Genomic DNA, 72089 nt, shown 5'->3' with positions numbered 1-72089 from the left:
CTATCCTACCCGTTTGGGTGACGACCCTCCACCAATCAAGGAAGCGGTGGGTGAGAGTGGACATTCATTAAACTACCATTTTATAGGCAGCAACCTGATACCCCCTTATAGATCGGCTTCGTGAATGAGGCCTAGTAACGGTAAAACTACCATTTATCTTATACATATATAATAATTATTCTTATAATATTATAATAGTATAAGGGTTGAATTTTTAAACTTGTAAAATTCTAGGGTTTGGAATTTAATTATTTCAAAATTAAACTTTTAATCAAAATTTTAAATTCCGAAACTTGAGGGAAAGTTTTGAAACATTTCAAAGCTATCTAGATCAAAATTCAAATAATATAATTAAACAATTAATCGGTGGTTATCTAATTTTGACCTAATCCAATTTCATGCAAGATAATTTATCAAATAATTCAAATAAATAGGATTTATCAAATAAGACAGTAATTATCTAATTAAATGATAAATATCTTTTATTTTGACTAAGATAATCACATAGAGGCCCGTATCTCCAAGTTAACGTGATCCGGATCAGGAAATGATAGGTAGATAGAATTTGAGAGAGTTCTACCGCGTGCCCTAGATAGGTGAGACCTTGGGGCAAGGCCACTCAGTAGTACGGTTTGGGTGAGACCCATGGGCGAGGCTCGTGTGATCATAGCAAGGCAGGCGGGACCTGGCAGAGACTATGGGGTCGAGATATAGGATCGAAGATTCTAGGATTTATAGATACATGAGTGGCAAGATGGATAGAGCAGTTTTGATAGCCAAAGTTTCCTTCGGAAGTCGCTGGGAGCAAATAAGAGGGTGATCATTGGTTCAGTAACCAGGTGGAATCCGGCATTCCAGATAGTGGGCAGATAAGTTTGGACCTGGGAGGTCCCAGTTCCTTTGGAAGGTAGGCAAGAGGCAACGTGATGTTCGGACATAAGTAGTGATTATGAGGGTTCTAGTACGTGGGGTAGCTTGCGGATCAGAAGAGAGAATATACTTACATTTGGATTGGATAATCTCAGAGTAATTGATTTGACCCTGTTACACAGCTCTCATCTGAGTCTAACCATTTCAGGGATGTATCTCCTACTCGAAGGATTATCTAAGCCTCCTGTCAAGTATAAGTATTCTACAGCTAGTTATGGACAAGGATTGTGTTTCTGATGGTAGCATCGAGATAATCAGAGTGAGAAGTTTTATGGTTGAAAAGTTATTCGATGATGTTTTGGCATGGTAGTTTTTGGAGTATAGGCGGTCTATCAGGGAGACAGACCGTTATAGATTTCTGATCTCGTAAAGACAGAAGTAGTTCTCAGTATGACAGTAAGGATGATCTTTCATCAAGTTTGGAAGGTTTCGATGGTTGGGTTAAGTTTCCTTGGGAAGGCCATTGATTGCGCAGGATGATAGTAGTACTTCCAGGATGGCGAGTTTCGGTGGCGGTGGGAAACACCAGCGGTCCAAGACAGGTAGGAGAAGAGTTGCCTGTGTGTCACGTGAGATGTTTGTGGGGTAGGTGAATGTAACGGACTTCGAGGATGAAGTCCAGTTTAAGTGGGGGAGAATTGTAACACCCGAAAACCAAAATGCTAATTAAGGAAAGATATTATGCAAATTGAAGGTCTACTCGTCGAGTCCAAGGGGGACAACTCGACGAGTAGAAATAAGTTTTTAGGATGCGGGTTGAGAAACCAACTCGACGAGTTGGGGAGGACCAACTCGACGAGTTGGTCTGGGTTTGGGAAACCCTAGATTAGTGGTTTTGCACCCTATTTAAGCATCTTAATCCCCACCTTATGGCCTCATTTCTACCCTCTGAGTCCCAAACCCTAATCCACGAAACCCTAGAGCATTTTGTGAGTGTGTGAGCCATTCTTGAGTAATCTTTGTGTGTTCTTGAAGCTTGAAGCAGAAGAAGGAGCTAAAAGGTTCAAGGAGAAGATAGTAGATCCGAAGACTTCCTTCCATCCTCATCATTTTCTGGTAATCAAGTCTCTAACTTGGCTATTAGTTCATTAGATCTCCTTGGTTCCATTTCGTGAGGGTTTCAGTTCAAGAATCTTGATCTTTAGGACATGGACACCCCAAGTGGCTTACCTTTCAGATCTGGGATCTAGAAGGGGTTTCATGGCATAAAGGTGCAAACTTTATAACCATAGAAGCCCCACACAAGCTTTAAGGTGTTGTTATCCAGAGACTTCCTTCCATCTTCATCATTTTCTGGTAATCAAGTCTTTAACTTGGATATTAGTTCATTAGATCTCCTTAGCTCCATTTCATGAGGGTTTTGGTTCAAGAATCTTGATCTTTGGGACATGGACGTCCCAAGTGGCTTACTTTTCAGATTTGGGATCTAGAAGGGGTTTCATGGCATAAAGGTGCAAACTTTATGACCATGGAAGCCTCATGCAAGCTTTAAGGTGTTGTTATGGCCTTTTAAGCCCCAAAAGGCCATGCATGGAAGGAAAGCCTAAGACTTTACGTGTTCGAATGATGTTTAAGGCCTAGATCTATGTTAGTATGTTTTAGCTTGGAGTATTATGGCTTTTTAGACAAAGATCTATGTCCTAAAGAACTAGGGTTTTAGCTAAACCCATTAAGAAGGATTAGTAGCATGTAAAGTTGGAAACTTTACCCTTAAGAAGGCTCTTTCAGTATGTAGAAGGAGTATGGAGCTTTGATCTGGAGAGTAAAGGCTTAATATGTTAAGATGACCCAAATAGACTATGGAACTCGTCGAGGATCTGCCAGCTAGCAACGAGAGGTTTATTCGCGATATTTTGCAGTCAACTTGTGAGGTGAGTTTTCTCCAGTAGAAACGGGTCGAAGGCACCAATTCTGACCCGTTTATGTATGTTAGTGTATACCGACTTTATATCCGATTCCGGGGGTTATCCTGATGTAGTTTATATGTTTTTGGATTTTGGTTTAATGTCGGGCAAGGCCCGAGGAAGGTTATTACGTATGTTTCCGAACTACGGTTCGATGTCGGGTGGTACCCGAGGTTAGTTATACTTGTTGTCTTTGTGATACTTAAATGTACCTAGTAGGGAGGTGAGTGTAGGCTGGTGCCCGTATCTCATCACTAGTTGAGTGTAGACGGGGTTCCATATCTCATTATTAGCAGAGTAGGGGCGGGGCCCAAGATAGGCAGAACCTCAAGACTAGCAGTTATAGTGTTGTGTTTGACTGTTATGTACTGGCATGATTATATGTTATTGTTTGTATGCATATAGCGGGAAGGGGCCCAAAGACAGGCGGGGCCTAGTAGAAACAGGTCTGTATACCGAGCGGGGCTCGATGCCAGGCGCGGCCTGATGCCGGATTCGTCCGATGTCGGGCGGGGCCTGAGGTAGCGGGCTAGGCTCAATGTATGTTGATATGTGCTTATGTGTATGGTATGTGGTAGCTTGGGGAGACTCACTAAACTTCGTGCTTACAGTTTTCAGTTTTGGTTTCAAGTACTTCCACTAACCAGGGGAAGAGCCCGAGATGACTGCATGACACACACCATAACTTTTAGCATGTGATGTTTAAACTCTGATATTCTGACAGGTGATTTGATACAATATTTTTGATACGATGTTTTGAGATACATGACTTATGATTTTATTATTATGATGCTTGATGAATTATGGTTTTCTTATATGATTTAAAACGAATTTTTTTGTCTGTATTTTTGGGATGTTTCACAGTCATATGTTTTTAAATTGTGCGTTGTTTCATGATATTTTGGCAATTATTTTATCTCTTCTTTGTTTAACAAATCATTGGATTTTTTGGTAACAACTTCAACATCAATAGCATGAAGGACTTACTGTCAAAAGGAGGTGACCGTTGTTTTGGGTACTTATCATTTGTTTAATGTTTTTGTGCTTTAATTCACTGTATACTTCATTATAACAAAAAGTTATTAAAATCTGTTCTCAAATGTAGTATTTTCATTGATTGGCAGGTGGATTATGTTTCACGGGTGTGCGATTAAGATCCATATGCATGCAGGGCTCAAAAGTGTTCGACAAAGTCAATAATTTTCATGTATGAGGTTATCCACATGGTCTCATTCATTACTGTATGTTTTCATTCAAACGAGTGACGAGTCCATACGAATTAAAAGTTTTCTATCTAACCCATTATAACATCGTATTTATTTTTATTCTTATTATTAGGTCATTATACCTGCAAAATTTTGTCGCACCACCTTGTGCTTATAAGGTGGAAACTCCAATATTGCCTGATAGAGTTCTTAAAAGTCAGTAGCTTCTTAAAGAGGTAATTGAGATTTTATATTAGGCTATAAATATATTCACAAAATCACTAAAATTCCAGGTACTTCATCTCCACGATGATTTTAACGATTTCATTTTGGAAAGCATATCATATGTTCATGGTATATGACATGTCTTTTTTTGTTTGCTATGGTTGAGAATACAAAGGAATTGGAAGAGAAACTAAAATCTTTATGAACACTATTAACATATTTTATCGTTTATTTCCAAATATGTTCACGTCTTCCTGCTCATCCGAACATTCATTTCCAGGTAAAGCTTCAAAATACATTGTCATGGTTTGTAGGTTATGTTTGATTATAATATTTCTTGAAAGTGGGTCTACTAATATTAAATCAATAATTACCGGGAACTTCACCCTCAAAATAACTGTTCACATGAACTATGTCATTCAGTTGAGTAAGTTCATTATGACCAAACTTGATGAATCATTTTTTTTAACATTTTCAACACTAATTGATGCTCCGTTATGTTATTCCGTCGATTAAGACTGAATATGTATCTGATTCTCCAACCCACCTTCTTTGCCAACATGGGCCTTTTAATTTCCTCGCATCTTTCATATTTTACCAGATGAACTATCAATTAAAATGACTCAATGCTTTCAAAGTAATTACATGTTTTCCATCAACTGATAAATATTGTATCTGCATATAAATAATTGTTTTACTCTTTCGTCCATGTGCTATTTTGATCGTATAATCAAGTAAATTTAAATTTATACGATTAAAATAAAACCATAATTATATAAAATCGAATTTATATGCATGCCTATTGATTTTGGTGAAACTGTGAATTTTACTCATTTAACCAATATAAAGAACCTCTTTTATTTATTTACCAATAATAACAATTTACTATCAATTCCTTACCCATTATAGCAATTTACTTCGATTTTTCTTATCGATAATAATAATAGGCAATATATATATATATATATATATATATATATATATATATATATATATATATATATATATATATATATATATATATATATATATATTATTTTACTTAAACCCTAAACCCTAAAAATAATAAATATTTTGTTGTTAAATTTATTGATTTTATAATCTTTTGCTCTTCCAAATCACTACTTCCCTTCAAGACATGACATTTCTCACCATGCTAAACAATACCCTATTCCTCTGTTAGGTTGTTAGGAAAACATGATAATGTCAATTTATTTATCTTATTTTTCTTTAAAAAGTTTCATTCCAATTGTTACTAAAATGGGCAATATATTTTATTTTTTACCCATAATAGCAACATACATGCATTTCTTTAATGTACAATTTTATTTTTATCCCATAACAATGATGTACTTAGTTACTAATGAGGATATTTATCCCATAACAATGATGTACTTAGTTACTAATGAGGATATGTTTTCAGGGTTTTGTCGGTTTGTCCAAAGTTTAATTTTATGTCCATTTTTACCCTAACATTTTTTCAAAAAATGTTCGATTTTAATCTTTTACCGATGATAACAGGTTAACATTATATTAGCTTCGCAAAAAAAAAAAATCCTTAATTTATAGTTTTTTACGTTTTTACCCTTAAGTTTATATATTTTTTTACACTTTTACCTTTTGTATTTTTTTTCCATATTATATGTATTCACGCAGAAAAATTATATTTATATGCGAAAAAAATTTAATTAAATACTGTAATGTTATTTCTTCATATATATATATATATGTGTGTGTGTGTGTGTGAGTTTTTTCTTGGATAAACCATTTAAGATGTAAAAAAACACAAATTAGTATGTGTTTAGAACTACAAGTACATATTTTTATGCATTTAAAAATATACATATCAATAAAAAAATTTGTTGAATCATAAACATGTTTATATAAGTATATACATATATCTTTAGAAGTGTAAATATGTATTTTGATATATGTTTTTTTAAGTATAAATATATTTTTAGAAGTATAGATACATATTTATATATAAAAATGTAAAAATATATATTTATACTTCTAAAAACTATATCTATAAAACACGTATTCACAATTCTAAAAATATTATTTATCTTTTTAAATGGTATAACCTTGCTAACACGCACACACACAAACAAACAAACATATATATATATATATATATATATATATATATATATATATATATATATATATATATATATATATATATATATATATATATATATATATAACATTAAAAAAAATATAAATACAATATTTAATTAAACATTTTTTCGTATATAAATACGATTTTTCTGCATGAATACGTATATTATGAAAAAAAAATACTTAGGGTAAAAGTGTAAACAAAATTATAAACTTAAGGATAAAAACGCAAAAAAAGGTAAACTTAAGGGGTTTTTTTTGAGAATTTAATATAATGGTAACCTGGAAACCTGTTATCACCGGTAAAAGGGTAAAACTGAATATTTTTTTCAAAAATGTTAGGATAAAAACGGACATAAAATTCAACTTTGGGCAAAACCGACAAACCCTGAAAACTTGAAGGTTTTTATTTTTTATGACATAACCCTTTATTAAATGTGTTTCATTTGTTTGTATCTTGAAGTTTCTATTGCAAAGTCTCGTCAATAGCATAGGAACATGTGTATTTTTTTTGTTTTATATTTTCATAGAAAAATACTTTTTTTTTGTCAAATATGGCGTCCTACTTTTATTTTCTATTTTTCCAATATCAATGTATTTTCATTATTTTCTTTATATTTCTCAATGTACTTTTATTGTTGGTTTTTCTAACCGGTAAAACAGGGATTCTTCACTGGTTAATAAAGAAAATATAATTAACGAAAATCAACAATATTGAAGTTAACTAAACCGGTTATCTATTATTATGTGTAGCATGTGTGTTGTTTGGAAACACAACGACGCTGGATAAGAAGGACGCACATTATAAAGCGTTTACATCGCATACTGGCGTCATCCTCACTCGTCCCCTTTTTCCCCACGATCAATCGTTTGCTTCTCGGGATAATGACCTGAGAGGGTAACGTACTTTAGCATTTGGTCACATTTGGTCATTAAATTATTTTTTGTGTTTTATTAACCCTTAAACTTGTTGAAATGTGTACATTATATCATTATGACCGGTAATAGTGGGTTTTATCGGTTTCCGACGTTGTTTCCGGCCAAACATGAGTTTTTCGGTCATCTTCTCCGGCCAAACTCGATTTTCCGATCGTCTTCTCCAGCCAAAATCGATTTTCCGGTCATCTTCTATGTCTAAACTCGATTTCCAGGTTGTTGCTACTCGATCTAGAAGAATAAATAATGAAAGTAGAAAAAGAAACATGAAGGCAGCAGAGCTGCTGGCTTCGGTGGGTGCAGCGAGGGGGTTGCTCAAGCAGCTTCTCGACTGTTCTTCTTTTGTCTCGATTGTGTAATGCGAAGGGGAGGGAGGCGGCAACAGGTCCGAAGGAAGAAAAACGAGCAGCAACAGCAGGTGGGGGGATGCTCCAGCAGCTTCCTCGTCTGTTTTGGCACGGAAACGCGAGAGAGAAAGAGGCCAGGAAGCAACAATATTCAGGGGTGTTTGGTTGTTTCACTCGACAGGAAGGAGAAGATGACCAGAAACCTCATATTTGGCCGGACAAGATGACTGAAAAACTCGTGTTTGGTCAGAAGCAACGCCGGAAACCGGCAAAACCCGCTATTACCGGTCATAATGGTATAATATATACATTTCAACAAGTTCAAGGATTAATAAAGCACGAAAAATAATTTGATGACCAAATATAACCAAAAGCTAAAATACGTTGCCCTCTCAGGTCATTATCCTTTGCTTCTCTCCCTCTCTCATGTAAACCAACACCTACGATCAGTCACTATTTTGAATAATTGACCAATATACCTAAAACAGAACACAAACAGCGACACAACAAAAGACGCCTCTTTCCTGTGAAGCTTCTCTCCATCGTCTCTTTCCTGTGAAGCTACCGGCCGGAGCGACGCACCCCACAGCTACCGGAGGCCTTCGACCTTCGACCCCACAACTACAGGTTCGTTTCTTCCTGCATTCGTTCATCCTTTTTTTTTTTTCCTGCTGTCGCTCTTTCTAGAAATTTCACTGGATTCATCTTTCTTCCATTTCCCACCTGTTTTCTGTTGTTTCCCTGCAAAGCTTCGACCCCTGATTTTTGTAACCATTTTGGTTCTCTGGTATCTGTTAATTGATGCATCTGATTTGAACCTTAGCATGCTCTTTCTGTTGCCTTGGACTCCAGGCGATGGAATCTGTTGTTATTTTTCCAATTGAAATCTGGACACCTACTTTGATCAATGCCATGAAAGTGAATTGATGCAACTGATTTGGTTCTCTGGTTTCTATGAATGTGAATCTGATTTTCATTTCTGTGAATGTTAATCTCATTTTGGTTCCTGCTTTCGGTTAACTTTAGATACATTCAATTATCAATTTATCATACATTCATGGTCTTTATGGTTTTTTTCACGGTCCAAAGATCTTTTTGGAAAAAAAGCAAAATATGTTTGGCAATATTTTGGAGTTTTTATAAAGGAAAAGGAATTTTTGGAAAAGTCATAATTTTTTCAAAAAAGACTTTTGGACTGTGAAAAGCTAAGTCAAACACCCCTATTTATCACAGAGATGCAAAACGGTAAAGACGGAGTACAATTTTCAGTAAGGTAGGTGGAAATTTTACACATATCAAAAACAAAAAAAGACTTATTACTAGTTTATAGTTGTTAAACTTAACCAAACATTTTTTTAAAAACTCACATTTAGTAACTATAAGTTAAAAAGTTAAAAATAATTTTAATAGATATATAAAAAATAAAAAGGCAAAACTGTCGTTTCAAAGTTTATAAGAACCGAACTCAAAGAAAATTCGTAATTTTGGGACCTAATTTACGGAAAATTCGTAATTTTAGGATAAAATTCAGAAAACTCTTAATTTTGGACCAAACTTTTTTTGCAAACCATAATACAAAATTTACAGTTTTGTATTTATTATATATCGGATGTATTTTTATTCCATAAGTATAAATTATAAAACACGGGTTGATCCCCCTTTCAGGTGCAATAATCAAGGCGACGGAACTCCATACGTGAGTAGCTAAAACTAATCTTCGTACGTCGATCTGGGATATGTGAGTAGATTCTTACTGAAGCATACTCCGTTAATGGTACATACGACTCACTTCGAACCAAATGCCCACCAACTGTTCGATGAAATTACCCAACTAGATGTGGTGAATTTCTTATATTCTAATGAAGGCATTTAAACACGTACGGAGCCATTTTCATGTCCCAGGTCCTGGTCCTCTCAGAACCGAGAAGTTAACTGGTGTTGTGCATCTTAACGCAATCTCTTATCACTCCTTCACTGAATCACAGTTGGATCCTCAATCTTCCGAGTGGCGTGAAAAAGCCCTCCCAAAACTAATCAAGCTGACCCCATTGCTAAAGAATTTAGACCTAATCAATGGAAAATTGGTTAATCTCCACGACAAATGCACTGTGAATGACGAGTTTCTTCTCCAGAGCATGCATACATTCAAGTCTATCGCCACAGCCTTTCTTATGAAGCAAGCATTATCTACAGTAAGTACGCCATGTCTTTCTGTTGATAAGCCACTTTATATGGAAACTTTTACCTTGAATTCTCTCAAAAAAGTATGCGACATCTTAGATGTGTCTGCTCAACAGAGGAAGTTAGTTCGTCTTGCAATATGTCCACAGGTTACACAGCACCAAATATGGACAGGTGCCCTTGAGGAGATACTAAATCAATTAAAATTTGAAATGAGTGTTAATGATTATGGATGCATAATGGCTCAACAAATAGTGGTTAACTGTCTTAAGTTCTTGGATGATGTCATGTCTTATGACCCTGAGTCAACTTCATGGATGCGACTTACACTTAAAAAAGATGCAAACTTGCCACCTTCTGCTAAATGGGAAGATTTTCTTGAAATGATTAATGATTTGATGATCTGTTTAAAGAATGAAGAGGGCTTTTTCTTTTATGTAACAAAGCTTGAGACCATGAAAGAAGGGTTGTCACAGATAAAAGATGTTTTGGTGGATAAGAATATTGGATACAAAGAGGCGAGACATCAACAAAGTTTAGTTCAGAAGAAGTTGACTAAATCTTTGGGCCATTCATCTAAATGTTTGTTCACACTTTTATTGTATTATCTTTATGGAAGTATTAGGGATATTGAGCTTGATATTTGCTGTTGGTTTTCTGAGGGTGATGTTGGGAACAAGTGTTGTTTGTGTGTTGGGAAGATTTTGATATCAGATGAAGAGAAAATGTTGAGGCGTGAAGTGAAGAAGTTAGATAGGGCTCTTAGGGTTATTAAGTTTGTATATGAAATGGCAGAAATGAAGGAGAATTTGGAGTTGCAGGGTCATGTATGGTGCTTAGGGTGTGAGAACAGATCACTTGTTTATAGAGGGCACAAGTTCTTCATTCATGGTTTTAGTCTCTGATGAAGGATATGGGTGTTGTGCTGCTTTCATAAGATCAAGAGCTTTCAAAGGAATCAAAATAACTGCTTAAAAAAGGGTGCTCCCATGCAGCTTCAATCCTAACATCTTTTGCATTCTCAAAGCTCCAAGAACAACTAGTAATGGCTGCTCATTACGCATCATTTCAACTCGAAGATGGATTCTTAGTTAGACACCACACAAAACTCGAAGGAGAGCAAAAAGTCTACTGGGTCCCACGAGAAGGCCACATCAGCCACACAAATCTCGAAGGATATTGTTGCATTTGTTACTCTGTGTTGTCACCATTTTGTTCCAAAAACCTTATCTTAACAATATACGCACCATAATTTGGTTGTCTCTTACTAGTAAGGAGGTGAAAATCCATAACTGATGTCTCATGTTGAGGCTCCATACAAAGACAGGAAACATTGTGATTTCCCTCTAGCATGCTGGTTGTGAGATTGGTTTACATGATAGTAGATAATTTTTCTTTTGAATATAAATAAAAGATAAATAATAAATTAAATGGCACCCATTCACAAAACTTAAGAACGATTTATCAACATAACAAAAACTTCTACAAAAATAAAAGGAGCTGATCCGTACACAACAATTTTTCTCCGTACATAACAATTAGTGCTTTAAAATGTTGTATTGTATAACTATATAATGCATGAATTGTTGTGTACGAATCACTACTACAAAATAAATAAGCTTATGGACAAAAAAGTTTGTGGTAGTAGATTGACTATGACAAAACAGTGAACGGCCTCGAGGAACTTTTATGTTCACATAAATGATTGGCTGACATAGAATATAGAATATAGGAATCCAAATAAAAAAGAAAAAATGTTTGAATATGTGCAAACTGAGAATAAGAGTAACCAGGAAGCTAGTAAAGAATTTACAACCCAAAAACAAGTAATAAAGCGAAATAAATCAATTGTGGAATTTTACACACCTTTCAATTACATAATTAAACATCCAAGCAATTAAGGTCATTTTTTATGACAAGGACAAGAACATTCACATCTTTTCTATAAATAAAATATGGCAAACAAGTACTTTTCCAATCATATTTCATCCTTTTGGGTGAGACAAAATATTTCAATTTTCGTTCATTGACATCGTTGAATCCTAGTCAAACATTATACAACCTGTCTGTCTTGTCCTAAACCTTAAGAGCTCAAGAAGTTTTATGCATCTTGACTATCCAAGAAACGGGCCTCGACTACTGTGATATTATTTGCACTACCTCTCTATGAAGCTTCATGCATCAGCATCATTGCCACATCTTTAGGGCTTTGCATCAGTTTAATCATCGTAACAAGCTTCGTCATTAGTGACAACATCCCAAAGTCCATCACTAGCAAGTATAAGAAACTCAAGTGACCCATCAATCTTTTCTTATTCAATTTCCGGATAAACAACCACAAACTGTTTCAATAACCTATCACCAAAAGCAGGTGAAACCACAAGAACACCACCAACTCTCCAAGTCCCAACCCACGTAACAAAACCAACTCTCCAAGTCCCAACCCACGTAACAAAACCACCTACATCTTCAATCCTTATTCTTTCGTCACTTTGATCCTGTTTATGATCTCTAGAAACAACATACGCCTTACCACCTCTACAAATAACAACTCTGGAATTCCCCACGTTTGCAACAAGTAAACACGAATCTACGATAATGGCAGTGGAGGTTGTTGATCCTGCATCTTTCATCTGATTGTTTTCCGATTTTAGAAATTTTTTGTCCGGTGGCTGTATGCTTAGGCTATGGCAGATTTGGTGTCGGAGATGAACTTTGGATGCTTGAGAAAATTTGTGAAAAGATTGTGTTTCACAAATTCTGCAGCTCGAGCTCCGCCATGGCCATCAACGACTCCGAAGAGACCGATTTTCTTTCCATTCACACATTCGAATCTTATCTCGTAAAAATCATCTATTGAAGATCTCTTTCCACAGGAGCTAGCATAGCCATAGCTAAACTTTGAATCTTGGTTGAGACCACCTCCGGTGACCTGAGAAACACCACAACCAGGAAGATTTAGGTTGGCAGATTATATCATTGAATCAAGATACCCCATGATTGATTTGTGTTTGTTGAGTGGATCAAATTTCCGGAAAAGATTTTAAAGCAAGAAAACTCTAGGGGTGTTTGGAATTGCTTTTCAAAACAGTTTATTATTGGCTTATTTGCTTTTTGAAAACTAATAATTCAAAAAAAGTGTTTGGCAAAGTCAAAAGCGTTTTTTAGAATAGTTTTTTCATTAGCTTCAAAAAACACTTTTTAAAAAGCATGTAAAATTTGGCTTTTTGAAACTGGTTTTGGCTTTTAACCAAAATAACTTCAAAAAACACTTTTTAAACAAAACACTTTTTAACTTATTGACTTATCGGTTTTTTCACCATAAAGGTTAATCCAAACACTTTTTAAAAAACTCATTTTATCATCACTATCAGCCACTAAACACTTTTATCTAAAAGCACTCGCAAACACCCCCTGATTAACTGAATTTAAATAGTGGAAATAATTGAATCCCAACCAAAATCATTAAATGAATTTCAGTTTTAATTTTAGAAAGTGATAAAATTACATTTTCGTGTCGAAGTAAACAAGCTGATTTCTGGGTATATGTTAAAGCTAGTGGGAGCATAAATGTTATGCTAGTAAGATAATAATTATTATGGTAAATGTTGCGAGTTAGCAATGTTAATTATAGAAAACAAAAGTTTCAATTTCCAAAAGGGTTTGAAAAGTTGTTTTGCTATAATTAAGGGAGAGGAATTCATACTTCATTTCGAATCTAAAAGCTTAGATTAAGATTTTAATCGAATTTAGTCATAGACATATGTGAATGTTATGTTGAAATGATTCAACATAAGGAAATTCTATATGTGGAAATATTATAGTGAAAGACTGGTAAAGTATCATGTCTTTATGTTAAACATTATGAATCGTATTCCATATGCTTCAGATATATGATTAATTACATAAGCTATAATATTAATCTGTTCTAATTTTCCAAATGCCTAGGGCATTAAGAGGAATATTGGACTAGAACGAGATATGACTAAAATGGTTAAGCAATTGTCGAGGACAATCTGAGGTTTACCAAAGGTTGGTTGCTCATGGACAGTTGGAAGTATAGTGTAAATTTTGAAAGGACCATATTGACGTATTCTAAAAAGAGGCAACTCTTGTTCAGAAGTTATAGTAAAAAAGGGAATAGGGAAATGTTTCCATAAATGGAAGTTACTCTTTAAATCTGTGTAAGATTAGAAAACTTAATGCAAGAAGGATGTTCATGTTGGATTAGTGTCTAAGTCCATAACTATTTTGGTATGTACTTGACCCAATTATGAGCATGGTCCTTTTGGGTTGCCTTCACCATAGCAATATGTAGGATGAATTAAGGAGAGAAAGTTTTAATTAGGATTTATTAATATATTATAAGAATAATATATTAAAGGAGAAATCATATTATTTAATTAATATTAGTCAATAATTAATTAAGAATTAATTTTGTGGCTAAAATAGATTAAATAAACTTAGGGGACTGGATTTGTAATTATAAGATAATTGCAATTGGGCTATGAATTACCTAAATAATATAGGTTGGACGAATTCTATGGGAATCCCATAAGGAATTCGTCCAAGGGATATGTTAAAGGAGTCCATGGGCTGCTTAGGGCTTAAGCGGCCATATTAGGGTTTCCTAGTTGTAAACCCTAATAGCCTACATGTATATAAAGGCCCTCTATGCACCAAAAACGTGGCTAACACTTGGAATAGGGTTTCCAGCCATTTTTGGTGCCTCCTCTCTCTTCTCTTCTTCATCTTGTTGCTTAGTGGTGTTTGTGACTCCATTAGAGATGCAACACTTGAGGCACTAAGCTTTCTGAAGCTAAGGATTGATTGTTATTGCTATATAACAATCAAAGGTTAGATCTAAACCCTATTTTATGTTAATATGATTAATTGTAGACAAAATTGCAAGAATGGTTCATGTGGTTAGGTGGAAATTGCCACTTTGGGCCAAAAACGTTTGGACTTGCATTCATGGTCCAAAGGTTTTCATTTTCTTGCCACTTTGGTCCAATTTACTTAAAATTTTTCTGTTATGACGATTTTGCCCTTGGTTGTTTCCTTTTCCAGTTTTATTTATTTATTTAAATTCTTTAATCTTTAAAAGAAAAATAAAAAATACATCTCTCTCTCTCTCTTGTTCCTCCTAATCACCAGAAAAACCCAGCAACAACCGAATTTGTTGCCTTCTTCAGCCAACCTCTCGTCTTCCTTCCATTTTAATGGAAAACTAACCCAATAACCACCAAAGCGCCGCCATGGCCACCTGAAGCAAGCCTCTGATCAATCGCAAACAGGACCGTCAGAACTGTTCAGTGGAGAAGAAGAACTGGCGATAACCACCATTTTCCCTTCTGTATTCATCTCTTTTCGAGCCTCAAGCAGCTTCCGTCGTTCTTCCTTATTCCTCCATCAATATCAGATAACCATTTTTCTTTTCTGTTCAGAACACACCATTTTCATCTTCTTTGAATGTGGTCCCGAGTTCCTTTTTAGTGTGTGTATTTTAACCAAGATCTCAAAGTTTGATTATGGAGCAGGTTCTGTGGGTGGCACCTCTAATACCAATGATGGTTATGAATCAGCAGTAGGGGCAAGATCAGTTTTCAACTTAGCTTCTTCTAAGATCAGTTTGCAACCCAATTGAACTCCTAATCGGTCAGATTTAGCCTCGTTTCCCCCAATTTCCTTTAATTCAAGCTCAAGCAAAGTCGATTCATCAACAATACAAGGTATCTTATCAGATTCAAGCCTTAATCCTTGTGTTCAAGTTTCGATTTTGGATGGTGCGAGGGCTTGCTTTAACAGGAAGGTCCAGCAAGGGTTAGATCGAAAAAACCGAACCTTGAAACACCAACAAGTTTAGATCGACGACAAGGGTTTCACACTAGAAATTAGACCCCCCCCCTTCACTTCTCAAAATCCAATCGACAAACACAGTCACCCAAAGTCGCACCCTCCTTCTCCTTCTTCTAAACTCGATCACAGTTTTCCTTTTTCTCCTTTCTGAATCGATCGTAGCTCCTTCTTTTATCTCTCTATCTTTTTTTTTTACATTTGCAACTGTTAGGAATGCTGATAATTGAGGAATAAGGGAGGTCTTGGGACATTGAAGGTGACGTTGGGCAGTGGTGTTTGTGTGGGTGATGAACAGGAGAGAGAGAGAGAGAGAGAGAGAGAGAGAGAGAGAGATAGAGATAGAGAGAGATTTTCTTTTATTTTTTATATATTTTTTTAGTTAGAAAATAATTAAATGACAAAAAGAAAAGAAAAAAACAAATGGAAAAGGGAAAATTCATCATCTTTAGAATTTTTAAACTGTTTTGGACCAAAAACGCAGCAAAATGAAAACTTTTGGACTATTTGTGCTAGTCCAAACTTGTTTGGCCCAAAGTAGCATTTTTGGACATACCATAGGGACCATTCTTGTAATTTTGTCTTAATTGTATGCTAGATCTAGGGTTTATAGCTTTGGATATCCAATTGCATGTTCTTTAGACAAACTATATCCAAAAGCTATTAGGGTTTACATGTACACCATAGGAATGATGTATTGCTCAAAACCCTTCAGTTCAAAGGAATGCATTTTGAATGTGAGACTTCGTTTCCATTGGAATACTTTGTAATGTCTATTGCCAAGTCTCTGTGACTTTTGTGCATAGTCATTACAAGAGGATCATTGCATGTAAGTTTAGAATCTAACAAATTGCAGTAAATGGCAAGAATTTGGTATTCTTACATTTACGGTAAGGATTTGGAACTATGAAATGAGTTTCATTGAATATGTGTTCAATTGATCTATTTCACAAAGAAATGACCATAGGCAAACATAGTGTGCATGATTGGAGCATGGGATAACTATTGTTTTAATTCAAGTATTAAGTTGATTAATCGAAACATTATACAATAAATAATGTGTAATCAATATGGTGATTAAATAAAAGATGTTTTATTTATATTCATAAGTTCTGAGACCATATTGGATTCGATTATTCTTGTGTTTCACTTTGCATGTTTTGGCTTCCAGAATAATAAGATTATTCGAACTATACACAGTCGATGATACTTTGGAAGTAGGTATTGAGTCAAGACTACCATGAATCAGACTGTAGATTGTTTAGGTGTTTTAGACATAGCACAAGTTTGATGCAGTGTTCATGAGTACTCCTGGAATAAGATTCGAGTATTGGATTAAACCCACAATCATCTGAATCACTTCATGGATTTTATCACGAGTGATTGTGAGACGAAAATATATTATATTCTTAAAACAGAGACGTGTAAGTTGTAGCTTACAAATCGGTTGCACATGGATGATGCATAAACGCACCAATAACTTGGTGTTATAAAACATATTGTTGTGTGTGATTTGATGATTAAGTACAAGCAAACATTTGAGTCGAAGTGTATCCATTCGTTTTACCCTTAGAGGGATAAAAGCGATATATGTGGGCCCCTCGATGATTTAGTGATGACAAACCTAAGTGATTGGCCAAGCCTGGACTGATTTGATTTGTTCAATTAGTCGGTTGTCATAAATCGGAAATCAGGAAACAACAGATGGATAGAGAGAATGATTATAATCCATGTCTCAGTCCATATGATATCTTGTAGAATGGAGAAATATATGATCCATTGTCTAATGGACGCGCCATTGACTAGGTCAGAGTTCGACAACGGCTTTTAAGAGCTATGATTGCTAGTCGGGTTGTAGAGGTGTACTTGCAATAATAGTTATTAGACTTATCAGAGTGGGAGACTGTTGGATTAGGTGTCTAAGCCCATAACTATAATATATATGTACTTGACCCGAGAGTAGCATGGTCCATTTAGGTTGCCTTCACCAAAGTAATTTGATAGGATGAACTTTTATGTAGGGGTGAGCATAATAACCGAAAAACCGAACCAAAACCAAATTAATCAATATAACCGAACCATAATAACCAAACCATTTAAAAAACCATTGGTTCGGTTTCTATTTTTTGTCAACCAATAACTAATGGTTCGGTTATGGTTTTATAGGTTAACCGAACCATTATTAACCGAACCGCTAACTTTATGTTTTAATATATAAAAATTATAGATTATATATAAAATAATATAGTCAAACTTATTTAAGATCCATTAAAATTTTGAAAATATAATCTGTTAATCCTCACTTATCAGGAGATGAACGAGCAATCAAACCATCAAATGCTGATCACGCAGAGACACACAATCTTCCAATCATGCATTGAGTTAGATTATTGATTAATGTTGTAATTCCTAATCGGCTAATTCTACAATTTGTAAACATTATTCACAATTAGTTTAATCTTCACACTCATAATCGTAATCGAAGGCTTCTCGCATCGTTGATCCTAATCAAAGATTTTTTTGACTTTATAGTCTTATTTGAAGGATTTTTTGACTTTATAATCAAGACTTCTAGGTAAGTTATGTTTTTGGTTCTTCTTGACTCTGTGATATATTAAGAATGTATTTTTTTTTTTGAATTTTTTTGGCTTTTTTTAATTACTGTTTTTACTTATTCACATTGAATGATGATTGATTTTTTTTTTTATCAAAGAACACATAATAAGAATGTTTGACTCTTTTATTTTATAGTTTTTGATTTAATCGTAGTGAACGTGTATGAATGTTTGACTTTATTTTAATATTAACATCAATTATCAATATATGAAATTATTAATGCCAATTTTTTTAATGTTTTATAATTTTATTAAATGTTTTTTATTTTGAATGTGACTATGTGTTATCTCACTTTAAGTATTAAAGGTGCACATTTTACTCTATTACTATAAGTTAGGTTACAAACATTTGCGTCGAAGACTTTTTTGTATTCTAGTTTCATTTTTTATGCCAATATATTTGCGTCATTTATATTATTTTGAACATTATGGTTAACCAATATTAATCATTAATGAAAACCATTAACCGATAAAAACCATTAACCATAACCAGTATTAACCATACCCAACGGCTACCAAAATACATTAACCAATCATAATGGTTATGGTTCGGTTTTAACCAATAAACGAACCAAACCGCCCCATACACACCCCTACTTTTATGTAACACCTGTTCCAGGTATTATTTGATTTAGTTAATTTCAGGGCTTTGGAGTACAACTCGTCGAGTAGGGGCATTTAATCATGGACGCGGATCGAGACCAACTCGGCGAGTTAGAAGGCCCGACTCGGCGAGTTGGAGCTGCAGAGAAGAAACCCTAATTTCGGGGTTTGCCCCCTATATAAAGATCATTAACTGCCCTTGTAGCCTCCCCTAGCACCTTATCTCCCTACAGAAAGCAGTTTGCGGCCGTGAACACTCTTGAGTGAGAGTAAGAGCGTTTGTGAGTGATTTTGGTGGGTTCTGAAGGATTTTTAGAGCTTGAAGAAGAAGTAGAAAGGAGAGAAGCAGTAGATCTGACATCTACACTATATTGACCATCATCTTGAGGTATAAAGTCATTACCTTGAGCTTTAGTTACTTAGATACCTCTTCTTGGAAGTAAATGGCCATTTTTGGGGCAAAATGGAGTCATACTTAGATCTGGACTTATCACAAGGATATGGTTCCAGATCTAGACCTCTTTAGGTCCCCAATGACATAAACTTGTCTCCTTTAGGCAGTTCAATCCCATTCCATGTAGTAAAATCTTGTATGAAGACTAGTTTTAGTGTTATGGCCATGTGAGGCCTTGCATGCACGTAAAGTTTGCAACTTTATGTGACATCTACACTAATAAGGCTATATCTGAAGTTTGGGACTCTAGATCCCATTGGAAAAGGCCGAAAACGAGAAGGACTAAAGGAACTCGCCGAGTTCTTTAATCAAATCGACGAGTTAGCCAAGGAGTTTACGGCCAAAGACTTTATGGTCAAGGGGTTTTCGATTGGATGAGTTTCTGGTCAGGAGTTTGCGGTTGAGAGTTTGCGGCCGCAAACATTAGGGAACTCGACGAGTCACTCTAGTGACTTGGCGAGTCGACGAGTTAAGCAAGAACTCGACGAGTGGCTGGCTATACTCGACGAGTTGAGGTCAACATGGACTGTTGAACTTGGCGCTAGACCTTGAATTTGACCAGGGTTGACCTGAATGTATTTATGGGATATGGTGTTAAGTTAATCACTTGATGATTATAGGCAGTTGAGAAGAGGCAGCGTGGGACATATCTGAATTCAGCTTACCAGTTCAGCAATTCCAAAGGTGAGTCTCCTCACCATACCAATGGGTCTAAGGCACCAAGGTCGACCCATTTCATGTTGTGTAGTATCTTAGCTGAAATTGTGTTATGTGACATGTTAGTTGACACGAGCTAGGAAGTATGTTAGCGATATATGTGGTATGTTTGTATGGAAGACCATGGGAGAGCCCATGATACTTGGATGTAAGACCATGTGGAGAGCCCATGGTTTTCCTATCAAATACCATGGGAGAGCCCATGACACTTAGGTGTAAGACCATGTGGGGAGCCCATGACATCCTGGAGTAAGACTCTGGGGACGAGCCCATGGCATCCCTATCCGTTGTTTGCATGATTTATGTGATATGTTGTCACAACTGGAAATTTTGTGTCATGTAATCTATACACTCAAGTTAATGTGAATCAAAAACTTAAGAGCATGTGTGACACCTATTATTATGACATCAAAAACTTCAATCAAATACATCATGCAAGTACTACAAATAGTCATCAAACAATTGGAAACCCTAGAAGTTCTTGTATAGGTCCACTTTGGACTAGGACTTCCTTATTGGACCCAAATGGACCAATAAGCTTCCAATTTGACTATCATGGGCTTAGAACCCTTAAATGGGCTCTAATTGGACCCACATTTATTTATTTCAATATTTTGGGCCATATTGGGCCTAGAATGAAATAAATTAAAAGTTTTGGAACATGATTAACCTAAACTAGCCCAACAAAGTGTTAAAATCATATTATATTTCTTTTAGGTCAAACTCATCAAACCTAACTCTACATATTGGGCTTAGGGGCATTAAAGCCCAATACTCCCTTTTCTTTACAAAATTTCGGCCCAAGAAAAGCCCAAGAGGAGAAGTTGACTATTACCATGCCACCTCATTTTTATCTCTTGGTTTTCCATGCAACATGTCTCATATCTCCATGCATGTATCACTTCATGTCTATTTCTCTCTCTCTCTTCTTGTTTCGGCCGTGAGCAACACACACACACTCACACAAATCTATTCTACTCTCTCTAAATCTTGAAGAACATCTCCTTCCCCCTTCTTCAAAAATTTCGAGAATCAAGAGCTTCTCAAGGAGGCTTTTCCCACAAAATCATCATCTAAGGTAAGTTGATGACTAATCCATGATCTAGCTACTTCATTCCATCCAAAATCTCTTCTAAATCTATTCCAACTTGTGATCATGCACCTTAGAAGTCACCAAACTCGAGATCTACCAAGGAAAGGTGCTAGGGCCGAAAATCACTTCATTTTTCTTCTATCTTCTCTCCAAAACCGAAACCACACCCAAGGTGAGCTTCATACCCCCTATTTTTCTGTTTTTATGAGTTTTGTGGGGGGGGGGGGGAATACAAGTGAAAGTGTAGATCTATATATGTTTGTATGCCTTGTATGATTTCTATGCTTATATGTGTGTTTTTGTGTGTTTATAATGTTGGATCTAGCCATAAACCCCTAAAAATCAAGATATACTTTATGTTAAATGATACTAGCATCAAATATATTTCTACATATAAAGTGTTACAAGAAAAATAGCTAAATGGCTTAGTAACATTTTCTTTGGGCTAAAAACTAAATTTTTGGACCTAAAATGTTAAAAATATAAAGTTAAAGGGCCCAAATTGAAATATTTCGAAATCTGATGGGTGAGATGAGTCAAAAAAGTTTCCATAATGTATTTTCTGAAAATATACTTGTTGGAGGATTAAAAACATAAATTTCAAGCTTAATGGGCTAAAAATGACAATTTCGGCCCAATAAGGCCCATTATGCGAAATTTTCTGTTTTAGAGGGCCAAAACTGTGTTTTTCTGTAAAACAGTGGACTACTAGTGTTCCAAGTACTTTTCAAAGGTTTAAAATGCTTTTTAAATTTAAAAAGGACCAAAGTTGCAAAAAATTTCCAATTTGGGCCAATATTGTAAAAACTGCGAAAAAGAGGGGTTATAACCGAGAAAACTGCATTTTCAGGGACTTAAACTGTTTTCAATGAAAAATATGCTGAAAAATATTTATTTCAATAATTTTTGGTGTTAAAATGTCAAGAAAAATGATTTAAGGACCAAACCGGAAAGTTATTTAATTAGAGGGTTGAAAAAGTAAATTTTACAAACAATGAGGGGCTAAAAACATAAAACTTTCAAGGCTAATTCAATACACGCAATTTGATCAAATAATGGCACCGCGACTACCAACGAAATACAATACACAACAATACCAAAAGTCGTTGTTAAACGAATTGGTTCGGTATCGAACCAATAAAAATCCGAAACTACTAACGCGACGATACCTAGATTCATACAAGTAACATTTGGGAATTCAATATACACGTGAGAGTGCACAGACGTCTACGCACTATCTTTGGGCCCCAAAAGTGTAAAATCTTGTTCGTTGGGCCTAGCTAGCCCAATGACATGATCTTAAGGCCCGAAGACTTCTATCTTACGAGTTGTTGGGTCTTACACGATCTAACACAGCGTAAAAGGACTTTCAATGGCTTGTATACTATCGGTCCCCAAGGGTCCTTTGGTATTGCTAGTAAAGTCGGCATTTCATGCGAGGCGGGTCAGGGACCCCTTGTACCTTTTTTTTTTTTATCCCCAACCGGTTAATGGAGTCATCGGGGTCTTCGTGTCCTCTTTCTCTTCGGATGTGGGGAAGTCAGGGCGGTTGGATAACGTGATTAGTACGGACGACGCCTTCGGGATCGTTAGTATAGTTATAAACTGGTCGTTTGTGTAACGCGTGTTTATAGCAATTAATCATGCTCAAAAATAATCCAACGCCGCCTGGAATTGATAACTTCATGCGTTGCAATGGTTTCATTTTAACTTCATGGAATTCAAGAATTAGGAGAACATCGGGTTTTCCTAGGGTTTTTCAATACATTCGGTTATCAAAACGTACACAATTTTGACGAACATTTTCTGAAACGACCCAAAAATACAACCCAAAAATTTCGTTTTTCAACATAACCAAAAACCATAACCTTAGTGTCATATCATAAAATCATACATGATGTATCTCAAAATAATAATAAAACACTGTGCGGAAAAACTGTATCATATCCATATCATATAAAAATCAAGAACCAAATCAACTCCCAGGATAAAACTGAAGTTGTGGTGTGTGCGATGCCATCATCCCGAGCTCTTCCCTCTGCTAGCGGAAGTACCTGAAACCAAAACTAAAACTGTAAGCACAAAGCTTAGCGAGCTCCCCCAAACTACCTCATACCATACAATACACATAAAGCACATACTGGGCCTTGCCCACTGCATCAGACCGAAGTCTGGAGCTAGCTGCATCGGACCGAAGTCCGGAACTGATTGGGACCTTGTCCCCTGCATTGGACCAGAGTCCGGAACTAACTGCATCGGACCGAAGTCCGGAACTGACTGCATCAGACCGAAGTCCGGAACTAACTGCATCGGACCGAAGTCCGGAACTGACTGCATCGGACCGAAGTCCGGAACTAACTGCATCGGACTGAAGTCCGGAACTGACTGATCATGACATAGCATAACACATAGCAACTATTATATTCACACATACCGCATACTGCATCGGACCGAAGTTCGGAACACATAACACAAATATGCTTGAATCACAAAGACATCAAGCAATCTAGCTACTACATCAAACTAAAGACCGGAACTGCTGATAATTACACGAGCCGGCATTGTGGCCGTAGACCCGTTCCTACTGAAGGGAAACTCACCTCGTGAACTGGCTGCTGGGTGTATGGCTCTGGAAGCTAACTGCTGCTGCTCCGGTATCTCCCCGGCTCAAAGAACTCTTGCTTTCCCTTGAATCTTCGCTCTACAATTCTTCTCCTTGCTCCTTTCTTCTTCTCCTTCTTCAATCCTTCACAAAATGCACACAAGATCACTTAAAACACTCAAGAACGAATTAGGGTTTTCTCACAGCTTTAGAGGGTGAAGGAGGCGAGATTGGGGGCTATAAGGTGGCTTAAATAGTGGGCAACCCGGGGATTTAGGGTTTCTCCCAGACGGACAGACTCGCCGAGTCCAGAATATGGACTCGCCGAGTCGCCAGCTAACACGTGCTCGAAATCCCGTCCCTACTCGGCGAGTCAGGCTATGAACTCGCCGAGTCCCTTTACAAAACTTCAAAATAAAAACCAAGGAATCATCATACCGGGAACGGGTCGTTACAATTCTCCCCCACTTATCTCAGACTTCGTCCTCGAAGTCTGCTACGGCTGAATCTGCAAATATCTCTGGGTAGTGCTCCCTCATCTCCTCCTCAACCTCCCACGTCCACTCAGACCCCTTCCAGTGTTGCCACTGCACCTTCACTAACTGAATTACCTTGTTCCTCAAGGTCTTGGTCTTCCGGTCCAGAATCGCGACCGGCCTCTCAATATAATTCAGGCTACTATCAACCTGAATATCCTCTAGGGGAACGACTGCTGACTCATCCACCAGACACTTCCTCAACTGAGACACATGGAAAGTGTTGTGGATCTGACTAAGCTCCTCAGGAAGATCTAACCGATAAGCGACCCGACCCACCCGGGCCAAAACCCTGAAAGGACCAATAAATCTGGGGCCCAACTTGCCCCTCTTTCGGAACCTGATGACACCCTTCCAAGGTGAGACCTTCAGAAGGACCATATCCCCCACCTGGAACTCCAAGTCCGAACGCCTCCTATCGGCGTAGCTTTTCTGCCGACTCTGAGCAGTCTGCAGTCTACTACGGACCTGCTGGATCAACTCAGTCGTCTTGAGCACCACCTCCGTGCTCCCAATGACCCGCTGACCAACCTTGCCCCAACAAATCGGGGTCCTACACTTCCTCCTATACAGCATCTCAAAGGGAGGTCGGTCAATGCTCGCATGATAACTGTTGTTATACGAGAATTCCGCTAACGGAAGATACGTATCCCAACTGCCACCGAAATCTAGGACACATGCCCTAAGCATATCCTCGAGAGTCTGAATCGTCCTCTCGCTCTGCCCGTCTGTCTGAGGGTGGAAAGCGGTGCTGAAATGGAGACGAGTACCCATCTCGTCGTGGAACCGCTTCCAGAATCTGGATGTGAAACGGACATCTCGGTCAGACACCACCGATACCGGCACTCCATGACGTGCCACAATCTCTCGCACATAGATATCGGCTAACTTCTCCGCCGATATACTCTCCTGGATCGGGATAAAATGGGCACTCTTCGTCAACCGATCCACTACTACCCATATCGAATCCACTCCTCGTGCGGTCCGGGGAAACTTGGTGACAAAATCCATGGTGATGTCCTCCCATTTCCACACGGGAATGTCTAACGGCTGCATCCTGCCGTGAGGTCTCTGGTGCTCTGCCTTGACCTTCCGGCAGGTCAGGCATCTCTCGACGTACCAGGCGACGTCCCGCTTCATACAGGGCCACCAATAATCAGGTCGAAGATCTCGATACATCTTCGTCGCCCCTGGGTGGATAGAAAACCGAGACTTATGAGCCTCATCCATCAACACTTGCCGTACTCCACCCCGGTATGGTACCCACACTCTCCCGTGAAGCGTCAGCAAACCACGACTATCATAATCGAACGAGGCTACTCGGCCCACGATCCTCTCACACTTCTGTCTCTCCTCCTTGAGGCCCTCCACTTGAGCCTCCTTGATCCGCTCCAACAACGGAGTGATCACTGTCATCCTCAAACATAGATCTCTGATAGGGGCCGCCGACACTTTGCGGCTCAGGGCATCGGCCACCACGTTGGCCTTCCCTGGATGGTAAAGAATCTCACAGTCGTAATCCTTTAGCACATCCAACCACCTCCTCTGCCTCATGTTCAAACTCGGCTGATCCATAAGGTACCTCAAACTCTTGTGATCCGTGTAAATAGTACAACAGACCCCATAAAGGTAATGCCTCCAAATCTTGAGGGCAAACACAACTGCCCCCAGCTCCAAATCATGGGTAGGATAATTAGCCTCGTGAGGCTTCAACTGTCTCGAGGCATAAGCTATCACATGGCCTCGCTGCATCAAAACTGCTCCCAAACCTGTGATCGAGGCATCACAATAGACTACAAAGTCCTCTACTCCCTCTGGCAAGGTAAGGATCGGAGCCTCGCACAATCTCTGCCTGAGGGTCTCGAATGCTGTCTGCTGCTCCGGACCCCAACGAAATACCACTGACTTCTTGGTCAGCCGGGTGAGCGGCACTGCTATCTTGGAGAAATCCTGAATAAATCTCCGATAATACCCTGCCAACCCTAGGAAGCTCCGAATCTCAAATGGAGACTTCGGGACCTCCCACTGCATCACGGCCTCTATCTTGGCCGGATCTACCAAAATACCCTTCTGGTTGACGAGGTGACCAAGGAACTGCACCTCGCGCAACCAGAACTCACATTTGGAGAACTTTGCGAAAAGTCTCTCCCTCCTCAAAGCCTCCAGCACCTCCCGCAGGTGCTCCTCGTGCTGCTCCTGCGTCTTGGAATATACCAAGATATCATCAATGAACACTATCACTGACCGATCCAGCATCGGCCTACACACGCGGTTCATGAGATCCATGAACGCGGCTGGAGTATTGGTGAGCCCAAATGGCATCACCACAAACTCATAATGACCATACCTGGTCCTGAAAGCAGTCTTCTGTACATCCTCATCTCTAACCCTCATCTGATGATAACCGGAGCGTAGATCGATCTTGGAGAACCAAGACGCTCCCTGAAGCTGATCAAAAAAATCATCTATCCTCGGAAGTGGGTAACGGTTCTTCACCATCACCTTATTCAACTCCCGATAATCAATACACATACGATGCGACCCATCCTTCTTCCTCACAAACAGAATCGGCGCTCCCCAAGGCGAACTGCTCAGCCGAATGAAACCCTTGTCTAACAGCTCCTGCAGCTGTGTAGACAACTCCTGCATCTCAGGGGGAGCTAGTCGATACGGTGCCTTGGCTATCGGAGCCGCACCAGGAATGAGGTCGATCCTGAACTCAACCTGTCTCTCAGGAGGTATCCCCGGCAAATCCTCGGGAAACACGTCCGGGTAGTCTCGAACAATAGGAACATCATTAACTGTCGCCTTGCCCTTCTCCCGGGCATCCAAAACGTAAGCTACAAAACCGGCGCAACCCTGCTGAACATAACGCCTCGCCCTTGCGGAGGAACAAAAGGTCGGTCCTCGCTGTGGCCTCTCGCCCTGAATCACCAACTCTCCCCTACTGGGAGTGCGAACCCTCACTAGCTGAAGCTCACAATCAATCACCGCCCCATTGGGGCTTAGCCAATCCATACCCACAATAACCTTATTCCCTCGCAGGGGAATAGGTACCAGATCCACTGAAAACTGCTCATCGAATAACTGAAGAGAACACCCTCTATGCACTCTGCCGACCCTCACGGTCCTATCATCCGCTATCTCAACCTCTAATGGACAATCCAGCTCCCCTGGAGCTCTACTAAATCTCTTGCTAAGCGCAAGTGATACGAATGATCGGGTAGCCCCCGAATCGAATAATACCATAGCAGAAATGCCGTTCACAGAGAACGACCCTGAATAAAACATACAATCATAAGCAATATACAATCAATAATAATAAAGAGATGAATGGAAGATACATACCCGTCACCACATCAGGAGTCGCTCGCGCCTCCTCTGCTTTCATCTGAAACGCCCTACTCTTCGCCACTGGCGCATCAGCTCGGCCCTGCCGGCCATCTGTAATCCTCAAGGTAGCAGGGGCAGGTGCAACCACCTTCCCTGCTGCGGCTACGCTCGGACACTGGGACTTTTTATGTCCCCTCTGATTGCACTGAAAGCAAATCAGATTTGATGCTGCGACGGCAGTAGCAGGGGCCGTGCAATCCCTACTCAAATGCCCAATCCGACCGCACTTGTAGCAGCCAGAACTCCCTGCCTTGCACGCTCCCTCGTGCAATCTCCCACACTTGCCACATCGACCGTGGCTCTGCTGACTCCTAGATTTGTGGTCTGAAACCTTGGGCTTTTTTCCGGAACCGCCTGAACCCGAAACCGCCTCCGGTTTCCTCTTCTTCTCCATCTCGAGATCAATCTCCCTCTCCCGAGCCCTAGCAATCATATCTTCCAGCGTTTTACAGCTGGACCGGCTCACAAACTGGCGGATATCGCTCCACAACATCTCATGATAACGGACCTTCTTCATTTCCTCATCAGCTACGTACTGAGGAACAAGAAGAGCCCTCTCCCTGAACTTGGTGGTGATCTCCGCCACTATCTCTGTAGTCTGGGTGAGGTCCTGAAACTCCCTAGCTAGCTGTTGCACCTCGATGACCGGTGCAAACTCCGCCTTGAACCTGGTAGAGAAATCAGCCCAGGTCATGGCGTCCAATGCTGCATCATCCCCAATGGCATGTCCGACCTCCTCCCACCAATCTCGTGCCCTGTCCTTCAGAAGACAGGACGCCAATCTGACCTTGTCCCCCTCGGGACATCTGCTAGTACGGAAAGCGTTGGCCACATCCGCCAACCATCTGGTGCTCGCTATGGGGTCTCGCGCCCCATGATAGTCCGGAGCTCCACATGCCCTGAACTCCCTGAAGGTAAGGGTGCGCGACCCCATCATGGCCGCCACCTCGGCACGGAAGGTGCCCAATCTCTCATCCATCAGCTCTAGAATCCCCTCCTTGATCGAACCGAAGATCACAGGAGTCTGCTCTATAATGATGCGCGTAATCTCCGAAGAAAGAAACTCTCGGGTCTGCTCATCCATGTGCTCATCCCCCGAGCCTGAACCTGATCCCTCCCCGACACCTCCACTGCCGGCTGCTGGTCTCGAACGCAAAACCACCATTCTGAAACACATCACAACTACATCAGAAAACAGAAATATCTCAAGGGATCATTGATACTACAACTAGCTTCCTGGTCTTGTCTCAGCCTTTCTTGATTCAAGTACGGATCCTCTGCTTCCGGTAGTACGAGCCCATACTACCTTCCACATCTATCCGTACTTTCTTCAAGAACTGCCTTGTCTCCACCAAGTCACTTCTACTACTACTGATCTCTGCTACTCTCATCCTAGGCTTGCCCTAGGGAAACCTCAGACTCAACTCAACTAGTCCTCAGCTGCTGAAGGTCTCCTTATAATGCTAATTAACCACCACCTGAACACCATCACATGTGACGAAGATCAGATAATCCTTCAAGTAAAAGACCCGTCCCTATAACGGTTGGACTCAAACAAGAGCTGCGCAATAGGGCCAGTTCCAGCACTCTGGGATTATTCAACCCTGATCACATGTGGTGTAACGTGTTCACCTAATGGCTAACTTCCATCACTCAGAACTCCCACAAAGCACGAAGCAAGCAACATTCGAATAAAGGAAACATACTCAGGCAAAACTATTCTCAAAACGAGAAACTGATCTAGCATACAGTGCTAAGCTCATACTATCAGGCATAACCTAAACAGGCTATCCTACTGTTGTCTACTCAATACTAGCATGCAATACTCATAAAGCTGTAACACATAAAGCAGGCACATAAGGCATCCTCCTAGATCCTTAGTCCTATACTAGCATGCTGTTCTACTGAAACTGAAACTGAACAAATAACTTGTATGGGTAATTTGGGAGTACTTACTTGAGCTCGGCTGATCGCATGCACCACACCCTTATCTTGTTTAAAAATTTCTTTCTTTCTAAGTGCTTTCAAAATTCTTTTAGAAAACATTTTCCTTTTAAAAGTCTTTTTATTTCCCCTTAGTTTGAGTTCAGATACACCCGGAAGTGTATCCGAATCCCTCAAACCAGGGCTCTGATACCAACTTGAAACGACCCAAAAATACAACCCAAAAATTTCGTTTTTCAACATAACCAAAAACCATAACCTTAGTGTCATATCATAAAATCATACATGATGTATCTCAAAATAATAATAAAACACTGTGCGGAAAAACTGTATCATATCCATATCATATAAAAATCAAGAACCAAATCAACTCCCAGGATAAAACTGAAGCTGTGGTGTGTGCGATGCCATCATCCCGAGCTCTTCCCTCTGCTAGCGGAAGTACCTGAAACCAAAACTAAAACTGTAAGCACAAAGCTTAGTGAGCTCCCCCAAACTACCTCATACCATACAATACACATAAAGCACATATTGGGCCTTGCCCACTGCATCAGACCGAAGTCTAGAGCTAGTTGCATCGGACCGAAGTCCGGAACTGACTGGGACCTTGTCCCCTGCATCGGACCAGAGTCCGGAACTAACTGCATCGGACCGAAGTCCGGAACTGACTGCATCGGACCGAAGTCCGGAACTGACTGCATCGGACCGAAGTCCGGAACTGACTGCATCGGACCGAAGTCCGGAACTGACTGCATCGGACCGAAGTCCGGAACTGACTGCATCGGACTGAAGTCCGGAACTAACTGCATCGGACCGAAGTCCGGAACTGACTGATCATGACATAGCATAACACATAGCAACTATTATATTCACACATACCGCATACTGCATCGGACCGAAGTCCGGAACACATAACACAAATATGCTTGAATCACAAAGACATCAAGCAATCTAGCTACTACATCAAACTAAAGACCGGAACTGCTGATAATTACACGGGCCGACATTGTGGCCGTAGACCCGTTCCTACTGAAGGGAAACTCACCTCGTGAACTGGCTGCTGGGTGTATGGCTCTGGAAGCTAACTGCTGCTGCTCCGGTATCTCCCCGGCTCAAAGAACTCTTGCTTTCCCTTGAATCTTCGCTCTACAATTCTTCTCCTTGCTCCTTTCTTCTTCTCCTTCTTCAATCCTTCACAAAATGCACACAAGATCACTTAAAACACTCAAGAACGAATTAGGGTTTTCTCACAGCTTTAGAGGGTGAAGGAGGCGAGATTGGGGGCTATAAGGTGGCTTAAATAGTGGGCAACCCGGGGATTTAGGGTTTCTCCCAGACGGACAGACTCGCCGAGTCCAGAATATGGACTCGCCGAGTCGCCAGCTAACACGTGCTTGAAATCCCGTCCCTACTCAGCGAGTCAGGCTATGAACTCGCCGAGTCCCTTTACAAAACTTCAAAATAAAAACCAAGGAATCATCATACCGGGAACGGGTCGTTACATTTTCTTTACAATTATAGAAACAAACAAGCATACTTATGGATCTTCACAAATGTTTTCAAAAGCTCTTTTCAGAAAATATCGGATTTTCTGGTAGTTTTCAGAATGATACAAAACATTGCTTTTCAAATACCGCTTATGAATCACCAACATTTCGCATGTTGACGTTTTTCAAAATACTTGTATTCTCAGGGAACCAGTAAATCAAAGGAAAATGTACTCAGTGATGGCTTGCAGTGACTTATTAACGAATCGAACAATTTATTTTTGGGTGTGTAATGTTTAAACAATGTACTTCATGTAAACATTATTGGTTGTACTATGTTAATGCATGGTGACGAATGTTGTTACGTTTCATATATATTCAATGTTATGGTATTCAATTAAGTCACGACAGCCCTCGGACGTTTCCACCGTCTGGTTCGGGGGTGTGACATATGTGTAGCTGATATAACTAGTATGATATGTTATATGTGGTTTGTGGGTGGGTATGCTCTGGGGGAACTCACTAAGAATTAGCTTACAGTTTGTGGATTTGTTTCAGGTACATCTAAGCCCAAGGGCAAGGGAAGGCTTGACGGCGCAGCGTGCATTCTCTCATCGATGTTTTATGGGACACTCTTATGTTTTAAATGAAGTTGTAAAGATTGTGGATTGAAAACATTTGTTTTGGGATTTCATGGTTTATGTAAACATGTTTGATTAAATTAAAAATGGAAACTTTCTTTTAAAAATTGGGTCGTTACATTTTGAGAAGAGGTTATTTATGGTTTATTAATATATTAGAAGCTCTAATATATTAATATGAAATCATATTATTTGATTAGTATTGATCAAGAATTAATTTAGTAATCAAAAGAGACTAATTAAATACGTAGTATATAAGGACTGATTAAGTAAATCAATGATTCTTATAGTGTGGGCCAATGATCCATGGTTATTTAGGATGGGCTAAACCAATATGATAGTCCATGGGTAGTCCATGGAGGTTTAACCCATGGATCTCAAGTAATATGAAGGGTCATGTGAATTAGGGTTTGCATGGATGTAACCCTAGACTTTGTCACACTATAAAAGAAACCCATAGTCACCAAAATCGGTCCCATGCATTCTAAAAAGAGTGATAAACAATTTTGTATGCTAAGTAGCCTCTGTCTCAAGTCCTCCTTTGTTCATGGTGTTTGTGAACCATTTAAGGTGCTAAGTTCTTAAAGGCCAAAACTACAAGCTACAACAAAGAGGTAATTCCATAACTCAATTTTATGTTGTTTATGTCAATTGTATGCTAGTTGTAGGCTTAATGCTTTGGAAACAATATTGCATGTATAATTAGAGAAAACATAGATCCAAAGCATTTAGGGTTGTATGTGCACCATAAGATGTTGTAGTATACTAAAACCCAACAGAAGACACCAATGTCGACCCACTGGATTGCTAGTTGTCTTTGTGATATTTGCGTGGAATACCCCGGGGGTAGCATGTGACATTTGTATGAAAGACCATGGGGGTAGCCCATGACACCTGTGTGTAAGACCTTAGGGTAGCCAAGGCATTGTAAGGAAAATCAGTTTATTAAATTTCAGTTTATTGCAACAGCTTGCCGACGTTAAAAAACATACTTCTCACTACAGACTGCAACCATTTGGTTCACCTCTTTTGCTGCAAAGAGTTTCAGATGTGGTTCACAGATTTCATATGTTTTCGCTTCGAGAAAACAAACAACACCATATTCGAACCACAGGGAGCCCAAGATACGTAAAAGGAAAACTTTATGATATAAATTTTATGATTAACGCAAAGTGCTCTATATTTGCTGACTCCCATGCCAAATAAGTTTGATTTTTGAAGATTCATATTCAAACCAAAACCTAAGAAAAACAACTTAAAAGCCAAACGATAATAGAGATGTTTTTATTGACTACTCACCCATAAATAAGAAAATATCTACATAGAACAAATGAGAAATATCCACACCATATAAGTTTGATTTTTGATAATTGGTTTTCTTGTAGTTGAAAGTTAATATTACAAAAATAATAAGTCATTGTTGATGTAGTGATTGTGTGAATGTTTTTAGATGAAACCATGTGACAAAAGCATGTGATGTGTAATACAAAGCAAAAATGTACAACTATATATAAACCAAACTTTATGAATGTATATACAAAAATAATATGCGTGAATGTTTTTAGATGAAACCATGTGACAAAAGCATGTAATGTGTAATATAAAGAAAAAATATACAACTCTATATGAACCAAACTTTATGAATGTGTATTGGTTTATTTATACTAGTACTATATTGAAAGTGTGTAACAATATAATAATTTAAAGAGAACCTTAAAGTAGGTTTTAGCCGATTGTAGTAGTTTTATATATAGGTTTTTAAAGAATGTAAGGCATAATAACAAAAAATTATATATGGATGAAACTTTTATATCCGTACACAATAGCTTTTAGCCATACATAATAATTTATGTTTTATATGTTTGTACTGTACAACTCTATAAAATACAAATTATTGTGAATAACCAAACTTTTATAAACATACATTGCTTTATTCACATTATACACTGAAATAGGGGAACAATGAAATAGATTACAGAGAACCTTAAAGTTAATAAACGAATTTCAAAGACAAGTCTAGCAAAAAGAAAAAAAAAAAAAAATCGACTCTGCTGGGGATCGAACCCAGAATCTCTGGTTCCGTAGACCAGCGCCTTATCCATTGGGCCACAGAGTCTTTTGTTTTGAGTTATGAATAAATTAATAAATCACAACAACTAAACCTGTTATCTATTATTATGTCCAGCATGCGGGCTGTTTGGAAACACAACGGCGTTGGATAAGAAGGGCGCACGTTATAAAGCGTTTGCATAGCATCCTGGCGCAAATTAGGGTTAATCCTCACTCGTCCCCTTCTTCCCCACGATCAAGCGTTTGCTTCTCTCACTCGCTCTCATGTAAACTAACAACCACGATCAGTCACTGAGCAACAACCGTAACTTCTGTAAGTAATTCATTAAGCCCCCAATTTTATTTTACTACATTGTCGTTGATCTACTTTGATATTTGGAACATGCGTAGATGGGAACTATTTATATGCAATTGGGAATGGTATAAATGTGGTTTTAACATTAATGGAGGACCACGTGATCTTAGCCATTGTTGAAAAGTAATTAGGAATTTAATAAAAATTGGGGAAAAATTAAGTAATGTACTGGTTTTGTCCATGGAAATTGCTAGCATTTACCATTTAACAAGTATGTTTTACGAATCAATCTATTAAAATAAAATCTATCTGGAACTTATGATCAATATCTGTAGTTTAGAACAGCAATTTCATGATTTTCTTCAGAGACGAACTCTAATTATGCTAAAGGAAAGCTTCTAAAGAAGGGTTCCATGGAAATTTTATAACCAACCGTGTGAACTTAGTGGCTATGTCTTCAAGAGTGCATTTTAACCAGGCTTGTTTATACCCTTTGTTTCTAGTTGCATTCTGAAACAAATGGAAAGAAAATGGTGATCAAGTGTTCATTAAAATATTACCAAATGGTGCATATTCTTTGATATCAATGAAAGGTTTCTTGCTTGAAAACAAAGTAATTTGATGGATAATTTACTTAGGTCATCTATGTTTACAAACACAATTCAACATGAACACTGAAAAAGAAAATATTTGACCATAGTGGTGGTTATAGATTATCTATAGTATTATTTTGACCTCTAAGGCTCCATTTATTACATAGGACGCGAGATAACAGACAACCTTGTACTCCATTTGACAAGCACTGCTTGAGCCTGATGTCAGATGTCAATGGGACAAAAATTGCAACTTTCTTGTCCCACCCAAGACATAGAATGACCTGCTCAACCGTGGCATCATAAATAGCCCTAAAAAGCTTGTCCAGTCCTGTTCTGTTCTGTTCTTTCGTGTTGAATCCATTTCACATTACTTTTTTTTTCTCACCATTTCACTGTTTTATTCAAGGATCAAATGGCAAACATTTGAATTGACATTCATCCACAAACTACAAACAACTATCAACCATGATGTCTGAGGATCCCGAACATCTGTTAGTTGTGTATGATGACCACTCAGATCAACGCTCTTTATCATTAGACGAAACAAGTAGCACAGAAGAATCACCAAACGAAACCAAACTATCCTTAGAAACAACAAACGACACTATTCCATACATCGGCCAACGATTCGCTACACACGACACCGCTTACGAATTCTACAGCGAATTCGCCAAACAATGCGGTTTTTCAATCCGTCGCCATCGCACCGAAGGTAAAGATGGTGTCGGGAAAGGTCTTACGCGACGCTATTTTGTCTGCCATAGAGCAGGTAACACTCCTGTCAAAACTCTAAACGAAAATAAACCACAAAGAAACCGAAAGTCCTCAAGATGTGGATGCCAAGCTTATATGCGTATAAGCAAGACCACTGAATTAGGTGCACCTGAGTGGCGGGTAACCGGTTTTTCAAACCATCATAACCACGAACTTTTGGAACCGAATCAAGTTCGTTTTCTACCCGCGTATCGGACAATTTCAGATATTGATAAAAACCGGATATTAATGTTTGCAAAAACTGGGATTTCAGTGCAACAAATGATGAGGCTTTTGGAGCTTGAGAAATGTGTGGAACCGGGGTATCTTCCGTTTACTGAAAAGGATGTGAGGAATTTGATACAATCGTTTAGGAAGGTGGATTTGGAGGATGAGAGTATTGATTTATTGAGAATGTGTAGGAATATTAAAGATAAAGATCCTAATTTTCGGTTTGAATTTAAGCTTGATGCAAATGGGAGGCTGGAGAATATTGCGTGGTCGTATGCGTCATCGGTTCAGTCATATGAAGTGTTTGGGGATGCGGTTGTGTTTGATACAACACATCGTTTGAATGCTTTTGATATGCCACTTGGCATTTGGGTTGGAATGAATAATTATGGTATGCCTTGCTTTTTTGGTTGTGCACTTTTGCGGGAGGAAAACTTGAAGTCGTATTCATGGGCTTTGAAGGTAATCAAATGATAATTTTTGTATTTTACTTATGAATTTTTGTATCTCTTAGTGGCTGTTTCTTTTTGACTTAATGAGCTTAATGGGTCAAAGACTTAATATGGACAGAATGACTTAATGGGTTCAGCCAAAAAGCCTGGCTTAATGTATTAAGAGACTAACCCTTTACAGCAACTCCTCACATTAGAAATGATACGTTTTGTTAAAATTGATGAATATTGTAATATTTGTTTTTCGGAATGTAAGGGCAAAATGGCCATTTAGCCTCATTCGGACGGTTTATTCGGTCCAGAAAAGCAGCAATCACACTTTATCATGACAACATCATTGCCCATTCAGTCACTTTACCCATAAAGGGATTTATGAGATTAAAAAAAGAAAGAAACAACCACTTATTAGTTTCTAAATTAATTATTTTTTATTTTTTGAAAGGCGTTCTTGGCGTTTATGAATGGGAAGGTCCCACAGACGATATTAACAGACCAAACTTTATGTGTAAGAGAAGCAATTGCAGCTGAAATGCCTGCTGCTAAACACGCTTATTGCATCTGGCTAATAGTGGCAAAGTTTCCATCTTGGTTTAATGCTGTGTTGGGTGAACGATATAACGAGTGGAAAAATGAATTTTATAGACTTTATAATTTGGAGTCTATTGAAGATTTTGAAATGGGTTGGAGAGATATGGTTAATTTGTTTGGGCTCCACACTAATCGCCACGTCAACACGTTGTTTGCTTCAAGAGCTCTTTGGGCTTTGCCATATTTGAGAAGCCATTTTTTTGCGGGAATGACAACAGCTGGACACTCGAAAGCTATCAATGCTTTCATCCAACGCTTCTTGAGTGCCCAAACTCGACTCGCACACTTCATTGAACAAGTATGTTATCTTTTACTTGATCTTATATAATCTGTTTTCATAGGATAATCTTTGATGGTATTATACAAACACAATGCAAAATCAGGTAGCTGTTGCTGTGGACTTCAAAGATCAAGCAGGCGAACAACAAACAATGCAACAAAACCTCCAAAACATCTGCTTAAAAACGGGAGCTCCCATGGAATCCCATGCAGCCTCAATCCTAACACCTTTTGCATTCTCAAAGCTCCAAGAACAACTAGTAATGGCAGCTCATTACGCATCATTCCAACTCGAAGACGGATTTCTAGTTAGACACCACACAAAACTCGAAGGAGGGCGAAAAGTCTACTGGGTCCCACGTGAAGGCCACATCAGCTGTAGCTGTCATCATTTTGAGTTCTCGGGAATCCTTTGTAGGCATGCCCTTCGAGTTTTGTCCACTGGAAATTGCTTTCAGATTCCAGAAAGGTATATGCCACTTAGATGGAGGCGTGTTAATGCATCCGTGAAGGTTTTTCAAAACAGTTTGAGTGATCATGGAGAGAGAGTGAGGTTATTGGAAGGAATGGTGTCGAATCTTGTGGCGGAATCAGCTAAGTCCAAGGATCGGCTTGATATGGCAATGGAACATGTTTCGGTTTTGTTGGAACGGATTAGAGAGCACCCGATTCCGGTTCCGGTTCCGGTTCCGGCTTCACGGTATGCGAGAAATGATGTTTTTACATAGGGTTGTAATGTAGAGTGTTGCTTTTTTTAGTCCATTTTAGAAGCCATGTAGAAATAGGAAAAACTTTTGAGATTGTTGTTTTTTGTGGATTGTTCATCGGAGGTTTTTGTTGAATTCATTGCTCTATGTTGTTGCCATTTTGTTCCGAAATCCTTATCTTAACAACATCGACACCATACTTGGTTGTCTCCTAAGAGCAAGGAGTTGAGAATCATCTATCCTAATAAATAAGAATGATTTTGCCACATGTCCTTCTCTCATTCAATTTGCCACGTGTCATTTTGTCATAATTTAAAGATATATTTATTTTCCACTTGTCATTTATTTCATTTTCCATATCTAATATATTATTAATTAGTTTCCATAAATTAAACCTACCATAATGATATTAAATTCAAATTTTAAATTTTAAATTTCAATTTCAAATAAATTTACAGTTTAAACCTTTGTTTTTAACATTTTGTTATAATTAACCTGTTTAGTATACGGGTCTGATAACTAAACAATAATTTTTATTTATTTATTTTTTGCATGTTTTTTTTTTCATAATTTTTATTTATTTCAAATTTCGAATTCAAATAAACTTCTCATTTAATCGTTTCTATTTAACATTTTGTTTTAATCAACCCGTATAATATACGGGTTTCACAGCTAGTTTATTAATATATCTCTTGTTTAGAGGTTTGATATTGAGTATCATCTTTGTGATTTACCTTTGAGGCTGTTATTTACAGGGTAGTAGATGATTTTTTTAAATATAAATAAAAGATAATAAATAAATTAAACACCCATTAACAAAACTTGGAACGATTTATAAACAAAATGCAAAAACTTCTATGAAATAAGTAAGTTTATGGTCTCAAAAAAGTTTGTGGTAGTAGATGAGTATGACATACAATAGTGAACAGCCTGGAGGAACTTTTTTATCTACATAAATGATTGGCCGACATAGAATATAGCAATCCAATAAAGAAAGACGAACATTTGATTATTTGAATATGTGCAAAGTAAGAACAATAGTAACCAAGAAGCTACTAAAGAATTTACAACCCAAAAACAAGTAATAAAGAGAGGATAAATCAATTGTGGAATCATACACACACCTTTCAATACATAACTTCGAACAACTAAGCAATACTTCAATTCCATTTCTGGATGAGTTTTATAGGGCTATATCGACTAACAAGGATGAGGTTATTTGAGTCTTTTCCATAAAACGAGTACTTTTTCCATCACCAGTCAAGTCCAAGTCAAACACAGTAAAACCTGTTTGCTGTTTGTCATGTCCTAAACGTAAAAGGTCAAGAAGTTTTATGCATCTTGGGTATCCAAGAAACGAACAACAACGACTGTAATATTATCTGCACTACCTCTCTGTGAAGCTTCCTGCATCAGCATCTTTGCTGCGTCTTCAGGGCTCTGAATCGGTTTAATCATCGCAACAGCTTCATCATTTGTGACAACATCCCAAAGTCCGTCACTAGCAAGAATAAGAAACTCAAGCGACTCATCAATCTTTTCTTCTTCAATTTCCGGATCAGCAACCACAAACTTTTTCAATAACCTATCACCAAAAGCACGTGAAACCGCAAGAACACCACCAACTCTCCAAGTCCCAGCCCACATAACAAAACCACCCGCATCTTCAATCCTTCTTCGTTCATCACTTTGATCCGGTTTATGATCTCTAGAAACAGGATACGCGTTACCACCTCTACAAATAACAGCTCTGGAATCCCCCACGTTTGCGACAAGTAAACGCGAACCAACGATAATGGCAGTGGAGGCGGTTGATCCTGCATCTTTCATCTGATTGTTTTCTGATTTTAGAAATTCTTTGTCGGTGTGACTGTATGCTTCGGCTATGGCTGATTTGGTGTCGGAGATGAACTTTGGATGTTTGAGAAGATTGGTGAAAAGATTGTGTTTCACATATTCTGCAGCTCGAGCTCCACCATGGCCATCAAAAACTCCGAAGAGACCGATTTGCTTTCCATTCACACCTTCGATTCTTGTCTCGTAAAAATCCTCCATTGAAGATCTTTTTCCAGGGGAGCTTGCGTAGCCGTAGCTAAACTTTGAATCTTGACTGAGACCACCTCCGGTGACCGGAGAAACACCACAACCGGGAAGATTTGGGTTGGCGGATGATATCACTGAATCTAGATACCCCATTGATTTGTGTTTGTTGAGTGGATCAGATTTCCTGAGAAGATTTTAAAGCAAACTCAGTTAAGTAATCAACTGAATTTAAATAGAGGAAAGAATTGAAACAAAATCAGAATGGTTAAATGAATTTTGTTTTATTTTTATAAAGTGATAAAATTACAGTTTCGTGTCGAAGTAAACAAGCTACAGTTTGACTTTTGAGGTCGGTTTGGAGGAAAAAGTTAACACTAAATGTTTACAACATTGAATACGCAACAAAACATATATCAGCAATCGCCAATCAGCATGGCTTTATGTTTGATAATGAAGGTTAAAGTATTAAGAAACCTTAACATACAATTAGGTTTAGATAACCTTGGAATAGTAACGAGTCAACAACAATATCATCGATTTGTTTTCTGTGTAGCGACTTTGAATTGATTAAGAAGGAAAGGATAAGAGATTACGAGTGTAAACTTAACAAAATACCTTTTCAAAGATCAGAACTTCAATTTGATCTACCGCGGGTAAATCTGAATGAACTTAAGGGAAACGAATGAGTTTGAGGATGAAAACCCGTCGATCGGAGATGCAATATATACACGCACATAAATTCCTTACTCGTTTTCAGAAAGTAATTGTAAAATCTCTCCAAAGATTCGAAGAGATGACGATTGATCGACGAAAGTTCAATTGAGAATCTATGAAATTTCTCTCAAGCGAGGTCAACAAGTTGACATTTTGACTTGACGCAAGACTCACAAGTGGACAACCACCCAATTAATAGTTACTACCTTGAAATCCTGAATTGACACTTGCACCCTTCTACTTTACCCATTCTTTCAGTTTGGACACTTTATTACTCTGGTGTAAGTCGAGCTTTATCGAGCTTGACTATGTCGAACGAGCTCAAAATATATAATTAGTTGAGATCTAACTTACAAGAACTTGGGTTAACGTTTGATAAATTTGATGACCTAAATAGATAATTTTGAGCAAAGCAAAATAAAGAAATCTGACCCTGTCAGTGACGGACCTTAGTGGTGTCCTAGGGATCCTGTGTCACTACTCCGACGTCGGCACGTAGTGTAATTTTTTTTTTATTTTTTATTTTTTATGTTTTTTAATGTTTTTTCTATTGGGTGCACCGACTTAAAACACCAGTGACACTGCTAATCCTCCTTAATAAATGAAGGTTTTTTTTTTTGCCACATATCAATCTTTCGTGAATTTTGACACTTGTCATTTTGTGGTATTTTTGAAATAAATATTATCCACTTGTTAATTTTTGATTTATTTCAATTTTTAAAATTAAAGTTATATACTTATATATGTAAAATATTAAATATGATACATATATGATATATTAAATTGCAATAAATATACATCTTTCTTAATTTAAAGTTTTACATTAAAAAATATTTTCTTTTTCCACTTTAATTTTTAATTTTTTTTTAAATCAATCCGTGTATTACACGGGTTTCACACCTAGTATATATTTATTTGGAAATTTTTTTAGTGTTATCTTACGAAAATGTTCTGCGTCCGCCACTGGACCCTGAATATTGATGGAATAAGTGTTTAGAGTATACTTATTATTGATAAATCTTAAGTCTACACGCCAAATATTTATCCCATGGGAGGTGCGGGTGGCTGAGCTTTTATAAGATTTCAACTTTGAGTTGGAAAAAACCCAAATTAAAGAAAAAGATTTGTTTAGATGTAAAAATTTAGAATGTTTTTAATGTAAACAAAAAAAAATACAACTATTTTAAGTATCTTTGATATCTTTTAACTTTTAGTTTTTATATTATATATTATTTTAAACCTGTTAAAAACTATAAAGCATAGGTGCACCAAAGAATTGTGTATATTCCCTTTCAATACATGAGATACGTGGGGTATTTATACAAAGAGAATACAACTGAAACCTACATATACGGGATACACTACTCAAGAAACTTGACTAGACCAGGTCTACAATTGAATACATGAATACACATGTGTTAAATGATTTTTGACCGTTATTACTGATGGGTTTTGAGTACTACAACATTCCTATGGTGGACATCCAACCCTAATGCTTTGGATCTAGATTTTTCTCAAGTTATACATGCAATTCTAATCATCCAAATCATGAACCCTATCTAGCATACAATTTTCGAGATTTATAACATAAAACAAAGTTAGATGAATACCTTTTCCTTGTAGCCTGTAGATCTTAACCTTCGAGAGCTAAGTGCCTCAAGTGTTGCATCTCTAGTGAGTCACAAACACCAAGTTGCAATTGGAAGAATATGAGAGAGGGTGAGACTCTAAAAATCGGCTAGGGTTCTATCTTACTTAATGCATTAGCCGATTTCAAGGAGCCAAAGGGTTCCTTATATAGCTGAGCTGTTAGGGTTTCAGGTAAAACCCTAATCTGATTGCTTAAACCTTAAGCAGTCCAGTAGATCCTTTCAGAAGGCCCCCTTGGACGAAATCTATGTGGGCTACACATAGAATTTCGTCCACCCCTTCCTAGGGATCCATAATCCCAACTTGCAACTATCATATAATTACAATATCAATCCCCGTAATTTAATCAGTCTCTTTTGATCACTAAATTAATTCCAAATTAATTTCTAATTAATACTAATCAAATAATATTATTTCTCTATTAATATATTATTCTTATAATATATTAATAAATGACAATTAACCTTTTTCTCCATAATTCATCCTATCAAATTGTTATGGTGAAGGCAACCCAAAAGGACCATGCTACTATCAGGTCAAGTACATATCAATTATAGTTGTGGGCTTAAACACCTAATCCAACAGTCTCCTACTTGGATAAGTCTAATAACTATAACTGCAAGTATGACTTCAAAATCCGATTAGCAATCGTAGCTCTCAAAAGTCGTTGTCGAACTCTAACCTAGTCAATGACGCGCCCGTTAGATAATGGATCATATAATCCTCCGTTCTGCAAATCGTGTGGACAATGACATGGAACATAATCATTCTCAATGTCCATCAATTTGTTTCCCGACTTCTGATTCGTTTGCTATGCAGTTATTGCGGTCAAAATTTCAATAGCGGTCACAAGCCGCTATTTGAAATCGCGGTTTTCGCGGTGCTATAGCGGTTCTTTTAATATTACATATAATTTAATAATTTTATATTATATTTAGAACTAATATCATAAAACCTAAAAAGTCTATATAGAATTAACATCATAAAACCTAAAAAGTCATACAAACATAACATAATATTCAAAATTCTAATATAGTAATATAGAAACTACGTAGTGTCAAAGTGTCAAATATAGTTTAATCGCATGGCACGAGTTCAGCATCCGAGTCAACATCATCCAAGGCATTCACTTCTTCATCAAGATCATTCCCCACATCTACAATATCATCATCATCATCATCATCATCTCTATAACGTTCTCGTTTTCTCCTAATATTTGGATGAGCATCTACATTCGCTCCCATTGCTTCTTGCACATCTGACCAAAGAAGGTCATCAACACCATCCACAAAGTCTTGAAGCTCATCTTCCGTTTGTATTGTCCAGTCATCATTCTCCTCAACATCTCGTAGCAAAATAGGATCCAAAGATTTGTTTTGTAAAGACATGAAGCGCTTTTGCAACCTTGTGTTGTATTGGATGAAAACAAGTTCATTTAGTTTTTGTTGCAAAAGACAATTTCTTTTCTTAGAGTGTAGCTGCAACAAAAGAATTAAAAATATTTTAGTTAATATGTAAGATGTTCCAATCAAACTAATATCATTTATAAATTTTAATTATAAGAATACTTGTTAAAAATAGGTAAAAAAAACTTACATTGTCAAATGTACTCTAATTTCGTTCACAAGGTGAAGCACTACAAGTTTGACTAAGAACCGTGATAGCAAACTTTCGTAGGATAAGTGTATCTATCCCATAAGAACGCCACCATATATCTCCATTTTACAAAAAAAAGTTGATAAGTTAATAAAAATTAAGAAATAAAAACATTTGATTAAATTATAGTTTTTATAATTACATGGTGCAACTTTTGTCATACTAAACTGGATCCTGATCCTGAACCTCCCCCTCCATGATGTGTGATCATCACCATTCTGAAACAAAACACATAATCATCAGAATCATACATAAATCTTGGGAGGTCTCATACACTCAACAGTTCCCTGATTCCGCCTCCGCCCTCCTTAACTTGAGTACGGATCCTCTGCTTTCAGTAGTATGAGCCCATACTACCTTCCACATGTATCCGTACTTTCCTCAAGGATTGCTTCGACTTCACCAGGTCCCTTCTACTACTGTCGCACTCTTTGCTAATCTCATCATAGGATTACCCTAGGATAACTCTCCAATCCACTCTCTGCCATCAGCTGTGCAAGAAGTTCCTACTACCTTTACCTAACTAGCTCATGAATACCATTACATATCACTAAGACCAGATAATTCTTGGAATGAGAGGTCCTAACCTACAATAGTTTGACTCAGACAAGATCTGCGAAATAGGGCTAAACCTAACCTTCTGAAATTATTCAATCCTCGCTATATGTAATGTGATGTATTCATTTATTACTTAACTAAAGATAGTTAGAACTCCTATTAGCACAAAGCAACATCATTCGGGCATTGAGTAACCCAATCAGAAATACTCTATCCAAGCTATCATATAACTGACTAAACAGTAATATCTTGCAGCTCAAAAAGCACATATAGCAGACATATCAGGCATCTTCCTAGATCCTTAGCCCTAATCTAGCATGCACTTCTCCTAATCATATCATATCATAACATAACATGTACGAGTATCTTGGATAAAACTTACTTGAGCTCAGCCGGTCGCGCACATCACACACCCCATTCTTTCTCAAAACTTCTCACTTTATCTTTTGGAAAAACATTTTTCTTGTGAAAAATCTTTCAAACCCTCGATTTGAGTCCAGACACCCCCGAAGGTGTGTCCGAATCCTTCAAACCAAGGCTCTGATACCAACTTGTAACATCCCAAATTTTCAAGCAAAAAATTTCATTTTAAATTAAATAACTTATTAAATCATTTCTCAAAACATAGTTGATAACATAACAATCCATAAACCATAGTAATCGGGTTTCTGAAATCATATCATCAATAAAATCAGAGTACAGTCACATGAATTGAAAAATGCAGAAAACTGGTGTGCGTGTGATATGCAGCTATCGAGCCGACTCTTTCCCCTTCGCTGAAGAGGTACCTGAAACAAAACTAAAACTGTAAGCATAAAGCTTAGTGAGCTCCCCCATCATACCACATACCATACTATCATATCACATACATACTGTCGGGAAATTCTAGGGTGCCCGACCAACCCGGTCCGGCCATTCTGGGGTGCCGACCTACCCATGTCAAGCCATTCTGGGGTGCTGACCTACCCTTTGGTCCTAACAACCGAACTCCGAGGACTATTTCACCCCTACCACTACTACCACATATATCATAACATAAATATACTGTCAGGCCTCCCTGGGGTGCCCGACCTACCCTTCGGTCCTAAAAACCGAACTTGGGGACTAGTCCCCTCCTACCACCCCTATCACATATAACATATCATGATAACATATAACATATCAGGTAGTAGCAACCAGACAATTATCACAAAGTGTAACGCCTGTGTTTCCTGGCTTGCCATTTTTAGCAATGTAATGGTCTAGGTTAACCTTTGTAACCCGTTTTGAAATAATAAGATTGTATTATTTGAGTATTATGTGTTTTGTGCTTAATTGCTTAATTATGTGGTTTGATTAATTAAGAATAAAAATAAGCGTCAAAATTTAAGTGTAAAATAAACTTAATATCTTTGAATAATGTTGTAGTAGTTGAAACGATGTTTCAAAATATATATAGAACGCCCAAATCTGACTTCGTATGAGGAAGTTATGATTTATCGAAGTTTCGGCTCAGCGGTATGCAGCCTGAAATACTCGATTTGAGATCGAGCGATTTTTAGCCGAAGCAATCTAAACAAGGATCGAAGGTCTCGTTGTTGGTATCGAAGCGATAAAAAGTTAGGTGAGAACGGACGTCAAACGAAGAAGTTATGAATTTATAACGAAGTTTTTCTGTCACGGCCTATTAAAAATAAACAATAAAAATAAAGTTAAAATTAGCCGATGGAGTCTAAACGAAAGTTGTAGAGCGTAGTCTCACCTTCGTGTGGATAAAAAGAACGTCGAAAACGGAGTTCGTATGAAGAAGAGATGAATTTCCGAAGTTTATTAAATAATTTATATTTAAATTTAATCTTTAATTCTGGTATTATCCGAAGATGAGTCATCGGACTCATCCGAAGTACGCCCCGCGTACTCGTGTACGCCCCGCGTACTCTGAAGGTGTTGACACTCGCAGCAAGTGGCTTCGGATGCGTAATCAGTGACGTTTTTCGGACCAGTACGCCCCGCGTACTGGCGTACGCCCCGCGTACTCCGATGCTCCAGCCTCCTATAAATAGGATGCGAGGGCAGCCGACCCAATTGCCAATTTCCTCTCTTCTCTCTCCCGTTTTGCATCGTTTTGCGTGCCAGAAATATCCCGAAGCCCCGGTATCATTCTCGAGCCCCGAGGCAAGTCCCGAGATCCCGAAGATCCCGAGCCGAATCTCTGCCCGCGAGAAGTTCGATTTTTGTGAAGATCTTCCAGATCTGCTAAGGATTACTATTTCTGCAAGTCGTAGTGCTGTCCGATCATCTTCTGATCAAGTGAGTGTGTAGTTACCTTCTTCTAACACATAAATATTAAGTATTTTCTATAAAATACGTGCTATGTGTATGGTATATTGTTGTTTATATGTGTGAATGTGTATTCACTTTCTTCTATCTCATAGATATGATTTATTCTCTATGAAATACGTGTTATGTGTGTGTGTGCCTCATCTGTTATGTGGAATATGTATTGATTAAAGCATGCTATACAGGTTTTCAAAACTATGTATAAAAATGTATATTTTATCTACTAATATGTTGGGTAGAACATGGGTAGATAGTTGGTGTGTAATAAACAGATGAGAGGCCTCGTTGTTGTTTGATTTAGTCATCTAGCGGAGTTTAGATGACGACCACATACTTTTCTAGATAGTCTTGTGGAAACATTAGCAGGTTCGCCACCTGTAGGTGTTAATGAACTTGGGTGTTCATTCGCTGTACTCCATCCCCCTCATGGTTGCCTTATTTGACTTATATTGCTGAGGTACCCCCGAAGCATGTGTTCTCGCCCCGATGAAATATTCTTAGACTAGGTCCCTTATGTTAGTTGTCTTAGGGACATAAAGTGAGAATAACGGGAATGGGTAATTGGGTTATTGTTGGTTGGTGAAAATTAAATATGATTATTTATTGTGGGTTGAAAACCCTATATGCTTACCAGACTCCCAAGCCTGACCCACTCAGTTTTATTTGTATTACAGGAAGTGGCCCGAGGGCATAAGATGGATGAACCATCAAGTTGTTTTGTTTACAAGTCTGTATATGTTTATATTTGTTGAATGACTTGTAATGTTATCGTTTATGCTTATTGGTCTGTATCGGAACATGACACCCCGAGTTTTGATTATAATGAAAATACATTTCTTTTATGAAATGCTTTGGTAAACATTGTTTTATCATGTTTTGTTTTTGGGAACAAATTCCGCAACTCTTTCAAATCAAAAGGATTTACTCTGAAAATAATTTAAAAGCATAAATGAAAATCGGTCTTTTCTGGCCGAGATTTTGGGGATGTCACACAAAGACAATCATCTCGACTATAATCAACTACTAGTGGGTCGGCCTTGGTGCCTTAGACCCACTTCTACTGGAAGGTAACCCACCTTGATGTCGTGTAGTATCTGCACAGTCCTCAGCATGGGAATCAACTCGTCTCTACCCCTTAATCCCTATACAACAACCTTTCTCGATTACTAATACATACTCATAACCCCTTACAAGGGTCAATACAAGTCCAAGTCAAAGTAAAGGTCAAACCCTGGTCCAATTCAATCTTGGTCAAAGTCAACGTCAAGTTGACTCGACTCGCCGAGTTGGTCCACCAACTCGTCGAGTGCCCACTTCTACAAAATCTTAAGACCCCAACTCTACTCGACGAGTTCTCCTTCAACCATAACATTGGGACCATCTTCAACCGACTCGTTGAGTTCATCCTTGAACTCATCAAGTTCATCTTCATCCGAATGAATGAGTCTAGTCTATGACTTGCCGAATTCTCCTTGAACTCGTCGAGTCCGTCTTCATGAGGTTGGGACATTGCCTTGAACTCGCTGATTTCCTCCTTGAACTCATCGAGTCTGGGACATTGCCTTGAACTCGCCGATTTCCTCCTTGAACTCATCGAGTCCTTCGATCTTCAAGTCCATAACAACCTCCTAACAGGCTAATTGTTCCTTCCACTCACCCACAAACCATTTCCAGAAGGCATTTGGGGAAAATGCGACCCGACTCATCGAGTCACCTAAGTGACTCGTCGAGTCCCTCTTTGTCCAAAACTACACAGTCGATTATAATGGGTCTCAATGCATCAAAACCATAGATCTGGCCTCCTAGAGTCCATTTTACACGTAAAGCTACAAACTTGATGTCCATGGATGGGGACTTTGGCTTAAAAAGCTATAAAAAGGGGTTTATATTGTAACGCCTCATTTCTGGTATGTAATCTAAGCATAGCATTTTTCCCTTTTCTTAAGTTGTACTCGACGATTCAGAAGCTCGACTCGTCGATTAGAGATGGGTTTGGCACGCAGGTTTAGTCGGCGATTCGACGAGTCTATATTCTTGGACTCGGTGAGTCTGCCAGTCTGGATGAAACCCTAATTTCAAGGGTTTGCACCCTGTTTAAACAACCTTATGAGCCCTAAACCAGCCTCCATCACCTTCAGAACATCCCTTTTCAAACCTTAGCATTTCCTTTAGCATTTTTGAAGTAGTTTTCACATTGTGAAGGATTTTGGTGCATTTTGGGGGTTAGAAGAAGAAGAGAGATAAGGGGTATTCAAAGAGAGCAAAGAGGATCCGAGTTTCTGGTCACATTTTAGTTCCCTTTGAGGTATGAAACTCGAATCTTTACTTCTAGCATTTAGATCTCCTTAAAAGCTTGCGATTGTTAATTTGAGTCATTTCTTCACTTTGATGTCGATTTGAGAAGTAGTTGAGATGAATGGGCTTCAAATTTAGGCATTTCAGAGTTCCATGAGCTCAAGGTTGCCACCTTTATTGAGCCAAGTTCCCATATTCAAATGTGTTTGTAAGATTATTTTATACATGACCATAACTTAGATGGTATTTTTTTCGTTTTCTTTTGGGGTACCTTATTTAAAAGGTAATTAGTTAACAACACAACTTCCCCCATATTGAGTGTGGTAACCCAAAACATAAGCAACAACGTGGCATTCATCATTTCATTTAAGATTTGATGTTTCCTTTTGGTGATGCCATTTGTTATGGTGAATAAGGTGCGTTAAGCTCATGTTTAATACCATGACTTGCAAAAAATTCCTCAAATGGTGATGCATATTCACCTCCACATTCATTCTTTTTGTTGAGATGATTCTCAACCTCACTTTTGTACAATTTAAACTTGTACATCTTTACTTTTAAGTAAATTAACTTAACAAAGTTTAATGCAATCGTCAATAAAAGGGATAAAGTACTTATATCTCCGTTATATGGATTCGACTTCATATCACACATATTTGTGTGAATTAATCCAAGGGGTTTAGTTGTCATTTTAACAAACTTGAATGATTGGTGTGTTAACTTTAACTCAACACAAGTGTTGCATCCATATTTTGACTTATATAAAAAGTGAGGTATGTGTTCAAGTTTGATTAACCTTCTTAACATGTCAATATAAACATGTCCAAATCTAGCATGTCACATATTAGAAATTTAAGCAAGTATGCGGAAGAGTTATCCAACTCATTAATATTAGGCTCATTAGCCAATGTATGGAATTTAAACATTCCACCATCCTCATAGACCATGCCTACAAACATACTTTTTTTTTAGGTTAGTATACACTTATTGGACTCAAACACCAAAACAAAATCCATGTTTGTTCAAAAAACCATCAAAACACTAAGTTCTTTTATGGAACATACAACACATCATTAAGTGTTAGCTCTTTTCTATGTTATACAATTTCTGGAATGTTTTTAACACCAAATTTAAGTGTTAGCTCTTTTCTATGTTATATAATTTCTGGAATGTTTTTTGCCTAAAATTGGACAACCTTATAATTCTTGAGTCACTCCCTCTTTGAGCACACATGGCTTGTAGCACCCATATCAATTCATCACTCAATGAAGTTAGCATCCATAAAGTTTACTTTGGAAATCGTTCCACTTTGGATGGTGACATTTCTGAAATCATTTATACTCTAAATATAAATGTTTATAATTCTAATTTCCAGAAAATATGTTTGCCTCTTGCTTGGACAAAACTCAACATAATTAAAAATTTATATTTGAACAATTATAAAACTTGATTTCTGATGCAGAAATTCTAAAATTTGATTTCTTATGCAGAAAACTGATGCATAAATTATGATTTCAAAAAATATGATGTTTTCTTTCAACAAAAATATTTAAAATGTGATGTTTTTAAGTAAAAACAAGCTGTTTTACAAAAAATTGAAGTCGTTTTGACTAAACAAAGCCTTTTTGTTTTTCACAAAACAATGCAGTCTGTTCAAGACTGCTTTAGCCCCACTTAAACTTGTCAAAAATGCAATCTAAGTACATAATCTAGTAGCCCTGTCTCTTAGCTATCCGGGGACTACTTTCACAAGTTCATACGATTTTTCTACAATTTATTATGAATTTTACAAAACTATGTATCATAGCTGCTAAAAACCTAACCAGTCAGTGAAAATCATATTTTTCACCCTAGTTAGAGTTGTTTCCAGCTTTCGGCCAAAATTAATGAAATGAAGTAGACTCATATACAAAACTTTGAGAATTGGTTTCAATAGAAATTGAGCATCCATGACAAAGTTATGATTTTTCAAAGATTATGACAGATTAGAGCATTTCACATCAACTCGTAAATTGTGTTTTTAAGTTAAGCTAGCTTCTTAACCCATTAGGTACTTAATGAAATCAGTATCGAAGCTGGACAATTTGATACTTAATAGAAAAACATGTCTTAATGAACAATGACCAAAGGTGCTTCAAAATTACAAAAAAAAATCTATTTTTTCCTATGAAAATCGTACAATATCAAAATAATGTAAGTAAAATTGTTTCCAATTTCTACTTCGATTCGTACAAACGAATTTGTTTTAAGATTGTAAGAATAATATTCCGGTAATGTACGAAAATAAACAAGAAAATAGAAAAACCGAGACATGTGTTTAACACATTGTCCTTAAAACAAATTCGCCCGCTACTGAGTGTTTGTTTCCCAGGATACAACAGTTTAAAATGGTTCTTCTAGACCACCCAAACCCTCTATAAGCCTGAATTATATCCTCAATATAGCTAGAAAAAAGAAGATGAAGTGGGGAAGAATTTTTTTTTTCTTTCATTCTTTTGGTGTCTTCAAATGGTTGTAGAGTAGTGGTATTTATACTACATATTTTATAACCTCCCATTTAAACACATCTATTAATCTTTTTGTATTTAAATTGTAATATTAATTACAATATCATTTACGAAAGAAATAAATATTTGCAAGAAAGGTCCCTGAACATTTATTTTCTTTCTCTCACTCATTAAACTCTTTTATTTATGTCTTCCAACACCCTTACTTTAAAGATTAATTTCTCATTTATATTAAATCTATTTTGGACGTTTTAAAAAATGAAGAAACCTCATTTTTATAAATTGATTAACACCAATTTTCTAATAGTTAATTTGTGAATTAAATTACACTAAAATAATGAGATAACAATAAAATCATCAACAAATCAGACTATCATCTTACCCGGACCAGTAAAAACATATCAAAACAATCCATTAAATTTTATTATTTACGATTTATTTGTTTGAAAAATATATAGAGTCAAAGCTTTTCAACGAGAAAAATGTGAAGGTAGTCTTATAGAGCGCCAGGGACGTGATTAAAACTTCAACTGCAGAGAATAAGAAAAAAAAAACAGAGTCAATGGTGCCGGACTATCATACGAGTCTTTTATGTTTCTAAGGGCATCTCTAACCCACCTCCAAACTCCATTTTTCCCTTATTTTTTTTCCATTCTTCTCCAACCTTATCTTATTTTCACCTCCATTTTTTGAGATATGAAATATATGGAGGAATACTATTCATATCTCCAAAAATAGAGGTGAAGTTTGGTTGCCAACTTTAGTCCCTCTCATTTTTATTTTATACATTTTTAGTTTATTTTATCTACTAATTATAATTTAAATGCAATATTTAATATTTATAATATCATGTTATATACTAATTTATATTAATTAATCATAAATATAGAGTTTAATTAGTAGATGTGTGTATTTGATAATATATATAAGTTATAAAAATAGAATACTCTAGAAATATATTTTTGGGGTAAAAATAAGGTAGAAAATAAAGTAGGGTTGGAAATAAGGCCGGCCTTATGTACATTTGAGTAAGGGTAGGGCTTAGGGCCCCAATTTTTAAGGGGCCCCACTTAATTTTCCACACGTTTATTCTTCTATATCGATCACGCGTCTGACTCCCAAAAATCAAAAGTATTGATCAACTACAACCGACGATTACTCTTCCTATTCTTCTTCTTCTCTACGATTACACTTCTGTTCTTCTTCTTCTCCATTCTCGAACTCTGATTCTCGGTTCTAACTTTCTAGGAATCTCCGATCTCGATTCTAGGCATCATCAATCTCGATTCTTCCACACTGATAAGCGCTGAAAATACCTTATGTACTTCGGTTCTTATTCTTCCTTCTTCATTCTCGGTTTCTTCATAGAATCCATTGTTCAAAATCATTGATGATTTAACTATTCAAGGTTGTCACTGGACACTGAAACGGTAATGTGTTTGTGTTTTCACATTTCACTTTTGATTTTTTCATTATTTAGGGTTAATAGCTGATTAGGGTTAATCTTTTCAATTATATTTTTAATTCTAGATTTCATTGTTAACTGCTGGTTGATTACTATTGACGTGAATCAAGTTGGAATGAAAATTTCAGTTTTCTAGATTTGAGCTTTATATTATGTGAGGGGTGGTATAATCTTAATCCATATCTTCTACACATATCTTCTACGCTTATACTGGTTGTCTTGGTGATTATTTATTGCATCTAAAAAAAGCTAGAAAAATTAATTTATGTCTTAAATTTATTCATAAAGAATATATATGTATTAGAAAAATTTAACTCCGTCATTTATAAAATTTTTAGTTTATTATTGCAGGTCCTGGATAAAGGAGAAGAGTTTATAACATTGAGTATAGTAAATGCTAAAGGGCCTCAAATTTTTTGTTCGCTTAGAGCCCCCAAACTGGTTGAGCTGGCCCTAGTTAGAAATGAAATATTATTTACTCTATTTTTTATATAGGGAAAAAAATGGAGATCGAACATTTTCTGCAAAATTACGTCTTCATTATGGGAATTGATTCGTACACAACAGTTTTTTGCCATACACAACAATTTATATATTATATAGTTGTACATTACAATATTCTAAAACAACAATTGTTGAGTATTAAGAAAAATATTAAGAAAAAGTGTTTGCGTAGATATAACTCTCATTCATTATCGAAGGAATCGTGCATTTCCACCTCCAATTTGACATCACGTGGACCCTAAATATTTATTGAAAAATTAAAATCACGCTGTTTGACTATGAAAATTCTACAAGAAATTAAGAGTGCTTTGTACTGCATATCTGTAACTATACACCCGGAAACATTCCAGCTTCTCAAATTCTCTCTAAATTTTCAAGATCTCTAACCATCTTATTTCCTACCGGTATGGATACTGGATCTTCCTCATCCTTAGAGTTGCCACAGCAGTTCCGTCAGTTTACACTTTCTGAGATTCACTCAGCAACCCAAAACTTTGATGAGTCATTGGTAATCGGGCGTGGGGGTTTTGGCATGGTTTACAAAGGAACCATCACTAATGGGGCAACTCATTTGGTTGCCGCTATTAAGCGCCTCGATTCAACCTCTAATCAAGGAGAAATAGAGTTCAGGGCTGAAGTTGAGATGCTTTCTAAGTTAAGGCACTGTCACTTAGTGTCTTTGATTGGTTATTGCAATGATGGGCAAGAGATGATTCTTGTTTACGATTATATGTCCCATGGAACCCTTGCAGATCATCTTCACAAATTCCAGAGTCCTTTACCTTGGGTCAGACGACTCAAAATATGTTTAGGGGCCGCCCGCGGATTAGATCACCTTCACACTGGTGTGGGTATTAAGCAAGGAGTTATACATCGTGATGTTAAGAGCTCAAATATATTGTTAGATGACAGCTGGGCGGCTAAGATTTCAGATTTTGGGTTGTCAAAACTTGGTCCAGTTAATCAACCGTCCACTTATGTTAACACTTTTGTTAAAGGCACTTTTGGATACCTGGATCCAGTCTACTTTGCAACAGGCAGACTGACGAGAAAGTCTGATGTGTATGCGTTTGGGGTAGTATTATTTGAAGTCTTGAGTGGAAAACAAGCGGTAGATAGTAGTCTTGATGAGGAGCATTGGGGTTTAGTAAATTGGGCCCAAGAAGCTCTGAAAGGAGGTAGGCTAAAGCAAATTGTTGATCATACCATAACAGACAGAATCTTGCCTAAATGTTTGAAGGAGTTTGGATGGCTTGCAAATAGGTGTTTGCATAACAATCCAAAGCAACGACCTACAATGTCTGAAGTTGTAGTCTCTCTTGAGTCTGTATTAGCCCTACAGGAGAAAGCTAATTACACATTGCACCCTCCGGGCATGAAAATATTTGGTAATAAGGTGCCAATGTTTCTGTCTTCATTCAGTGGGGATAATTCAGGTAATTTGTTTTGTCCTGGTTTCTTTGTTTGTTCTCATGCATAAACACACAAACTGATTTACCTGTGGATGTTTGCATGTATACACGTATTGCAAGAACATATTTATTATCAATCTGTGATGGTGAGTAGGTGAGCATATACAAGTCTGATAACTTTGCAGTTGAACGTAAGATATTCCTTCATTGAGGATCAACAATACATTATGATTAATTTACATATCTGCCCCCGAATGGTTATTGCAAAACCTAGTGAAACTGAGGTAGTTTTCGTAATTGAATAAAAAAAAATTGTCACCATTAATCCCAAATGACATCCCATTGAAATAAGGAGATGATCAATTTTGGTATTTTGGCCTGGTTTTGCGTGCCAACTGAGGACAAAAACTGTCTTTTGTTCCACAGGGCAGCTGTTTTCTGCTCCATCTCATCGTACATTTTCTTCTTGCATAGTAATTTATTCAGTTGATATTCCGTTGGCGATTTATAGTTGTACTGGTTTGCATGTCAAAGTTTTGTTCCAGCTTCTTCAGGGTTCTTGCTTCCTCTATTTTAATTTCAAATGAACCAAGATTAAATGACTTGGTGCTGCCACGTGCCTTTACATATTTCATAAATAACTTCCTTACCTTACATGGCTGATAACATAGCAATCTTCATGGTTAGGGAATAAGGGTGTTTTTTGTTTTGATCTCATATTCAATCTGGCTTGATACTTTTTATTGGTATTTCTAGAAGAAATCTTTTTTGTGTCTGTGGGGATAGAGGTTATGCTTGTTTTCTTCTCTGTTGTGATGACTTCAAGAATGCAATTTAACGGATTAATATTTTCTTTTCATCCATCCTTGTAATTTTTTCATTAATTTCCATGGGTCTCAGTGTCCTTGTTCACTGTCTCTGTATTCCTCTTTAATGGGTAGCCTTTTTTAATCTAAACTTCTTTCCATCCACAGTTTATTTTAATATTAAGATGATCTTTTTTTAGTATTAATTTCTAATTCTCCTGTATTGGAATGACTTACCAACCCTTCTCTCGCCTTTGACTGATCCAGGGGCGAGGAAGCTTAGGTTTCCCTAGGCTGACAAAACCCTTATTTCTTTTTACCCATTACACAGTCACGTACTCCCTCATCATTGGTGTCATGAGGAAGTTAAATAACGCTTTATTTTACAATTAGTGAATTCCATCGACCTTTTGTTGGTAGTTGGTTACAGGAGCAAATGCCTTTTTATGAAGTATAGGGAACAAAATCCACAACAGATAGGATGGAAATAAATTTTGGGACTCTATTTAGATGCAACTTTCTTTAGGTTCGAGCTTTGGGAATGCTGCATGTTATTGCATTAGATATGCTTGTATTTCTTACTTTCAAATTCATATGGCTCATTTGTTTACAAAACTCAGAACAAATACCTGTTCTATTGAATGATATATTCTATGATATCATACAATCCTCCACTTTCTTGCTTGTTTCTAACAGAATTTTATTTGTAGTTGGGAGTAAAAGATCTTTGGAGTTATACTTTGATACTATTGGAGGTGAACACAGAATATTACGCAGGTTTGAGTTCCAGACTATCGTTGTCGCAACTGAGAACTTTTCTGAGACTAATCTAATTTCACCATTGTTCTCTGGTCTCTACATTTACAAGGTATACGTATTCATGTATCTAATCTAATTACATTATTTTAAGGTTTCCAAGGACTGCTTAAAGCTCCAACTTAGTTTCTCTTTTCAGGGCAGGCTACAAAATGGACAAGGAGTATCAATTGCCAGACATAGTTCTGGATCCAGATCTGAATATTATAAAAATGAAGTGGCGTTGCTGGTAAAACTTGAGCATGAGAATTTGCTTAAGTTGGTTGGATATTCCATCGAAGGAACAGAAGTATTCCTTGTCTATGAGTTTGCACTCTATGCACGTCTAGATCGCTTGATAGATGGTACGCTTCTTATTTTTGAAACATGCATGGAAACTCGTGATGGAGTTTAAGAGCAAGTACTCACTACGTATTAACCCTATTAACCTTAATTTTTTCTAAAACTTCATACTCGGAGTGAAATATTTTCTAGATATGTCTTTTTAGATCATGAATGTACTCTATTGGACTGGAATAAGCGCAACAAAATAATACTAGGTGTTGCTAGGGCACTTCTGTACCTTCACCAGCATGGTTCCTTTCGGATCATACACAATCATGTCTATCCTAAAAACATTCTTTTAGATGAAAGTTTGGACCCCAAACTGTCATCTTTTGGGTTTGCAAGATGTTTAGCAATAAACGGGGCTGATTGCATCGAAGAGGAGAACATACATGGATCTATGTAAGTACATACGCATTTATCTAGAAACATTCATTCTTGATCTCATGCTCTCGTCTTGAACTCTTCATATGTCTTGTTTCTTAGTGATCCCATCGGATCAAACAAAAAGGAACTGCTTTTGGGATCGTGGTACGGACCACAATGGTCCTTGAATTTTCTAAGAACATATGATTCAAAACCCACTTTCTTCTTGTTTTCGCACAATAAAGGTTGCGAAAGCAATTTGCTTCTTGGTTGGTTCCATTTGGGAACGGTTGCATGGAAGTGTTTAAACCTAATATGTCACAATTGTTGTGAAGCCCAGATGACCACTTGGGTCACTTAGTATTACTAAAGCTAAAGCTTTGGAGATGCCTTGATTCTCGGTTCCGGTTAAGTGCGCAAATACGTAGTTGAATGGAAGAAATTATAAGAAAAATATATCTAAAATATCCCTAGGTAATTATGAACTCTGGAAAATATTGTCAAACCGTTTACAGTTTGGACTGATATAGTCTTAGTTGGCAAAAAGGTAATCTCCAACTGAAACTTCCCCACGATGGTAATATATTGCATTTGCTATAGGACAGCCAGATAGAGATGTTGCATTTATTTTGGGGTAGAGAGTCTCTATTTTTGGGGCAATCAACTCCTTATAGTTTCAGGAGAAACGAAATTCCAACTAGTAATAAAAGTGACTTAGGTTAAAACTTAAAATCCATAAGGTCTTAGTATACTTGAAAGAAAATTGCATCTGATATAAGACTTTCCTAGATACATTTATGTTTTCCTTGTATTTTTTCTACTCAAAGCTACCATAATTTGTAGTAATGGTCCAAGCTAATACCTGCTATGTGTGACAGGGTATTTATTGCACCAGAAGTACATCAGACTTTACGTCTGACAACTAAGGCTGATGTGTATTGTTTTGGTGCTTTGATCTTAGAAACTATATCTGGGTGTACAAGATACAATTACATGTTCAACCACACAGACAACGATACCCTTACACATTCTGTAAGTATGATTATGGATGGTCAGATTCTATCATGTTAGACTTATGCTTTTAGTATGTCGGTCAGGTTTTTCGGGTATCAGTTATTTTCGACAGGCCTAATTCACACCCTAAATATTCCAAAATACATATATTGATGTTTTAAGATTGACCCACTCATCTAATTTGGCATGGATTTTCATACCAATTTATCATCAACCGTTTTGAACTTCTGCCTGCTTGTAACTTGCTTTTTAATGTGATTACCAATTTCTGAGTCTCTGACAAAAAGTTTAAATCATAGAAAAGCAATAGGGTATTCATTTTCCTTAAGTTTTGTGGGTCAAAATTATGTGGTGAGAGATAAATATTATATGTTGTGTGTCTTATGTACTTCTTTAAAGCGAAATTCAAACGACCTACACGTAATGAATGAGTAATAAAGGACAATTGATCAAAATACACGGCAATCGTATGGATATAGAAAATGTCAAGATGTACATCTTCTTGGTGCAATGGTGGTAATATAACTATGGGCATGTGGAATTGTTGTAGGTGTGGACAAATTGGGTGAAAGGAACATCTTCAAATATAATTGATCCTAGAATCCATGCCCATTCAAGCTCCATTACAAGAGTCATCCACATTGGGCTGTTGTGTGTTCAAGTAGATCCAGCTGATAGACCAACAATGGAGGAAGTTGTTGGCATGCTGACTAGCAATTCATCTCTCCCTCTCCCTTTACAAAAAAAATCTTTGTCACCATGGATAAGAGAAAAGTCTTCAGATGTCCCAAAAATATTACTGTCCGATGACTACGATTCTGGGGCAGTTGAGGACTTCCTATCAGAGCTATGCCCTCGATAGTGTTTTGCAGGAATTTATATAACTTTCAAATTCCCTTATTAAAACCAGTGGTAGAACTTTTCTTTAAGAAGTCAATAGATGCTCAAGAGTCAAGATCAAAGAAACCAGATCTTGTATTATAAGTCTCTTATTATTATTATTTTTTTTTGTAGGTTAAGCAAAAGCCCATTTGTGATAATATCTTGAGTTGTTATAATGCTGAAATTTCTTAAAACACAATTGAAATATGTATTAAAACAATGATCATCCAAGTAGGTTCATACTTCATAGATGTCAAGAGAAGGTGGATTTAGGGGATTAGGTTAAAACTGCTTGAATTTCAGGAGCATAGAGTAGAAGGGTGTAATAGAAGTTAATATTGTTGAAGAACTAAAAAAAACTATAATTATGATTATATAAGAAGATAGGATACTGAAGGTTAAAAGGCAACACCATCATCATAGCAAAACCTAGTCACACTAACTTCATTTCATTCGTTTGGATGAAGAATTACAGAGGCCACACTACTACAAAAAAGAGCATTACCGACGGCCAAACCGTTGGTAATTCATTGCTAAGAGGTTTTATCAACAAAATTGCAACAGATCAATATATGCTGGTATATTCCGGTCAATAATTTTTTTGTGACGAATTTCTGACTGTTACCGCAAATTTTAGTGACAGGTTTTGCCGTCGGTAATTAGTAAAGGATTACCGATGGATATGTTTTTGCAGCGGATTACCGACATAATGTGTTTGCAACTGATTACCGACGAAATTGGTTTGCAACGGATTAGCGATGGAATACCTATGTAACGGATTATCGATGAAACATTTGTGACAGATTACCAATGGATTTTAGCACTATATATATATATATATATATATATATATATATATATATATATATATATATATATATATATATATATATATAATTCATGAAAAATCCAAAAAAATATTTATATATTTAAAACAAAAAATTCTTAAAACATATATTAAAAAAAAATTGAAAGTACAATGCTATAATTAGATAGATTATACAAAGTGCAATGCCTTAATAAAATAATATTTGAAAGTAGAATGTTTTAATATGAAAAAAAAGTTAACTCAATATTTAGTGACAATTAGCTTCTTTGCCCTCTCTTTTCTTTCGGTTATCAGAACCTGTAAAACAAATCAAATTTAGTTAGAGCTTCCAAAAAGGTATAACTTTTGGAGCACTCTTTTATAAAAATATAATTAAAAATTGGTTGTATGATGATAACTAAAATTATATGATTTTTATTTTTTGAAAAAAAATCACCAATTTGACAAAAATATCATCATTTGTTTTCTTGTTGGAAAGTTGATGCATGGATGCAAGCTCTTTGTCCACTTCCACTTTCATTTCTACAATTTTTAGTGTCTGTTATGTCATAAATTGTGGTTTATACTTTACTTTTCATAAGATATTAGAGTTCTCAGTCTAGGACCGAAAACACCATGTTTTGGTGTTGTTCGGACCAAAATCACATGTGATTTTGGTTAGGCTTAATGTTGTTTTGTTTGGGTTTTGGGCTTGGGCTCTGTTATTAGGTCTAGGTATAAATAGTGTCATTTGAGCCTTGTAATTAGTGTGGGACGTTTTTGGAGGCTGCCATATGCTTAAAACCTGATTTGGAGAGAAAAGAAGAGAAAACCAAGTATAATCAAGAATCTTATGTACTCGACTATTCAATAATAGTGTGCATTGAAGATTAACCATTGTGTTCTTATTCCTCTAATTCACTTGATTGGGATTCCACACCATCAAGTGAATCTGATTGATACATCATAGCATTTTGGGGTGTTACAATTGGTATCAGAGCTTGGATCGGTATCAATCGAAATGATAATATTTTAAGAGTTTCTTGGAGTTTTTCTTGGATTTCTGGGTGTTTTTGAATTGTTTTGGATGAATTTTTGGCTGTTTGTTCTTCGTGTACTTCATATTTTTGGAGTTTTGATCGAATTTGGTCTTAAAATTAGAAAATTTTGTGTTTTTGGCAAGTTTTGAGTGATTTTTGGTCAAAATCTGCGAAATCTCGGAAGCCAGCCTCGTATTTGGTCATACCCTCGGAAATCTCGGCGGCGGCTTTGCTCTCGGATTAGGTCAGCAGCAATTTTCCGTGTGAGGTTCTCGGCTTTGGAAGTTCTCGGTTCGCACGTTTTCGGTCTGAATTCTCGGTTCACATGTTTTCGGCTTCGCAGATTCTCGGTCGGACGTCTTAGCCTCATAATTTCGCTCAGCTATTCTCGGTCTGAGATTTCGGCCTCAGAATTTCGGGTGAAATTTCGGATTTTCAAGATTTTGGTTTATTTTCAGCCCAAAAGCCACATTTTCGATCCAATAACCTTGTTTTCGGTCCTAAAGCTTCGCGTTTGGTCAAAAAGGCACGTATTCGGTCAAATACTCTCGTTTTTTTGTCTTGAAATTTTGTTTCGATCTAGAAATTTTTGTTTTCGGTCAAGGTTTTTTTTTTGGAAAAAAAGATTGACTTTCAAGTTTGACCTTTAAGTTTGACTTTCAAGTTTGACTTTCAAGTTTGACTTTCAAGTTTGATTTTCAAGCTTGACATTCGACATTTCAAGTCAAAGGGTATTTTTTAGGGGTGGAAACTCTCGACCCAATCCGTAACCCGACACGAAAATAAGCGGGTCAGGGTTAAGATTTCTGACCCGCCAACCCGTTTATTTAATGGGTTTGGTTGGGTTACTTGTTTGGGTTCACGGGTCAACCCGCCAACCCGCCTCATATATTTAATTATCTATTTATTTTAATTTTTAACAATCTAAGATCATATTATACTATTATTTTCTATTTACCATATCCTTAACATTTAATTTGGTATTCGTTCGTATCATCAGCCATATAGCCGTATGTTTGGGCAATGTAGCATTGTGGGCTTGTGGCTCATGATCCAGTCATCCATCCTTGACTCCTTGAGTCCTTGTGCAACCATCCATTGCGTGCCCTAATAACAAAAAAAACGCCACAAACTCACGATTCAATCACTCATTCAGTCTCCATATTCACGAACGATTGAACGAAGGATAAGGATTTAAGGACCGATCTTCAAAGGAAGAAACATCACGAACTCACGATTCAATCACTCATCGGGCCGCTCCTCATCCGCTCAACGTCGTTCGCACTTGCTCTTGAGTCTTGTCAGCTTCGACGTTCGACCCACCTTACTTTCTCTCTACGGTAAGTAACAATCTACATTATACACTCTATAGATTAGTAAATTGCGGAATTACCACCAGATATAATTCCAATTTGAAATTTCTTCCACATTTGGATTTTAGAGTACATATCGGCTAAAGCAAAATATAATTCTGATTTGAATGTTACCTCTATCTCTCATTATATCGACTCTAGGAAGATATAATTCTTCCACATTGTGTATCTTTTACCCACTATGTTAAATGAAAATATGATTCTGAGTAGTGATTGATGCCTTAAATCGAGTAGTGATATTGATTCTTGATTTTGACTTGTTTTACCCACTATTTTATAATTTTCATTTTGAATTCTTTACTGAAAATATGATTTTGAACCTATTTTACACTAATGATATATTGTTTGTGTAGTTTTAAACTGATTTTGAACCTGTTTTACACTGATTTTGACTTGTTTTACCCACTATTTTATAATCAGTAGTGCTTCTTTTTCTGTTAAACAGTAGCGTTAAATTGTTAATCATTAATTGTTTGTGTAGGTCGATATGGAAGATGTTATTGTTGACAATCATGTTGAGGTTGACAATGAAGAAAGTGAAAGTGATGATTCAACTGAAGAAGTTGAAGCACCAAATGAATCACAAGGAGTTGAGAGTACTTCTTCAAAGAAAAGGAAAACAAGGACATCAACTTCAGATGTTTGGAAAAGCTTTACTAAATTACCAAGAAAAACACCAAATGAAGCCCTATATTGTGTGTGCAATAAATGTGGTCAAAAATATAAAGCAGGAAGTGAAAGCGGTACCGGTAATCTACGTTGCCGTCGAAGGAGATGTGAATAAAATAATACTAGAGACATTGGTCAATATATGATTTCCGAAAGCAAAGGTGTAATGGATTTGAGAAATCCAAAGTTTAGTCAAGAAAGACTAAGGGAATTATTGATTGAAGCTGTTATTTGACATGATTTGCCATTCTCCTTTGTTGAGTATGAAGGAATTAGAAATATTTGCAAATATTTGGAACCAAATTCCAGACATTAAAAAGTTACATGCAATTCATTGTGTTAGACTTCGTGGCGAGTTGCTTAAATGCCCAAGTAGAATATGCTTAACTTCTGATGCTTGGACATCATTGTTACAGATGGTTATTTGAGTTTGACTGCCCATTATGTTGATAGCAAGTGGGTCTTACAGAAGAGGATTTTAATTTTTTATGAATTCCCTCCTCTACATATTGGTGTTGTTATTGTTGAAAAGCTTAGCGTGACAACCCAAATTGTTTTGTTACATTTCCCCGTTACCGTTAACGGAATATTCCAGTTTATAAAAGTTTCGTTAATTAAAGGTCGTCAATTTAATAACCATTCCATTTGTTTACACCTATTATGCCGTTAAGTCGTGATAAAAGAAAATAAAAACACATAACACACATTTCCATTTATTTGGAAAAGTTAGTTTTTATTATTACGACCATTAAATCGGGTGCGACCAAAAGCCCCGTTTAACGGCAGTATCGGGTAAAATTCCACTGAGCCCCGACTCGGAACCCTATATAAAGGTGAGTGGAGTCTATTGGAGACTTTTTACACACTCTCTCTCTCTATACTCTCTCTAGACTCGTTTTCGCCCCGAATCCGCAACCAAACGCTTCCAAATCGTAAGTCCGCTTACCCTAGCTTGTTCTAAACATATTGATTCGTTTTTATAGCCCAAAAATCGGACTTAGAGGCTGTTAGAATGGAGTTTATGGCCTAAGCTCCTCCTTAGGCCGTAAACCCCTAAATAGAGGCCAAAATGCCCCTAAAGGCTTGGAATTAAATTGGAGATTTAGCCTAGGAGTGTTTGACCATTTAAAACAAACAAAACGGGGCATAAAAGGGAGTTTACGGCCCAGGCATATGCCAAAGCCGTAAACACCTCTAAACCTTGTCTAAATGTCCCAAAAACACTCCTAAAACACCCTTGGACTTCATACATAAATTAGGGGCTTATCCTCTTGGGTTTAGATCATTTAAACATAAGGATTTGGAAGATTAAAAGGAGTTTACGGCCCAGACATGTGTCAAGGCCGTAAACTCCCCAAATCAAGCCAAAAATGTGGTTTTTGCCCCCCCAAATGGTCTTAGACTATTTTTATAAAATGCTAGGAATGATTTAAGGGCTTAAACTCCAAGAGTTGTGGGTGTATGAGAGTTCACGGCCAAGCCATAGAGCTTACGGCCATAAACTCTCAAAGATTGGTCATTTGGACCATAAACTCTAAAGGAATGCACCCTTGGAACCCCAAACACCCCTATAGCCTTGAATAAATTATTAGAAGTGATCTAGGGGCTTTAAACTTCCATAAAATCAAAGGATAGGAGTTCACAACCGTGAACTCCCTTAGGAGTGGTTCATGGGCCGTAAACTCCATGATGGAGCCCTTAGAAGCCTTAAACCCATTCATGCCTTCTGGAATTGGACCTAGAAAAATCCCACTATCAAGATTGAAGCCTTAAAACACACTAGATCCCCTCACCATGAGTTTACGGCCGTAAACTCATGGTGAGATGTCCCTAGGCCGTAAACTAAGCTTTGGGAGTTTACTCTTGGAGAGTAAACTCCATTCCTTAGCCATACACACCTTTAGACGCTACCCGGGACATGCAAACACTTAACTAAAGTGTTTTCCGCTCCTTTGAGTGTGTATATTTGTTTAATTAGTATTAAATATACTAATTGTATGTGAACATATGTTATCATATGTTAAATAGGTCATTGAGTGTGTTCGAGTCCTTACGTGACACCGAACGCCCAAACGGCACCTTCATCGGACCTACTTACACCAGGTGAGTTCATACCCCTGAATGAACCTTTTAATGTTTTTACATGTTTTATAGGGGGAAATACAAGTTAAACATGCCAGTTATCATATCAATCACATGTGATTGATAACCCGCATGCACAAGATTTTACCACGCTTTACACTGTTTTACCGAGTAGGACACTATAATGGTTTTCAATTGTTTTCAAAACTCTTACTTATACTGTTTTACCTAAATTCATTCTAAACTGTTTTATGAAAGATTTCCAAAGATTTTCAAACATATTTTACAAAAGAATACAAATTATGATTTTTCCTAGAGTATAAAGGCTTTTCCTCAAAGTTCCCTTTTTACGACGTATATTCTTACTTGTTAGTTACTACTGCTTCGCTTTCATGTATTTTAAACTCCTACTTGATAATGCTTTCTCTTCGTGATACGCTTATACCAGTTATTGTCTCTATTTCACTTATACTTGTAGTCGCTTATACTTGATAGACACTCTTACTTCACTTACTGTCGTCTCTACTTCGTGATACGCTTATACTTGTTCGACACTCCTACTTCACTTGCGACCGCTCCTACCTCACTTGTTCGACACTCCTACTTCACTTGTGACCGCTCCTACTTCACTTATTAGACACTCCTACTTCACAAGAATCACTTCTATTTATTACACACTCAGTCGTTGATAGATGTATGTCTGTGCTTATATAGATACATATAAGTAATGATTGAAAGACTTAGGAAGGCTCGTCCGCCCTATTTCCTTTTCTTCGTTGAGATGTGGTTTGGTGGGATCGGATGGCTGTCCGAAGGTCGTTTGGTTCATTAGTTATATACTATGTATATGAATATGGACATACAGGAATTCTCTAGTCAGTTCAGTTAAGAGTCTCTACCTTTAGTCTACACTTACATTAGAAACACACTACCCACTATTTGGAAGTCTCTATCTCTAGTTCAGCACTTACACACTACTCACTATTTGGAAGTCTCTACCCACTATTTGGGATGCATCTTCAGGACACAGCCTTCTCCGTCGTCTAGTTGGTAGCCAGAATCTCCTGTAGGGAGAGCGGACATTGTGTGTATAGATCTATACGGGATTGACAACCCTGCACCCAGACTGCTAGCTACAGTCCCGGCCTACCAAGCCAATGGGTGACAAATGTCATATTTTAGATGCTTGTAAGGCGTCTGGTACTCTAGTCAGTATGGTTACAAGTATCCCGGGTTACCTTATAATTCTTTGGCCTTAAGGTAACGGTATTTCACCAGCAATTTACACTGTATGCTGGTAATTCATTTTCAGAGTCACACTGTTTTGACCTTACAAGACGTATCTTTAATTTGATACTGTCTGGGGTCTGTTTTCTCTGTTTTGACCTTACAAGACGTATCTTTCATTTGATACTGTCTGGGGTCTGTTTTTCACTATTTTAGACCTTACCAGCTGTACCTTTCATTGGGTACCTTCTGGGGTCTGTGTCTCCACTTGTTAGACTGAACCAGGCGTGTCGTTCATTCGATACTTTCCTGGAGTCTATGATTCCTTGCCTTAGTCAGCAGTCCTCACTGCTGAGGCATATGTTATTCCCTGATGTCGTTTGCTTTCCTCAATAATCAAATTCAGTATTTTGATAATGATAGCAAATTTAGGGAAAATGACTTTTTACCACATAACACTGACCAGTCTTGGTAGAAGGCTGCTTTATTAAAGAAAATATAGGATTTTCTTGAAAGAACTCTAATACACAGTAAACACTTAAACTACTACTTTATAAAGTTATTTAAATAAAAGTCACTAAATACTTATGAACTCTCCAGCATTTGTAAAAATGCTGATACTCGCTTTTCAAATAACTTGTATTCTCAGGTTAGCATTAGACAGGTACACCCCCGGAGCTGTTGATGAAGATGGCTTAGTACCTTGCTGTACTTATTATATTTGCTTGTATTACTTTGATGTATTGTAATGTAACCATGTAAAATGACTACTATTAATGCAATGTTTTGTTGTACTTTGATTACTATAATGCATGTGTTGTGATACTTGACATGACGTCATCCACCCCAGAACGTTTTCGTCGTTTCAGTTTTAGGGGTGTGACACTTAGTGACTTGATCAAAAGTTGGGGAATTGAAAGGAAGTTGTTTTCTGTCACTTTGGATAATGCTTCCTCTAATGATGTTTGTGTTGGATTGCTTAAGAATTAATTTCGTTTGATGAAATCTTTAGTATATGATGGTAAGTGTAACACCCAAAGTTTTGAAGGCCAAGAAAGGAAAGAAAACCTTAATTTTAAGGGGCGACTCGGTGAGTCCATGGAGGAACTCGACGAGTCCGAGCGGGATCCGAGTCGAGGAGTAAGTGACCGACTCGGCGAGTCGGCCAAGGTGACTCGGCGAGTCTGGTCTGTGCATGGAAAACCCTAAATTCGGGACGTGGAGCCTATTTAAGCGCCTCATTCTCTCCCCTAGGGTTCCTTTACTGCCTCTTTCACCCAGAACATTAAACCCTAGTCGCCATATCCTCTATTTGAGCCATTTGTTGCCTTGGAAGGTGCATTAAAGCTTGGAGAAGGAAGAAGGAACTTGGAGGAGCAAGAAGGGACTATAGATCTGGGATTGTGAGTTCATTCTGAGCATTTGGAGGTAATAAACTAGTTCCTGGACTCTTTTTGCACCTAGATCTATGTGTGGTTGTTGGGGGCTTTTTAGCCATAATGTTATTATTTTGAGTTAGAAGCCAGATCTAAAGTTGCTACTTCAGATCTAAGCATATTATGGTCTTGAGAAGCATAAAGTAGCAGCCCTTGAGTTGATTATGAAGCCTCCTTGCCTTAAACCCTAGTTTGTTGTGTATTTTGCCTAGATCTCCTTCTCTATACGTAAACTTTGCAACTTTACGTGCGGAATGGGCTTGGGAAGGGTAGATCTACAGTTTGGAGTCCATGCATGACTCAAAAGTCCTCTGCATGTAAGGAGATCTGAATGGACTCGGCGAGTAGCATGAAGATTTGGAGGAACTCGACGAGTGGGATGAACAGCTCGTCGAGTCAGATGAAGTTGGGCAGGAACTCGGCGAGTTGGAAGAACAACTCGGCGAGCTCGCGAAACCCCAAACCCTTCGTGTTGAGACTCGAATCAGTGAGTCGAATGGAGACTCGGTGAGTTGGACAGGTCAGGACTCGGTAATCGGTAGACTCGGTGAGTCATGGACTGACTCGGCGAGTCGAGTCGCGAATAGAAGGACTTTGAACATATGAACTCGACGAGTCAATAGGGTGACTCGGCGAGTAGGGTTGACCTGGGAGGTTGACTTTGACCAGGAATTTGAATTTGACCAGAGTTGACTTGGTTGTCTTTGGGGGGTTAGTTAGACTCAGTGTTGCATTGATATTGGTAGCTCGGGGAGTGAGTGGAGCAGGAGTTCAGAGAGTTGTCGGGCAGTAGCTAGTGGGTTCATCAGCCAGTGCAGGTGAGTTTCCCTTTGTATGAATGGGTCTACGGCCACAATGCCAGCCCATGTAGTTATGAGTAGGAGACCCGGGGGTTAGCCCTAGGCACAGTATGCTAGTATGATATTTGGGACGAGGTCCAATGATAGAGGGCGGGTGCCCAAGGAATGGTTTATGTGATAGTTTATACTTGTTGTCTGTGTGATACTTGTATGTGCCTAGTAGGGAGGTGAGTGTGGGCGAGGTCACGTATCTCACCAATAGCAGAGTGTGGATGGTGTTCCACATCTCAGTAGCAGCAGAGCAGGGGTGAGGCCCACGATAGGGAAGGAGTAAGGGTGGGCTGGGCCCGTACCTCACTATCAGCAGGAGTATGGATGGGGTTCCATGACTCATCAGTAGCAGGACAAGGGCGAGGCCCAAAGATAGGCGGGGCCTTAGGACAAGATCCGTTAGTATGTGTTTAGATTATGTGATGTGATGTGATATGTTTACGTGCTATTATATGTTAGTGGGCGAGGCCCTATGACAGGCGAGGCCTAAGTGAAATAGATCTGTATCTGAGGGGGGCTCGAAGCCAGGAGGGGCTTGGAGCGGCGGGGCCGTCGTAGCGGGCAAGGCCCAAGGTAGGGGGCGAGGCCCAGGATAGCGGGCGTGGCCCAGTATGTGCAGTATGTGGTTACACATGGTATGTGGTTGGGTGGGGAACTCACTAAGCTTCATGCTTACGGTTTTCAGTTTTGGTTTCAGGTACTTCCGGTAGCGGAGGGAAGAGCTCGGGGTGATCGCATGGCACACACCATAGCTTAGACAGCATGGGAATGTTTACTTTGATAACGAACATGTATTTTGGAAACTAATACTCTGTTTATGTTTTGAAATGATGAATTTGCTTATAGTAATGTTTTATTAAAAGAAATTTTTAGTCTTGAATTTTGGGACGTTACAGTAAGTTGTTTCATCTGAGATGTTGTGCCCATATTCTCAATTTTATTGTTCAAGATGGGTTGAAACAAATCGATGTTGTTGTGGAAAAAGTTAGAGAATGTGTGAAGTATGTCAAAGGATCTTCAGCAAGAAAAACAAGGTTTTCTCAATGTTGCTCATAAAATCTTTTGGACTCCAAAAAGGCTTTGATGCAAGATGTTCCTACTAGGTGGAATTCTACTTATATGATGCTTTCTTGTGCACTTTATTATTGACTAGCCTTTTCGCATCTTAGTTTGAGTGATTCTAACTTTCAAGATTGCCCGTACTCTAATGAATGGGAAAGAGTTGAGAAATTATGTAGCTTTATGAAAGTGTTTTATGATACAACTCTTCAGTTTTCAGGATCAGTTTATCCTACTTCAAATTTGTATTTCCCTCAAATATTTGGAATACATTTGAAGTTGGTTGAAGAGAAGAAAAGTCCCGATGAGTATATAACAAAAATAGCTACCCAAATGTGGAATAAGTTCAACAAATATTGGGCTGATTTTAATGTTCTGTTAGCTATCGTTGTGGTGTTTGATCCTAGATATAAGTTGTTGTTTATTGAATTTTGCTATAAAAATCTCTATGGAGAAGGTTCATCACAATTTAAGGCTATTGAGAGTGCCCTTTATGAACTTCATGATGAATATGTGCAAGCTTCAAAAAATGCAACAACATACGACTCGACATCACATCAAGGGAGCAACGACAACATTAGACAAAATAATGTTGGGGGAGAGTCTAGTCAAAACAACATTCTTGAGGTAAATCATATTTTCTAATTACTATTAAATTTGCTTTTATAGTTGTTTAGTTTTTAAATATACTAAATTACTAATTCATTTTTTATATATACTATTTTTTATTATAGGAGTTTGACGAATATGATAATGATGATTCGGGTTCCAACACCACAAGTCAATTGCATGTATACCTTCTTGAGCCAAGAGCTAAAAGAACTTCTTCCATTAACATGCTTGAGTTTTGGAAAGCCCAACAATATAGGTATCCTAAATTAACTAAATTAGCTATGGATATACTTTGTGTTCCCGTTTCAACAGTAGCATCAAAATCGGTTTTTAGTCTTGGTGGAAGAATTTTGAATGAATATCGAAGTTCCATGAAGCCCGATGTGGTTGAAGCTTTGGTTTGTAGTCGGGATTGGTTGTTTGGAGAAAAAGGTAATATTTCATAATTTTTGGTTTTTTCGTATTATCTAAAATTTTGTATTATTTTTTTTCTTTTCCTTATGCAGTTGATTTGAATGTGGCTATTGACAACCTAACTCAAAATGTAATGAATTTGAACATCAATGAAGACAATACGGAGGTTACAAATTCGAACATACTTTAAGGTGTCATTTGGTGAGTTCTTTTTAGTACAAATATTTATGTAGCTTTCAAAAGATCATAAATTTGATTTTTCATATTGTTTCTATTTGAAGGTTATCTTGAAGAAGTTGGTGTTGGAGGAAGAAATGGGAATTGTAGCATGAATGAATTATCACATTTGTTTTTGGATATGTTTGAACAATTTCACTTTTCATGAATGTTTTGATTTTTAGAGCTTTATTTGGATGTTTATGACTTTATGTTTAATGTTTATTTTGGATGTTTATGACTTTATGTTTAATGTTTATGACTTTTAGACTTCATATTATTTGAATTTTTTAATTTCATCTTAAAATGTGTTGCTTATTAAATGGATTATACGGGTTGGGTTCAACCCACTGACACGTGAACTCACCAACCCATATCCTTATACGTTTTATGTGGGTTGGGTTGGGTTGATGTTTCCAATCTGTCAACCCGTGACTCGCCAACCCATATATTATATGGATTGGTTTGATTTTCTGAATTCCAACCAGCCAACCCATGGCCCACCAACCCAAACCCAACCCAATTGTCAGGCCTAACATTTTTCTTTGCTTCACAATCAGTTATATTTTTGGTAAACTATTCTTTTGGGTGAATAATGAGTTCTTCAATCACCAAGGTTAATGAAACTTCATGCTCTCAGTCTTGTGAAGCTAAAATTAAACTTTATCGTGACCAACATGAAATTAATTTAGGAAATTGAGGACTTTAAATATGAAGGCCATACTCTCAAAAAGTCCCAAAAACCTTTAAAAGAAAAATTAGAGGCCAAGACAAGAGACTTTAGACAGCTTCAGGAAGACTATAGTAACAAATGTGATAACTATAACTATGTTCGAGCTTAACACATTGAAAAATAAGTTTGAAAATGCAAACTTTAAATTTAAAAATTTGATGTGTCAATTAAGAAATTTGAGACTATGATTGAGAAATAATTAAAATTTAAAGATAATCAGAATAAGGGTCTAGGGTAGCACAGTGTTCCACCTTCTTCAATGATAACTATGCCCCGCCCCTTGAAAGCAATGAGATAGAGACACCTGCACAATATGGCCAACCCCCGGTAACCAATTCAGTTAAGACTGAACAATTTGGCCCCACTAGAAGTGTTGAGGTGAACGATGTAACATCCTAAAATTTTAGATAAGGTTCTTAAATTAATTAAGTAAGTAAATAAAGCATGATTTACGTAATTAAGTCATTTAAATGATAA

General features: G+C 37.4%; 5 protein-coding genes, 1 non-coding gene and 1 pseudogene across 7 annotated transcripts; 4 read left to right on the top strand and 3 right to left on the bottom strand.

Moving 5' to 3' along the window:
* Nucleotides 1-8132: 8132 nt before the first annotated feature.
* On the top strand, nt 8133-11198 carry LOC111878031 (uncharacterized). The gene is made up of 2 exons (XM_023874547.3): nt 8133-8295; nt 9334-11198. The coding sequence occupies exon 2, from the start codon at nt 9528-9530 to the stop codon at nt 10752-10754; it is 1227 nt and encodes a 408-aa protein (XP_023730315.1). The 5' UTR covers nt 8133-8295; nt 9334-9527; the 3' UTR covers nt 10755-11198.
* Nucleotides 11199-11672: 474 nt separating this feature from the next.
* Nucleotides 11673-12923, bottom strand: LOC111878032 (probable protein phosphatase 2C 59; annotated as a pseudogene).
* Nucleotides 12924-33833: 20910 nt separating this feature from the next.
* Nucleotides 33834-33906, bottom strand: TRNAR-ACG (transfer RNA arginine (anticodon ACG)). The gene has a single exon. It is a non-coding gene; the product is annotated as a tRNA-Arg (tRNA).
* A 93-nt stretch (nt 33907-33999) lies between these two features.
* LOC111877998 (protein FAR1-RELATED SEQUENCE 11) lies at nt 34000-37919 on the top strand. Its single transcript, XM_023874501.3, has 4 exons — nt 34000-34173; nt 35158-36197; nt 36630-37073; nt 37159-37919. Exons 2-4 carry the CDS (start codon nt 35217-35219, stop codon nt 37780-37782), a joined length of 2049 nt encoding a protein of 682 aa, XP_023730269.1. The 5' UTR covers nt 34000-34173; nt 35158-35216; the 3' UTR covers nt 37783-37919.
* Nucleotides 37920-38749: 830 nt separating this feature from the next.
* On the bottom strand, nt 38750-40678 carry LOC111877999 (probable protein phosphatase 2C 59). The gene is made up of 2 exons (XM_023874502.3): nt 40420-40678; nt 38750-39988 (listed from the first exon to the last, which is right to left on the bottom strand). Exon 2 carries the CDS (start codon nt 39955-39957, stop codon nt 39094-39096), a length of 864 nt encoding a protein of 287 aa, XP_023730270.1. The 5' UTR covers nt 39958-39988; nt 40420-40678; the 3' UTR covers nt 38750-39093.
* A 13081-nt stretch (nt 40679-53759) lies between these two features.
* LOC111878025 (serine/threonine-protein kinase PBL27) lies at nt 53760-59291 on the top strand. 2 transcript variants are annotated; one of them, XM_042902805.2, is made up of 6 exons: nt 53760-54908; nt 56401-56558; nt 56646-56850; nt 57046-57232; nt 58075-58228; nt 58761-59291. In XM_042902805.2, the coding sequence occupies exons 1-6, from the start codon at nt 53879-53881 to the stop codon at nt 59070-59072; spliced, it is 2046 nt and encodes a 681-aa protein (XP_042758739.1). In that variant the 5' UTR covers nt 53760-53878; the 3' UTR covers nt 59073-59291. The 2 variants fall into 2 exon arrangements, with proteins under 2 accessions (XP_042758739.1, XP_023730308.1); XM_023874540.3 differs by having other exon boundaries at nt 56995-57232.
* A 3509-nt stretch (nt 59292-62800) lies between these two features.
* On the top strand, nt 62801-70995 carry LOC111877961 (zinc finger BED domain-containing protein RICESLEEPER 2-like). Its single transcript, XM_052763650.1, has 6 exons — nt 62801-63062; nt 69528-69623; nt 69732-70264; nt 70372-70681; nt 70756-70829; nt 70945-70995. The coding sequence occupies exons 1-6, from the start codon at nt 62801-62803 to the stop codon at nt 70993-70995; spliced, it is 1326 nt and encodes a 441-aa protein (XP_052619610.1).
* Nucleotides 70996-72089: the final 1094 nt, after the last annotated feature.

This window comes from Lactuca sativa, chromosome 5, assembly GCF_002870075.4.
Source record: "Lactuca sativa cultivar Salinas chromosome 5, Lsat_Salinas_v11, whole genome shotgun sequence".
Taxonomy (NCBI): Eukaryota; Viridiplantae; Streptophyta; class Magnoliopsida; order Asterales; family Asteraceae; genus Lactuca; species Lactuca sativa.
This window is presented reverse-complemented; position numbering and strand designations above follow the sequence as displayed.

Bases quoted from the DNA above. Each gene is read 5' to 3' on its own strand.
- LOC111878031 (XM_023874547.3), top strand. From the start codon at position 9,528: ATGAAGGCATTTAAACACGTACGGAGCCATTTTCATGTCCCAGGTCCT.
- LOC111877998 (XM_023874501.3), top strand. From the start codon at position 35,217: ATGATGTCTGAGGATCCCGAACATCTGTTAGTTGTGTATGATGACCAC. The intron at 36,198-36,629 runs GTAATCAAATGA...ATTTTTTGAAAG, and splicing joins CGTATTCATGGGCTTTGAAG to GCGTTCTTGGCGTTTATGAA. The intron at 37,074-37,158 runs GTATGTTATCTT...ATGCAAAATCAG, and splicing joins TCGCACACTTCATTGAACAA to GTAGCTGTTGCTGTGGACTT.
- LOC111877999 (XM_023874502.3), bottom strand. From the start codon at position 39,957: ATGGGGTATCTAGATTCAGTGATATCATCCGCCAACCCAAATCTTCCC.
- LOC111878025 (XM_023874540.3), top strand. From the start codon at position 53,879: ATGGATACTGGATCTTCCTCATCCTTAGAGTTGCCACAGCAGTTCCGT. The intron at 56,851-56,994 runs GTACGCTTCTTA...ATGTCTTTTTAG, and splicing joins TCTAGATCGCTTGATAGATG to ATCATGAATGTACTCTATTG. The intron at 58,229-58,760 runs GTAAGTATGATT...GAATTGTTGTAG, and splicing joins ACGATACCCTTACACATTCT to GTGTGGACAAATTGGGTGAA.
- LOC111877961 (XM_052763650.1), top strand. From the start codon at position 62,801: ATGGAAGATGTTATTGTTGACAATCATGTTGAGGTTGACAATGAAGAA. The intron at 63,063-69,527 runs GTAATCTACGTT...TTATTGTTCAAG, and splicing joins AGGAAGTGAAAGCGGTACCG to ATGGGTTGAAACAAATCGAT. The intron at 70,830-70,944 runs GTTACAAATTCG...TTCTATTTGAAG, and splicing joins TCAATGAAGACAATACGGAG to GTTATCTTGAAGAAGTTGGT.